The sequence below is a fragment of the Triticum aestivum genome, chromosome 6B (genome assembly GCF_018294505.1).
Source record: "Triticum aestivum cultivar Chinese Spring chromosome 6B, IWGSC CS RefSeq v2.1, whole genome shotgun sequence".
In the NCBI taxonomy this organism is placed as follows: Eukaryota; Viridiplantae; Streptophyta; class Magnoliopsida; order Poales; family Poaceae; genus Triticum; species Triticum aestivum.
In genome coordinates, this window is record NC_057810.1 from 25,892,348 (window position 1) to 25,964,436 (window position 72,089).

At 46.4% G+C, this 72,089-nt stretch overlaps 2 protein-coding genes, 1 long non-coding RNA gene and 1 pseudogene across 7 annotated transcripts; 3 read left to right on the forward strand and 1 right to left on the reverse strand.

Annotated features, from left to right (window-relative positions):
* The first annotated feature begins 19,466 nt into the window (after positions 1-19,466).
* Positions 19,467-20,250, forward strand: LOC123138671 (nuclear pore complex protein NUP50A-like; annotated as a pseudogene).
* A 3,856-nt stretch (positions 20,251-24,106) lies between these two features.
* LOC123133234 (uncharacterized) lies at positions 24,107-31,556 on the forward strand. Its single transcript, XM_044552754.1, has 3 exons — positions 24,107-25,337; positions 27,300-27,371; positions 29,711-31,556. The coding sequence occupies exons 1-3, from the start codon at positions 24,134-24,136 to the stop codon at positions 29,851-29,853; spliced, it is 1,419 nt and encodes a 472-aa protein (XP_044408689.1). The 5' UTR covers positions 24,107-24,133; the 3' UTR covers positions 29,854-31,556.
* A 7,544-nt stretch (positions 31,557-39,100) lies between these two features.
* On the reverse strand, positions 39,101-42,433 carry LOC123138672 (uncharacterized). The gene is made up of 3 exons (XM_044558607.1): positions 41,612-42,433; positions 41,462-41,516; positions 39,101-39,253 (listed from the first exon to the last, which is right to left on the reverse strand). The coding sequence occupies exons 1-3, from the start codon at positions 42,394-42,396 to the stop codon at positions 39,101-39,103; spliced, it is 993 nt and encodes a 330-aa protein (XP_044414542.1). The 5' UTR covers positions 42,397-42,433.
* Positions 42,434-50,706: 8,273 nt separating this feature from the next.
* On the forward strand, positions 50,707-55,183 carry LOC123135505 (uncharacterized). Of its 5 annotated transcripts, none has more exons than XR_006466051.1 (4): positions 50,707-51,028; positions 51,114-51,423; positions 52,519-54,378; positions 54,548-55,183. It is a non-coding gene; the product is annotated as an uncharacterized lncRNA (long non-coding RNA). The 5 variants fall into 5 exon arrangements; XR_006466050.1 differs by having other exon boundaries at positions 51,117-51,423; XR_006466048.1 differs by having other exon boundaries at positions 50,709-51,423; positions 52,519-52,573; positions 53,307-54,378.
* The last annotated feature ends 16,906 nt before the right edge of the window (positions 55,184-72,089 follow it).

Here is a 72,089-nt window from a genome sequence, read left to right on the forward strand (position 1 = left end):
ACTCCGAACAACTTTCAGTTTGCTGCATACTCATATTCATACAACCCTAGCGTCACCGAACCTTAAGTGTGTAGACCGTACGGGTTCGGGAGACATGTAGACATGACCGAGACGACTCTCCGGTCAATAACCAACAGCGGGATCTAGATACCCATGTTGGCTCCCACATGCTCCTCGATGATCTCATCAGATGAACCACGATGTCGAGGATTCAATCAATCCCGTATACAATTCCCTTTGTCAATCGGTACGTTACTTGCCCGAGACTCGATCATCGGTATCCCAATACCTCGTTCAGTCTCATTACCGGAAGTCACTTTACTCGTACCGTAATGCATGATCCCGTGACCTGACACTTGGTCACTTTGAGCTCATTATGATGATGCATTACCGAGTGGGCCCAGAGATACCTCTCCATCATACGGAGTGACAAATCCCAGTCTCGATCCGTGTCAACCCAACAGACACTTTCGGAGATACCTGTGGTGCACCTTTATAGTCACCCAGTTACGTTGTGACGTTTGGTACACCCAAAGCACCCCTACGGTATCCGGGAGTTACACGAACTCATGGTCTAAGGAAAAGATACTTGACATTGGAAAAGCTCTAGCAAAACGAACTACACGATCTTGTGCTATGCTTAGGATTGGGTCTTGTCCATCACATCATTCTCCTAATGATGTGATCCCGTTACGACATCCAATGTCCATAGTCAGGAAACCATGACTATCTGTTGATCAACGAGCTAGTCAACTAGAGGCTCACTAGGGACATATTGTGGTCTATGTATTCACACGTGTATTACGATTTCCGGATAATACAATTATAGCATGAATAAAAGACAATTATCATGAACAAGGAAATATGATAATGATCCTTTTATTATTGCCTCTAGGGCATATTTCCAACACAATTGGGTTCTAGCAAGAACGTTTTGTTACCTACGAAAAAGCCACAACGTGATTTGTCAACTTCTATTTACCCTTCATAAGGACCCATTTCATCGAATCCGCTCCAACTAAAGTGGGAGAGACAGACACCCGCTAGCCACCTTATGCAACTAGTGCATATCAGTCGGTGGAACCTGTCTCACGTAAGCGTACGTGTAAGGTCGGTCCGGGCTGCTTCATCCCACAATACCGCTGAAGCAAAATAAGACTCTCTTTTGTGCTTGCTTTTGTGTCTTTGAATAAAAAGGAAAGAAGGGGGTCGATTTAGGCTCCTTCCCTTCCACTGCATAGTTGCGCTATCAGGTACTACGAGCCCTCTGCCCCACGCATCTAACCAGCTCGCGTGGTTCACCGGTTCCACCGAAAACTCTCATTTGTTGAAGCGGAGCATAGTGTGGCGTCGAGCGAGAAAGGTCTCTTTTTTGGTTTATTCACTGATCTGAAATGAAACTTAGCACTTGTTTTTTTATTGATTCCTGGGGCTAGGCGTTCGCAGAATCAGTCTATCTGAACCGCAGACGCACTTTTCAGATCAGTGACGGCCTCTCCAGCAGAGCTGGGCACCGGGGCCCTGGATGCGCTAGCGATCGGCACATTAGGGGAGTACTTGCCCGGGTTTCTCGGCCTGGTATCCTTATCCTCGCGTTCATGATATCTACATTCAACTGTGCCCCGGAGACACGGTCGAAGCACGCCCGCCCCGTGTGCGTCTTTCACGACATGCTCTGGTCCCGGGTTTCTTCCTGTGGTCTTCTAGCGTTAGAAGAAGTCGTGTCCGTCCCGGACATCTGCAACGTCCTCTCACGCCTTTTTTGGTGGGACAAACAAAGATCAGGAAAAGACGGACCGAACCCATTCGGTGACTTTCGCAGTCATCCCACAATACTGCTGAAGCAAAATAAGACTAGTAGCAGCAAGAAAGTTGACAACATCTACGCCCACAACAAAATTGTGTTCTACTCGTGCAATAGAGAACTACGCATAGACCTAGCTCATGATGCCACTGTTGGAGAACGTTGCAGAAAATAAAAAATTTCCTACGGTTTCACCAAGATCCATCTATGAGTTCATCTAGCAACGAGTGATAGGAGTTCATCTACATACCTTTGTAGATCGCGAGCGGAAGCGTTCAGAGAACGGGGTTGAGGGAGTCGTACTCGTCGTGATCCAAATCACCGATGACCAAGTGCCGAACGGACAGCACCTCCGCGTTCAACACACGTACGGAGCAGATGAGGTCTCCCGCACCTTGATCTAGCAAGGAGGAGGGAGAGGTTGATGAAGATCCAGCAGCACGACGGCGTGGTGGTGGATGCAGCAGGCTTCCGGCAGGGCTTCGCCAAGCGACTACGGGAGGAGGAGGTGTTGCAAGGAGGGAGGGAGGCGCCGGGGTGTTCGGTGCGGCTGCCCTCCCACCCCCCTCTTTATATAGGGACCCCAGGGGCGGCGCTGGCCCTAGAGATGGGATCTCTAGGGGGGCGGCGGCCAAGGGGGGTGGAGTGCCCCCCAAGGCAAGTGGAGGCGCCCTCTTCCCTAGGGTTCCCAACCCTAGGCGCAGAGGGGGGCCCAGGGAGGGCGCACCAGCCCACTAGGGGCTGGTTACCCTCCCACTTCAGCCCATGGGGCCCTCCGGGATAGGTGGCCCCACCCGGTGGACCCTCGGGACCCTTCCGGTGGTCCCGGTACAATACCGGTGGACCCCGAAACTTTCCGATGGCCGAAACTCGACTTCCCATATATAATTCTTTACCTCCAGACCATTCCGGAACTCCTCGTGACGTCCGGGATCTCATCCGGTACTCCGAACAACTTTCAGTTTGCTGCATACTCATATTCATACAACCCTAGCGTCACCGAACCTTAAGTGTGTAGACCCTACGGGTTCGGGAGACATGTAGACATGACCGAGATGACTCTCCAGTCAATAACCAACAGCGGGATCTAGATACCCATGTTGGCTCCCACATGCTCCTCGGTGATCTCATCGGATGAACCATGATGTCGAGGATTCAATCAATCCCGTATACAATTCCCTTTGTCAATCGGTACGTTACTTGCCCGAGACTCGATCGTCGGTATCCCAATACCTCGTTCAGTCTCATTACCGGCAAGTCACTTTACTCGTACCCTAATGCATGATCCCGTGACCAGACACTTGGTCACTTTGAGCTCATTATGATGATGCATTACCGAGTGGGCCCAGAGATACCTCTCCATCATACGGAGTGACAAATCCCAGTCTCGATCCGTGTCAACCCAACAGACACTTTCGGAGATACCTGTAGTGCACCTTTATAGTCACCCAGTTACGTTGTGACGTTTGGTACACCCAAAGCATTCCTACGGTATCCGGTAGTTACACGATCTCATGGTCTAAGGAAAAGATACTTGACATTGGAAAAGCTCTAGCAAAACGAACTACACAATCTTGTGCTATGCTTAGGATTGGGTCTTGTCCATCACATCATTCTCCTAATGATGTGATCCCGTTATCAACGACATCTAATGTCCATAGTCAGGAAACCATGACTATCTATTGATCAACGAGCTAGTCAACTAGAGGCTTACTAGGGACATATTATGGTCTATGTATTCACACGTGTATTACGATATCCGGATAATACAATTATAGCATGAATATAGACAATTATCATGAACAAGGAAATATAATAATAATCCTTTTATTATTGCCTCTAGGGCATATTTCCAATAGGGCCCAAGGGGGGGTGCACCAGCCCACTAGGGGTTGGTTCCCCTCCCACTTCAGCCCATGGGGCCCTCCGAGATAGGTGGCCCCACCCGGTGGACCCCCGGGACCCTTCCGGTGGTCCCGGTACAATACCGGTGACCCCCGAAACTTTCCCGATGGCCGAAACTCGACTTCCCATATATAATTCTTTACCTCCGGACCATTCTGGAACTCCTCGTGACATCCGGGATCTCATCCGAGACTCCGAACAACTTTCGGTTTGCTGCATATTAATATCTCTACAACCCTAGCGTCACCAAACCTTAAGTGTGTAGACCCTGCAGGTTCGGGAGACACGTAGACATGACCGAGACGGCTCTCCGGCCAATAACCAACAGCGGGATCTGGATACCCATGTTGGCTCCCACATGCTCCTCGATGATCTCATCGGATGAACCACGATGTCAAGGATTCAAGCAACCCCGTATACAATTCCCTTTGTCAATCGGTATGTTACTTGCCCGAGACTCGATCGTCGGTATCCCAATACCTCGTTCAATCTCGTTACCGGTAAGTCACTTTACTCGTACCGCAATGCATGATCCCATGACCAGACACTTGGTCACTTTGAGCTCATTATGATGATGCATTACCGAGTGGGCCCAGAGATACCTCTCCGTCATACGGAGTGACAAATCCCAGTCTCGATCCGTCTCAACCCAAAAGACACTTTTGGAGATACCCGTAGTATACCTTTATAGTCACCCAGTTACGTTGTGACGTTTGGTACACCCAAAGCACTCCTACGTTTGGTACACCCAAAGCACTCCTACGATATCATGGTCTAAGGAAAAGATACTTGACATTGGAAAAGCTCTAGCAAACGAACTACACGATCTTGTGCTATGCTTAGGATTGGGTCTTGTCCATCACATCATTCTCCTAATGATGTGATCTCGGTATCAATGACATCCAATGTCCATAGTCGGGAAACCATGACTATTTGTTGATTAACGAGCTAGTCAACTAGAGGCTCACTAGGGACATGTTGTGGTCTATGTATTCACACGTGTATTACTATTTCCGGATAATACAATTATAACATGAATAAAAGACAATTATCATGAACAAGGAAATATAATATAATAATAATCCTTTTATTATTGCCTCTAGGGCATATTTCCAACAGTGTATCACACGGGAACGAGGGAGAAGCGACCCCCACAACAATCGAATAAAATACAGGCCACTCAATATTTCCTACATATTCTGGCACAAGTCATGCCGAAATTCATTGAAAAATCCGGCATGACCTTTGCTAAAAAAGAGACATATCGAGCGCCTGAAATTTGTCGGAACGGAGATTAATCAACACTCCGGCAATACTTAGGCCACTTGAAGGTGTTACCTGCAAACATGGCCAGCCACTTGGGCAAGCACATATCCTATTTGAGCAACACAACATATACTTGTTTATATCTACATCATATGAGCATTCAAACTTGATGGTCACCTCGAGGTCGGAGGGGGTCGGTGATGTGGACGACGATGGGGATGATGCAGGGGCTCCGTACATTGTTGAATATTATCACTAATAAGCAAAACCAAAACATTTTAAAAGTATTCACATTAGCATGCATTCAATAAGCAAAACTAAATCATCTCCTGCGTTCGTACATCATCGAATATTATCACTAATACATCTCGAATAGTATCATACATATAACATCACTAATATAGCTACAACCCTAGTGAATGACGGGTATCGGCGCTAGCGCTGGACACCCAAAGAGAAGAACTATCATTGGACCATAGCTCCAGTGAGATCCCTAAAGAACCTGGCAGGTATTGTCGAACCTGCCCTCCAACGCAACCAGGTAGTGATGGACGTGCTCGTCCTCCTTGCTGACATGGTGACGTACCACCTTCACAGGGGGCGAAAGCCTCCGCATCGTCAGTGGCCCATGCGACTGCTACCAAAGAAGGTTCGCGTTAAGGACGGGCTGGCTCCTCACCAAGTTGCACCCCCTCAAGGTAGCACCTCCCAGTACCAGCCCAGCGGAGCCCAGTCCCCAACATGGCCCCTCTGGTCAAGAAGGCCTCCTCCACCGAGTCGACGATGAGGATGCGGGATAGGCATCGTTAACGTCGATGCGGGAATAAATGCTTTAACTAAAAAAATAACAACAAATGTGACATGTTCAAAATATGACATGTCCACTTCAAAACCAATTAACCTAGAATTTTGTTAAATACACCTAAAACACCTAAATTCTATTAACTACATCTAATTAAGAACCTACATTTTGAACATGGTTCGATCATAAATAGGGTTCATACTACATTATTCTAAGATTAAACACCTAAAATACCTAAATTAAATTAACAACATGTTGTGGCTGGTCTCACCTCGAGGTCGGAGGGGGTCGGTGACGGGGACGATGACGGGGATGATGCAGGGGCTCATTTCTACAAAATAAAATATAAGCAAAAACATTATTATCGTCATCTTAGGACTTAGTGAAACTCCATAAGCTATTAAGTAAATATCCAATTTGATTCCAAATAAAATTTTCAATTGTATGGAATTTGTTTCCTAAACCCTAAGAACATTATTATCCTCATTTGTTTTACCTGTTGTCTACTTCTTGAACCATAGAAAAATGCCCTAATTTCACATAACTTGGAAATTCCTATTCTATTCAAAAGACCTACATTTACTTATTTTCTGCAATTCTATTCAGAAAACATACATTTACTAAAATAATGTCACATAGCATAATATATTTCTCTACCTAACAATTTCTATTACTAAATTGTTTTACTAAAAAATTATACCTAAATTTTTATACAAAGAGAGGAGGGCAGTGGGAGGACGAGGAGGACAGAGGAGTGAGGGCTTCGGGCCGCTGGGGAAGGGAGGAGAGAGGAGGTCAGTGGGAGGAGGGAGCAGGGAGCAGGTCGGCGGTCGGACGAGGGAGAGGAGGGAGGAGCGAGGGCCGCCGGCGCGAGGAGGGAGGAGAGAGGAGGGACGTGGGAGGAGGGAGAGACGAGGGCGGGGAGAGGAGGAGGGAGAGAGGGAGGCAGGTGCCTTGGGGGCGATGGTGGCGATGTCGCGCGACGGAGTAGTATTGGGTGAGTGAGAGTGTGAGGCAAAATGTAAAACGCCTATAACTTTTGCATAGATGTCAGAAAAAACGTATAATATATCAAAATGTTCAGCACGAAATTCTGCATCTGATTTTGACAACCTACAGCCTGTTTGGAAATTTTTAGATACCTCAAATTCTAAAAGGAAAAAAAAGTTATGCTCAAATTTCAATTTTTTTTTAAATTTTTTTGGTTAAATCTGGTTAAACTATGGTCAAACTACTTATTCAACAAGTATTAGTGTAACTACATAATTATCAATAATATTAGTGTTACTAAATAATTATTATAGTTTTTTGAATTTTGGTCGAATTTGGTCAAACTATGGTCAAACAGTGGTCAAACAATGGTCAAACTACTTATTTAAAAATATTAGTGTTACTAAATAATTAATTCAGTTTTTTTGAATTTTGGTCAAATCTGGTCAAACTATGGTCAAACTGTGGTCAAACTACTTATTCAAGAAATATTAGTGTTACTAAATAATTATTGTTTTTTAGAACAATAGTTTCAAACTAAAACAGTGAAATGTGTGACTTCATGCTCAAGCTAAATTCATGAGGGTTAATAGGATTGACATCTTACTATTGTGAGGAAAACAACAAGTGCAGACTTGGAAACGAGGGAGAATAGAACCCGGAAGTTAAGCGTGCTCAGGCTGGGGTAGTGAGAGGATGGGAGACCGTCCGGGAAGTTAGATGATTTGTAATGATGAGGGGTGATTAGAGGTTAAATTGAGCAGTGATGAGGGGTGATTAGAGCTTAGAGGTTAAAATAATTCAAAAATTTGAAAATAAAAAAATTCAAAAAAATCATAAAATTTCCTTTAGTCCCGGTTGGTGCCACGAACCGGGACTAAAGGTGGACCTCCAGGCAGCGGCCATGTGGACGGCCTTTAGTCCCGGTTTGTGTAAGAATCGGGACTAAAGTGGGAGGCTTTAGTAACGATCCTTTGGTTCTGGAACCGGGACTAAAGGCCCTTATGAACCGGGACAATAGGCTCTTTTTCTACTAGTGCATCATGGGTCCTTCGGTGAACTATCTTTGTTTCCATATTTTCATGATCTTCAAAATCCATCAGCTCCAAGACATAGCGTCTTGCATGGCATGTGATAAGCTAGTCGAATTGTAAAATAAGAAAATTACACGTTAAAGAAGTAGAAGTCGAGCTTAATTACGAAAAAACACTTTGCGTTATTGCGTACCATTTCAACATCGAAGGTCTCCTGGAGCTTAATGCTGACGCGTCGACCTTCTACCAGGTGAGGCCTGTCACAGAAAACCCGGTCGTCGCCGCTCCAGGAGCACTCCGCGAGACTTTCATCGTCCAACGACATTTCCTATGTTCATAATTATAAGATTAAACTTCTAAAATTCAATATATATACTACAAAAACTAAATTAGATCATTATTATTTAGCATGGGTTGACTATCGGTCCGTCGAGTCTTTTTTTGAAAACTCTCAACTCATGTGGTGTATATATTCGACCGTTGGTGATGGTCGCTCCTCCCTTCGTCCGCGAGAGCATGAAACCAAAAAGTCTAGCACACCGGAACGAGGGAGAAGCGACCCCCACAACAACAGTCAGCATTCTTCTTCTCCCATATATGGTGGACACACTCCCTCACTGATTTTTCGCCCGTCGGTGATGGTCGTTACTCCTTCTTCCCCTAGTACATAACAAAGGTCTAGCACAAGGAGAAGAAGGAGAAATGACCCCCACGATAATAGTCGAGATTCTTCCTCCAGGCAGCTAAAGTCATGAAACTAAATATTCTGGCACAAGTCATGAAACTAAAGGTGGACCTCCAGGCAGCGGCCATGTGGACGGCCTTTAGTCCCGGTTTGTGTAAGAATCGGGACTAAAGAGGGAGGCTTTAGTAACAATCCTTTAGTCCCGGTTCCAGAACCGGGACTAAAGGCCCTTATGAACCGGGACAATAGGCCCTTTTTCTACTAGTGCATGATGGGTCCTTCGGTGAACTATCTTTGTTTCCATATTTTTCATGATCTTCAAAATCCATCAGCTCCAAGACATAGCGTCTTGCATGGCATGGGATAAGCTAGTCGAATTGTAAAAGAAGAAAATTACACGTTAAAGAAGTAGAAGTCAAGCTTAATTACGAAAAAACACTTTGTGTCATTGCGTACCATTTCAACATCGAAGGTCTACTGGAGCTTAATGCTGAAGCGTCGACCTTCTACCAGGTGAGGCCTGTCATAGAAACTCCGGTCGTCGCCGCTCCAAGAGCACTCCGCGAGACTTTCGTTGTCTGACGACATTTCCTATGTTCATAATTCAAATATTAAACTTCTAAAATTCAATATATGTACTACAAAAACTAAATTAGATCATTATTATTCAGTATGGGTTGACTATCAGTCCATCGAGTGTTTTTTTGAAAACTCTCAACTCACGTGGTGTATATATTCGACCCTTGGTGATGGTCGCTCCCCCCTTCGTCCGTGAGAGCATGAAACCAAAATGTCTAGCACACGGGAACGAGGGAGAAGCGACCCCCACAACAACCGTCGGCATTCTTCTTCTATCATATATGGTGGACACACTCCCTCACTGAGTTTTTGTCCGTCGGTGATGGTCGTTACTCCTCCTTTCCCTAGTACATAACAAAGGTCTAGCACAAGGAGAAGAAGGAGAAAAGACCCCCACGATAATAGTCGGGATTCTTCCTCTCTCCTATATGGTGCAGGCTTTCTCCCTCATTCATTTTTTGATTTTCATGTATGGAGCCTCGACAGACTTAAAGTCAACCCAAAATGTCGTTTCATTATCTTTCTAGAAAATACAGACCACTCGATATTTCCTGCATATTCTGGCACAAGTCATGCCAAAATTCATTGAAAAATCCGGCATGACCTTTGCTAAAAAAGAGACATATCGAGCGCCTGAAATTTGTCGGAACGGAGATTAATCAACACTCCGGCAATACTTAGGCCACTTGAAGGTGTTACCTGCAAACATGGCCAGCCACTTGGGCAAGCACATATCCTATTTAAGCAACACAACATATACTTGTTTATATCTACATCATATGAGCATTCAAACTTGATGGTCACCTCGAGGTCGGAGGGGGTCGGTGACGTGGACGACGACGGGGATGACGCAGGGGCTCCGTAGATTGTCGAATATTATCACTAATATGCAAAACTAAAACATTTCAAAATTAGTATTCAAATTAGTATGCATTCAATAAGCAAAACTAAATCATCTCTTGCGTTCGTACATCGTCGAATATTATCACTAATACATATCGAATTGTATCATACATATAACATCACTAATATAGCTACAACCCTAGTGAATGACGGGTATGGGCGCTGGCGGTGGACACCCAAAGAGAAGAACTATCATAGGACCATAGCTCCAGTGAGATCCCTAAAGAACCTGCCAGGTATTGTCGAACCTGCCCTCCAACGCAACCATGTAGCAATGGACGTGCTCATCTTCCTCGCTGACACGGTGACGTACCACCTCCGCAGGGGGCGAAAGCCTCCGCATCGTCAATGGCCCACGCGACTGCCACCAAAGAAGGTTCGAGTCAAGAACGGGCTGGCTCCTCACCAAGTTGCACCCCCGGAAGGTAGCACCTCCCTGTAGCAGCCCGACGGAGCCCAGTCCCCGACATGGCCCCTCTGGTCAAGCAGGCCTCCTCCACCGAGTCGACGACGAGGATGCGGGATAGGCATCGTCGACGTCGATGCGGGAATAAATGCTTTAACTGAAAAAATAACAACAAATGTGACATGTTCAAAATATGACATGTCCACTTCAAAACCAATTAACCTAGAATTTTGTTAAATACACCTAAAACACCTAAATTCTATTAACTACATCTAATTAAGAACCTACATTTTGAACATGGTTCGATCATAACTAGGGTTCATACTACATTATTCTGAGATTAAACACCTAAAATACCTAAATTAAATTAACAACATGTTGTGGCTGGTCTCACCTCGAGGTCGGAGGGGGTCAGTGACGGGGACGACGACTGGGATGATGCAGGGGCTCATTTCTACAAAAATAAAATATACACAAAAACATTATTATCGTCATCTTAGGACTTAGTGAAACTCCACAAGCTATTAAGTAAATATCCAATTTGATTCCAAATAAAATTTTCAATTGTCTGGAATTTGTTTCCTAAACCCTAAGAACATTATTATCCTCATTTGTTTTACCTACTGTCTACTTCTTGAACCATAGAAAAATGCCCTAATTTCAGATAACTTAGAAATTCCTATTCTATTCAAAAGACCTACATTTACTTATTTTTTGCAATTCTATCCAGAAAACATACATTTACTAAAATAATCTCACATAGCATAATATATTTCTCTACCTAACAATTTCTATTACTAAATTGTTTTACTAAAAAATTATACCTAAATTTTTATACAAAGAGAGGAGGGCAGTGGGAGGAGGAGGAGGACGGAGGAGTGAGGGCTTCAGGCGGCTGGGGAAGGGAGGAGAGAGGAGGGCAGTGGGAGGAGGGAGCAGGGAGCAGGGCGGCGGTCGGACGAGGGAGAGGAGGGAGGAGCGAGGGCCGCCGGCGTGAGGAGGGAGGAGAGAGGAGGGACGTGGGAGGAGGGAGAGACGAGGGCGGCGAGAGGAGGAGGGAGGGAGGGAGGCAGGTACCTTGGGGGCGATGGCGGCGATGGCGCGCGATGGAGTAGTATTGGGCGAGTGAGAGTGAGAGGGAAGAGTGAGGGACGAGCGCGGGCCGGGGTGTGGATAAGGTACCCGTAGTAGTAGCGTTGGTGAGCAATCACCGCTACTGCTCTACTGCTAAGCAGTAGCGCTGGTTAGAGGACAACACTATTGCTATACAATAGCAGTAGCGCTTGTTACGTATGAGCGCTACTAGTATACCTAGACTACCTGCAACGGTTTGGCAATTATAGTAGTAGTGCGTTCTATAACCAAAGCTCTACTGCTATATGCATAGTAGCAGCGCTCTTCAGGCACAAGCGCTACCGTCCTTTAGTAGCAGCGCTTTGTTATAAAAAGGGCGCTACTGGTGAGGTCCTGTGTATAAGCATTTCCCTAGTAATGCAGGCTGGCCAACAACACTGCCACCCACGTGACCAATGCTGGTACCCTCCATGACGACGAGATCTGGAGCCACCGCTCCGACTTCCACACCGGGCCCGAGGCCGTGCACCACCCGAGCCGATGGCTCTCAAGCCAAGATCACTCCAAGACGATGGCTCCAAGAAGGGCCACGACACCTAAGCGCCACTATCTATGCTCGAGGGACTTGGAAGAAGGGTTTCCCTCGGAGTGTGAGAGTTGACGGCATATGCTTTCTGAGGACAAGGCCTCCAAGAAGGTGTCCAGCTCCCACAGGCGTCGTCTGTTAGACTATGTATAGCTTCTGTACCTATGTACGTATATGGTACATATTGTAACACAACCATTATATATAATGAGATAAGCCACCCCTAGAGGGTTGTGCTGGTTCCCCAAAACTTATTGTCTTACATGGTATCACGCTAGGTTACGATCTCTTCCGCTTCTAAACCCTAATACCCGCACCGCCGCCGCAGCCGCCGCCGCCTTCACCGCCGCCGCCGCGCCACCGATCGCGCCGCCGCCATGTCGAGCGCCGCCACCACCGGTTCCACTGCTGCGGGCTTCCTCCCGGCCTCTCTTGCGGCTCTGCTCAACCTCCCGCTCGATGCCGTCTCTGTTCCGGCTCCGATCGGGACAAGGAGCATCGGCTCCGTCTTCTCCACGCCGCCGGCGCCCTCGCTTGGGCGTGACCTCGTGGTCCACACCGCGGCGCTGCCGTCCGCTGCGGACTCCGCAGGCGTCGTCCCGCCGCTCCTGCCGCAAGCGGATCACACTGCCCCGCTGGCGGGGTTGGCGGCGTCCGCCCCGGCCGCGGGCCTTGCGGCGTCCGCACCGGCCGCGAGCTTTGCGGCGCCCGCCCTGGCTGCGGTCCCGCCTCCTCCCGCATCGGCTTCGGTGCCTCCGGCTGCCTCCATGGTGTTTGCACCCCAGGCAGCCTCCTCGATGGGATTGTCTTCGCCGCCGCCGTTTCACTTCGGTCATCTCGTCACCATCAAGCTCTCCGCCGACAACTACATCTTCTGGCGTGCGCAGGTTCTCCCGCTCTTGGGGAGTCACTACCTGCTAGGCTACGTCGACGGATCGCTTCCCTGCCCACCCGCACTGGTAGACAGCGTGCACGGTCCGGTCTACAATCCGGCCCATCGCGTCTGGACGGGGCAGGACCAGGCGAACCTCTCCTCCATCCAGGGGTCGCTCTCGCCGGCAGTTGTCGGCCTTGTTGTCTTCGCGAAGACGTCTCATGAGGCCTGGACCATCCTTGAGCGCACCTTTGCAGTGCAGTCCCAGGCTCGTGTCTCTGCACTCTGTCGTCAGCTTGGAGAGTGTCAGAAGCTTGACTCCACTGCCACTGAGTTCTACAACAAGGTCAAGGGCCTCGCCGACACATTGGCCTCCATTGGACAGCCCCTCACCGACTCCGAGTTCAACTCGTTTATTGTCAATGGTCTTGATGAGGAGTATGATGCCTTAGTCGAGATCATCAACGAGCGGGGCAACTCGACACCCATGCTGGCACACGAGGTTTTCTCTCGGCTCCTTCTCACTGAGCAACGGGTCGAGACTCGCCGCACCAGGGGCACTGGCTCCCTCTCGGCCAACGCCGCCACCAAGGGTGGCCGCTCTTCTTCACCATCCCGGTCTCCCTTGGGGCTGCCACCGTCGCCCGCCTCGGCCCCCCCACCTACGGCGACCTTACCGGGGGCTGGCGGTCCACGTGTGTGTCAGCTTTGTGGCCGCGATGGGCACTGGGCCTCCAAGTGTCATAAGCGCTTCCAGCGAAGCTTCCTTGGTCTTGGCAATGACGGCAAAGATACACGCAACAATGCCCGTCAGGTCGCCATGGCTGATCGTCCCGCGCCGCAGAAGCAACACGGACACACTCAGTCCTACTCCATCGATCCACACTGGTACATGGACTCTGGGGCGACAGAGCATCTAACCAGCGAGATGGGGAAGCTTCACACTCGTGAACCCTATCATGGCTCCGACAAGATCCACACCGCCAATGGAGCAGGTATGCACATCTCTCATATTGGTCAAGCATCTCTTCTCACTAGAAATGCCAATAGGAGTCTTCAGCTTCGCAATGTTCTTCGAGTTCCATCTGTGACCCGTAATCTTCTTTCAGTTCCTAAACTCACACGTGATAATAATGTGCTTTGTGAATTTCACCCTTTTGATCTTTTTATTAAGGATCGGGGCACGAGGGACATTCTTCTTAGTGGGCGGTTGTGCCAGGGCCTCTACCGTCTGGAGCATCCTGGTGTCGCTCGTGTTTTCAGTGGAGTTCGGGTCTCTCCGTCACAGTGGCATGCTCGTCTTGGTCACCCGGCCACACCTATTGTCCGTCATATTTTGCGTCGTCATGAGCTTCCTAGTTTGTCTAGTCATAAAGATGTAGCAGTGTGTGATGCTTGTCAGCAGGGGAAGAGTCATCAACTTCCTTTTTCGGAGTCCAGTCGTGAGGTGAAACATCCTTTAGAACTTGTGTTTTCAGATGTATGGGGTCCTGCTCAGACTTCTGTCAGTGGTCATAATTACTATATCAGTTTCGTTGATGCTTATAGTCGCTTTACCTGGCTTTACCTTATTAAACGCAAATCTGATGTGTTTGATATTTTTGTTCAGTTTCAAAAACATGTTGAACGTCTTCTCAAGCACAAAATTGTTCATGTCCAGTCAGACTGGGGGGGGCGAGTATCGCAACCTCAACTCTTTCTTTCAGTCGCTTGGGATAGCTCATCGTTTAGCATGTCCACATACACATCAGCAGAATGGTTCAGTCGAACGTAAGCATCGTCATATTGTTGAAGCTGGTCTTACTCTTTTGGCCCATGCATCTGTTCCGTTTCGGTTTTGGAGTGATGCTTTCACCACTGCATGCTTTCTCATCAACCGTACTCCTACTCGTGTTTTAAACATGAAGACTCCCATTGAGGTTCTCCTTAATGAACAACCTGATTATACCTTTCTCAAGGTATTTGGGTGTGCTTGCTGGCCGCATCTTCGTCCATATAACAAGCGCAAGCTTGAGTTTCGTTCTAAGAAGTGTGTTTTTCTTGGCTATAGCTCTCTTCATAAAGGTTACAAATGTCTTCATGTTCCCACTAATCGTGTCTATATATCTCGGGACGTCGTGTTTGATGAGCATGTTTTTCCCTTTGCCAACCTTCCTGTGTCCACTGTCGAACCACCATCCCTGCATTCATCCTCTGTTGCTTCTGACCAATTTGATGATGTTGCATACTCTCCTTTGATGTTACCTAACCATGGTGCAGGAACCGGACGTGGAGCTCGTTTGGAGCTGTTGGAGGATTCACCATCATCATCGTCGTCTTCTGGTGGGCACGTCGATCGCCCTATGTTGCATGGCATCGATTCGCGTGCCCATGCATGGTCACCCGACGAGCCCGTCGCGCCGAGCATCTCCACTGCTCGGTCCGTTTCGCCAGCGGCCGCCGAGTCGCCCGCGGCTCGGCCCGTCACGCCGTCTTCGCCTGCGGCTCGGCCCGTCACGCCGTCTTCGCCCGCGGCTCGGGTCCTCACGTCGCCTTCATCAGCGGATCGGCCCGCGACACCGGCCGCGCCACGGCCCACTATGCCGAGCTCGCCATCGGCCCGGTCTGTGATGCCGGAGTCGCCAGCTGCTTCGTCTGCTCTGCCGGTTTCGCCGGTGGGTCGGCCTTCTTCGCCAACCGAGTCCGAGGCTACCGTGACTGGCTCCTCGTCACCGGCTGACTCGTCAACGTCGCCGTCCTCCAGCCCGTTGCAGGCTGCTCCGTCGACCTCGGTGGTTCCTGTGTCCCGACCACATACACGCAGTCGCAGTGGCATTTTCAAACCTAAGGAACGTAAGGATGGTACGGTTGCTTGGTTGGCTGCTTGTTTGGCTGCTGCTATTGCGGATCCATCTTCTGAGCCTCGCTCATATCAGGCTGCCCTGCGCATTCCACATTGGCGAGAGGCTATGGAGCAGGAGTTTCATGCTCTTCTTCGTAACAAGACATGGACTCTCGTTCCTCCACCACCACGGGTAAATGTTATTGACTCAAAATGGGTATTCAAAGTGAAGAAGCATTCGGATGGATCTATTGAGCGTTACAAAGCGCGACTTGTTGCTCGCGGTTTTCGGCAGCTTCATGGTCTTGACTATGAGGACACCTTCAGTCCTGTCGTCAAGCCTACCACTATTCGGTTTCTTCTCTCCATTGTTGTTTCTCGTGGTTGGTCACTTCGTCAACTTGATGTGCAGAATGCTTTTCTACATGGATTTTTGGAGGAAGAGGTTTATATGAAACAGCCGCCTGGTTTCTCTGATCCTGATCGTCCTGACTATATCTGTCGTCTTTCCAAAGCACTATATGGTTTGAAGCAAGCTCCTCGTGCCTGGCATGCCCGCCTTGCCTCTGCCCTTCGTGCTCATGGGTTTGTGCCGTCTACTACTGACACTTCGTTATTTCTTCTACAGAAGCCAGAAGTCACTATGTATCTTTTGGTATATGTCGATGATATTATCCTTGTCAGCTCTTCTCAGTATGCTGCTGATGCTCTTGTCTGTTCTCTTGGTGCTGATTTTGCGGTCAAAGATCTTGGGAAGCTTCACTACTTTCTTGGAGTTGAGGTCACTTCTCGTGCTACTGGTCTTGTCCTTACGCAGAAGAAGTACTCCTTGGAGTTGTTACAGAGAGCTGGCATGCTGAAGTGCAAACCGACCACCACACCCATGTCGTCTACCGACAAGATAACAGCTGTTGATGGTGAGCTTTTGTCTCCTGCGGATGCCATAGAGTACAGGAGCATTGTTGGTGGACTTCAGTACTTGACGATCACGAGACCAGATATATCTTATGCTGTTAACAGGGTTTGTCAGTATCTTCAGGCTCCCAGAGATACTCATTGGGCTGCTGTTAAACGCATTCTTCGTTATGTTCAGTTCACCCTGACATTTGGTATGCATATTCGGCCGACTTCCTCTCGGGTCCTTTCGGCCTTCTCTGATGCAGATTGGGCTGGTAGCCCAGATGACAGGCGATCCACGGGGGGTTATGCAGTATTCTTTGGCTCTAATTTGATCGCCTGGAGTGCTCGGAAACAGGCTACTGTGTCACGTAGCAGTACTGAAGCTGAGTACAAGGCTGTGGCTAATGCTACTGCAGAGATTATTTGGGTGCAGTCTTTGCTTCAGGAGTTGGGTTTGTCTCAACCACAGCCTCCTATTCTTTGGTGTGATAACATCGGTGCTACATACCTTTCTACAAATCCAGTATTTCATGCCTGAATGAAACACATTGAAGTTGACTATCACTTTGTACGGGAACGTGTATCACAGAAGCAACTCCAGATCAAGTTTATCTCATCTAAGGATCAACTTGCAGACATCTTCACTAAGCCTTTACCGCTGCCACAGTTTGAGGCTTGTAGGCGCAATCTTACCCTTCTCAGTTCTTTAGAAACTGGCTAAGATTGAGGGAGGGTGTTAGACTATGTATAGCTTCTGTACCTATGTACGTATATGGTACATATTGTAACACAACCATTATATATAATGAGATAAGCCACCCCTTGAGGGTTGTGCTGGTTCCCCAAAACTTATTGTCTTACATCGTCGATGTCTGCTCCAGCCAGACCAGAGCAGCCTTCGCCTTGAGCAGCAAAAGTAATCCCTCCCCATGAACCTGCACACCAGAGCCATCGCTTGCCAGAACCACCACCACACCACCAGAGCCCGAAGCCATCGGACAGAGTTGCCCCGCCGCCGCCACTTGTCCCACGCATAGCCGCGAACCTGACCCACAAACGCCACCACAGGAGCCAGATCTGGCCAAGTTTGGCCAAAATCCGCACCCCGCGCGCCAATAGCTAAACCACCGGCTAGCGCCAAGCATCCCCGGCGCGACCTGGGGCCGACGAACCTTTGACGAGGACCGACGCCTCCGAGCCCCATCCATGGCTCTACCCACACAGCCTCCACAGTCGTCGTCACTGAAGAAGAGGTCCGGGGCCGCCGCCCCACTGTTTGAACACATGAGGCCGCCCTGCTTGCACATGCCTCACCAGATCCACTCCGCGCTGACGACCAGAGCCACCCCTCTGGCCATTGTCGTGCACCCGAGCTGCCCCTTCCTGCCCCAGGCCCGTCATCGTACTGCCCGAGCGCCAGATCCGGCGCCCTCACACTTATCACACACCCCACACCACCCTCCCCAGAGCCGCGCCCTCGCCGTGCACTGGCCACGTCGACACGCGCCCGCCGCGCTCCATGCCCAACACGGACCTCCACCACACGTGCGCACCACCAATGGCTCGGCCGTGCTGCAAGTGGCCGCCGCAAGCCCGCCTTCGTGACGCCCTCCTCATGGGCCACCATATTTGGCTGTGCTGCAAGATGCGCCTACTCGTTAGATCTGCCCGTGACTCCCTGAGAGATGCCTCGCCGCCACCTTCCCTGGAGCATGACCAGGCTTCACCGGCAGGCTCATGTGGCGGCGGGGTGAGGAGGGGGGTGGTGGTGGCAACGCTGGAAGGGTTCCATGTGTCGCTAGAGAGAGCCGACGCGGGGTCTGGTGAATGTGTCTATGAGAATGCCACTGGCATTTGTGGTCATGATGTACAACTAAATCATGCATGTAGTGAGTTGCATGATATTTTTGTTTTGTGGTCAAGTTGTGAAACTGTTTTTATGTTTTCTATCTTAGTCACAGGTGGAGGTGCGAAAAAGACATTGTATTAGCTTACAATTTTTATTTTTTGAGTTTAGATAGGGACCTTCAAAATTGCTTTTAAATTGTGCTATTCTCATGATTACTTGTGTACACCATTTTTTTTCAGTTTGATCTGTGATTTTATTTCCATGTAGCTAAAACATGTGATGTTACATAGATGTGGATTTAGGATGAGTATCCACTATATATATGACACAAAGTATCCGAGCTCCAAAAGAAACTTAGTGCTATTCATAAAGTAATACCGCACTTGATGAATTTTGTGTAAGGTGTGTTAGAGAGAGAAGTCCATATTACCCATCTAAACTTGTTTTAAAGTTCACTTTACGACCCTTAACTTCGCTTCGGTTCAGATTACCCCCCTTAACTTCACTTGTTAAGAAATTTTGTTACATGCGAATAGAATATTCAAACTATGCTATATTGAACTTCAGCTTTGTTATTTTCCCTTCTATATCAATAATATGTACCGTAATTTGTCACCGCAACCTACTTGCGTCACTTGCAAATGGCTTGTACTGTACTTTTTATTGGTTATTTCAATTATCCAGAACAGAAAACCAATTTAGAGAAATTTAGCTTAGTGTGCTCTATTCACATAAGTTTGCTATTTCACATAATTTGGCAATATGTACGTGCTTAATTTCATAACTACTTGCCATGCCACAAAAATGAAGAAACATTTTCTGTCCGCACTGCAGCTTGGCTGCCATTAGGAGTTCTCCTGTAGATCAGTATATTTGAATTCTTATTTGTATTCTGATTAAATGGTTCACATTGTTTTTATATAGAAATTTAGCAATACGTTCTCTTTAGTTTGTTCTAATTTATTTTCATGTAGAAAATCTTGTAAGGATGGCGGACAAGAAACATGCTCAAACTTCTAGGAAGAGGGTTGCAGACAAACAAATCAACAAGGATCACCCTGAGCATAATGACAACTCATCGGAACAAGAGACATGAACATTTAAGAAAGCTTGTGAGGAGGTGATGGCGACCCGAGAGTTTGTAAAGGTTAAGAATTAGCAGCCGTCAACAGCTCCTTCAAATCCTTTCTCTGCAATTATATTCAAGCCAAGTGATTCCACTGTTCAAGCAAGTATGGCAGTCTCAGAGCCTCCACCTTCTGATGTTAGCAATGGCAGTGGGAAAGAGTCGGATGAAAAAAAACAAGTCCAGTGACATAACTGAAGCACCGTCTGAACAACACAAGGAAGATAATAGCAAGATATCTGGAATCAAGGACAAACCAGAAGATGGAGATGCTGTAGAGAAGGCAGTAGATGAAGCTGGAGGTGAAGGTAAAACCAGCAACGATGATGATGAGAAGAAAGATGAAGCTGAATCAGGGACCAAGGATGGATCATCTGAGCAGAAGGATGCTGATAATAAAGGGTAGTCATCATTGCCGACAGCTCTTTTCTCCTCAATGAATTTGTCAACTGGCCAAAATGCTTTTATGGGGCTGGCTGGAACTGGATTTTCAGGCTCTAAAGAAAGCTCAAATACTCCCCTGTTTGAGCTAAAGATTGATGGCTCATAATTCCCTTCTCTCAACATTGGTAGTACGAACAATGGGAGTTCTACCCCAGTACTCGCCACTGCAGCAGAGGCACCACAGAAATTTGCTAATCTTTAGATCTGGACGATCCAGTGGATTTTCCATCTTAATTTTTTATTAGTCCAGTGCTAGAATCTAGAGACTTGAGCTTGTGCTAGATCCTGTACATACTCAATGCAATTAGTTGATGGTTCACATACTGATATATTAGTTCAGATCACGTACATATTCAGTGCCAGATCATGTACATAATGATGGTCTTGTCACGATTCCTACTACTTACAGGATTTTGCTAGTAGGTCCGTAGATTTTCCTATACTGATGGGCAAATTTAGCCATGCTTTAGCCACTGTGTAATGATTTGTAGTAGCAGATGTTCACATATTCATGGCTATATCCACATATAATCTTTTAGGGGAAATGATGTTGGCTACCCTGGTGGTTTTTGTACACTATTTGTGCAATCCATCGAGCTTCATCCATCCACAACAAATTCCTACGTACTCAGCCAGCCATTTCACGTGATGCTCATTTCCTGGCACCACCGACATTTGTATATGAAAAGAATGCAATTAGAGCATCAAATAAACGATTCAAGCGTGTCCATGTTGAAATTGCAGGCAATGACAGAGAAGGTAAAACTATGTAGAGACTTTCATGGACATCAGAGGAGGACGAAAGATTTTCATGATTCACACTGAAGGTAAAACAAGTCCAGTGCCATAACTGAAGCACCGTATGGAGAACTTAAGGGCAAAACAGAAGATGGAGATGCTATAGAGAAGGCAGTAGATGAAGCTGGAGGTGAAGGTAAAACCAGAAACGATGATGATGAGAAGAAAGATGAAGCTGAATCAGGGACTAAGGATGGATCATCTGATAACGAAGGGTAGTCATCAATGCCAAAATGCTTTCATGGGGCTGGCTGGAAATGGATTTTCAGACTCTTAAAGAAAGCTCAAATGCTCCCCTGTTTGCGCTAAATAGTGATGGTTCATCATTCCTTTCTCTCAACATTGGTGCTACGAACAATGGGAGTTCTACCCCAGTGCTCGCTACTGCAGCAGAGGCACCAAAGAAATTTGCTAATATATAGATCTCGACGATCTGGTGGATCTTCCATCTTAATTCGTTCCCAAGTCATTTTCTGCAGTTTTAATTTTTTTTGTTAGTCTAGTCCAATGCTAGAATCTAGTATGAGACCTGAGCTTGTGCTAGATCCTGTACATATTGAATGTAATTAGTTGATGATTCACATACTGATATACTAGTCGAGGTCACGTACATATTCAGTGCCAGATCATGCATGTGCAATACTTTGTTTGTCCAATTCTGCACTTCTTGATGAACTTTCTGCAGTTTTAAATTTCCATAACACTATGCACGCTCTTGTTCTGAAGATGGTTTCATAAAACTAATCCAGAAGAAATTAGTCGATGATTCGTATACCGGTATGGTCATGATTTCTACTACTTACAGGATTTTGCTAGTAGATGTTCCTATATTGATCGGCAAACTCAGCCTTGCTTTAGTCATTGTGCAATAATTTGTAGTAGCAGATGTTCATTTATTCATGGCTATATCCACATATGAGCATTTCTAATGTTTGAGTATATATATCTTTTGTGCCTTCTTCGGTTCCAACGGATTATATAAACTAGTGAATTTAATCCTCGCAGGGTTTGTGTTATGGCATGATCCAAATTCAAGTATAAAGAGAAACACTAACTTTTGACGAGCGAGCGGAGCGAGGCCCGTCGCCAATAGGCTTGGGCCCAAGTGGAGCATAGAGAAGCCCCCCGTGGTATGGGTCAGTATTGACCTAGGTCACTTGTGTTATATATATCCTTTGTAAGCCGCCGCACGGGATGAGTTGATCAGTTGTAAATCTCCGACTTTGTAACCTCCCCGAATATAGTGAAGATTTGTTGGCGGGCGCTGTGGTTTTTTCCACTTCGTGTTGGAGGGGTTTTCCAGGTTAAATCCTCTGTCTCCTGCTTATTTTTCGTTGTTCATCATGTTCGATTGTGTCGTATCTCTAACAATTTGGGTGTCTCCACCCAACCCCCACATGGAATCATTCCACTAGAGGCATTAATCCCTCTCACCTAATCTATGTTTGGTTAATCCACTAGTACTGCAGTTGTGAAGCTGCTAGAGAGGGAACCAGAAGATCTCCGGCGGCTACCTATTCTCTGTACTAAGGCGGCTGGGGAGATTGGACAAAGCGGAAGCGGTTTCGATGGGGCTTCCCGGCAGATCGTCGAAGCCGGGCAGCGCCCTTCTCCTACGGGTAGGTTGCACCGCCGCTGTCCACTTGTCTCCGCTGCCTCCTTGCCGTCACTTTTGTCGCCTTGCTCAGGATAGATAGTACGAGCACTTCACTCGGATTCCTTCCATGGGGGTGCTAGTGGATGATTTTTTCCGTGTGGGTTTGGAGGGGTTTAACTGAATGAAAAAATTTGGGTGGCCCAGGTTTAGTCCCCGGCGCTGCGTGGATTGGCCTAGAAACCTCTCGAGGTTGGGTGTAACCGAACATGGCCTTAAGGGAAATGATGTTCGCCTCGCTAGTAGTTTTGTAAATTATTTGTGCAATCCCTTGGATTTCATCCATCTACAACAAATTCCTACCCAGCAAGCCATGTCATGTGATGCTCATTTCGTGGCGCCACCAAATTTGCATCCGAAAAGGATCCAACTAGAGCATCGAATAAATGATCCAAGCATGTCCATGTTGAAATTGCAGGCAATGATGGAGAAAGTAAAACTATGAAGAGATTTTCTTGGACATCATAGGAGGATGAAATATTTTCATGATTCATGTTCCACTCGACTTGAACAACAAGACGGGACGAATTTGCTCTACCACCTGAAGTCATCATCGGTCCTCTACAAAGAGGCTCCGCCATTCATGACTGTCCAACACATGTAATGTCGTCAAAATTTGGTGAGTGAGTCCTCGAATGAAAATAATACATTTTTGCTCACCAGCGTTACTTGTTCCCTTGCCTGGGAAAAAAAATCTTATATGACCCGGGTCCGCACGCTTTCTGGCTCAACTTTCTGGCTCCAAGCCGCTTTTGACGGGCATCACCACGTGGCAGGTGCTCCATAATCTAAGTCTCACATGACGCATGCTTGGAGGTCAACCATGAGAAGAGAAAGGGGTGATGTGTTTGCAGGTTGTCCACACGAATTTGACTAAATGCTACTCCCTCTGTCTCAAAATATAAGAACATTTTGACACTATGCAAGTGTCAAAAACGTTCTTATATTTTAAGACGGAGGGAGTGAAAAATAATGTATAGTTTTTTAAGGGAATGTGAATGCAACTATGACACTTCTTTCGCGAGAGACATTATAATGCTCAATATTACTTGAAAGAATTGCGTCCTTAAATTAATTATTAAATATTCCAGTTAAGTGGAATGTTTGCTTCCAAAGCTTGTGACATACCCCCATCCTATAATATAAGAGCGTTTTTTATACTAGTGTAGTGTAGAAGCGCTCTCTTATATTATGAGATGAAGGGAGTAACAAACTACCAACATTGGCCATATCGAGTTTTTTTGTATGAATTGACACGTGCATTACACGTGCCTGTTTTTTTTATGTTGCTGCAAAATACGTGCCCGATTACTAGTTAGAGAGAAACTGTAACATTAGTTGTTTTAGAGAAACACTAACATTATGAAATCAGCATAGACATCTTTTTAACCCTCACAAAAAAACATAGGCATATTTTTTTTCCACCTGCAAAAGAAGCATAGGTAATTTTTTAGGGTTAAAAGCATAGGTAATTAGGTTCTACTCGTATGTTTGTTGGGCCGTAATCCAAAGGGTCAGCCAGCTTTTCAAGTGAGGCCAGCCCGTGTATTCCTCACTTCTCCTATGCGTCTCCCTCCAGTCTGACTCCCCCCATTTCCGTTTCAAACAAACCCTACCCCACATCCACATCCAGATGAGCCACCAGGCCGGCGGCGACGAGATGGCCCTCCGCCGCCGCCACCCGTCGACGGCCGCGCCGCTGGAAGACGAGGACCTCCTCGGGGAGATCCTCCTCCGCGTCCTCCCCCCGATGCCCTCCTCGCTCCCCCGCGCCTCCCTCGTCTCCAAGCTATGGGGAGGCGTCGCCGCCGCCCCCTCCTTCCGCCGCCGCTTCGTCGCCCACCACCGGAGACCCCCGGTCCTCGGCTTCTTCGAGAAGCGCGACGGGAAGCTGGTCTTCACACCCATCCTCGACCCCCCCGACCGCATCCCTCGCGCGCGCTTCTCCCTGCGGCCCGGCGGCGACGGCGACGATTTTTGTGGCCCGTTCAATTCCTGGGTTCTGCTCGGGTGCCGCCACGGCTGGGTCCTTATCGTCATCCGGTTTCGGCCTATGCTCCTCGTGTTTCATCCTGTCTCCGGTGACTGCCGCAGCGTGGACATTCCGTCAGATTTCTTACAGTGCGTGCGCGACTTCAGCGGAGCCGTGCTCTGCGCTGCGGGCGACGACCAGGGCCACGTGCACGGAGACTGCCACTCGTGCCCCTTCAAGGTTGTCTTGGTAGGCACCAGACAGAAACAAGATCTAACCGTCGCCTGGGTTTACTCCTCAGAGACCGGCATGTGGGGAGATCAAGTTTCGACGACGCAACCATGTGCCGGTTTGGTCTACCATCTCCCCGATATGGTTAACCGTCTCCCCTGCACGCTTGTGGGCAATGTCCTCTACTGGTTGTTGCATGGGTCGGACAATGGCATACTCGAGTTTGATTTGGATAGCCAGAGACTAGCTGTGATAGAGAGGCCTTCAAGTGCGGGCATCAACCGCGGCAACAGTCGGATAATCAGGTTAGAGGATGGCAATGTTGGCCTCGCTGTATTTTTGTATCCGAGCTTCAATATGTGGAAACGCAAGGTCAGTAGTCAGGGTGTTGCTTCATGGGTGCGGCACAAGATTATTGACATTCACAAGATCATTGGTCTGCCACGTCGGATTAAGACAGGGAAGGGAGCTATAGTGGGGTACTCCGAGGATGCTAACGCGGTTTTTATATCGGTGTCTGGCTATTTACAATACTATGCCTTCATTGTTCAACTTGAGTCCATGCAGTCCAGGAAACTTAATCAAATATTACTCGAGAATTCCTACCATCTGTTCGCAGATTTCTATACTGCAGGTAATTGCTTACCTTTACATCATAGGAGTAGCTGAATCTCTGCTTATTGTTCATACATGGTTGTAGGAGTGTCTTTACTGTGCTTCAAAGTGTTTGCTAACAACTTAGTTATCCTTTTCTCTTGATCGTTAAAATTAATAGTTTTTTTTTCTATAATTGAACTGTATTTGTCCTGAAAGGTAGCAAAATATTTTCACTATTTATTCTATCATATCATTTCCGCAAAGGTTAGCAAACATTCTATATAACCTCATTGCGAGGGACCATCCTAGCTAGTCTGATCAGTGGGTGTGCACATGCCCCGGGTTTGGTCTGCTGTCCTAACATCAGGTTCTTGCAACATTTAGAAAAACATTGTGATAATTGGTCAATTTGATTAAGATAAGTGTAGTCAAAGGCACCTATCATGCAAAGCGTACACCTTAAATTTAAGTATACCTTACTCTATAGGGGACTCCATTGCTTCGGCATGCACACTTTTCGTTGTAGCAGAGGATTCTCTATCAACAATATAACTTAGTAAACATGTCATTCTATGTAGCAGGTTTCTTATGCCCAGCTCTTGATGTTGTATTATGACCAATTAATAATACATATGGCTAAGTTGCTGACATCTACAAATAACGATCAAACCTTAGCCTGTTTCATGATCGTGCTGCTGATAAATGCTTATCCTACCCCCCCCCCCCCCCCCCAAACACACACACGCAGACACACATTTTAACATGTTGACTGAAAGGTTAGAAATTTATACCTGTGAGGCTCATACTCAATTGTTATTTGTTAAATTACTGGAACTCGTGTCTTGGTTTTACTCAACTCTTTTTAGTTTAATAATTTTTTGGACTGGATTCTGTGTTTGATATGGCGATCACACATGACCATTTTGACGTGCAATTGCCAATGGTAAACGGTATAGGTGTCATCTCAATGCCCAGGAAATATTGCTATTGCTCATGCTCCTTCCGCTACCTTCCTAGCCTGACCTAGCCGTCCTCCAGCCTCCCTGCCGATGAATCCTTGCCGGCGGCCCTCCCAACAACATCCCCACCCCTCATTGGAGCGCCCCCTGTTGTGGCATCCTCTGGCTCTTGTTCTGTCGACCGTGCGGAATGGGGACACCGGGCCTACCATTTGGCATCATTGGGGAGCTATGCCAAGGCGATCCCATGTCACCACAGTTGTTCGTCCTAGCCGTTGACACTCTTGGCCGCTCGTTCAAGCGTGCCACCGAGATGGGGATCCTTTGTCACGCGCACCCTCGAAGATTGATTCTTCCCATCTCGCTCTCTGCGGATTATGTGATCCTGTTTTGCTATCCCCAGCCCGACGACTTTCCTCACACCGTGGATGATTTGGAAGCGCTGAAGCTGCAAGGCAAGGCACACCAAAGCTGATGCGCAAAGGGCTCGCCTCCGCGACGCTTCTCATGCCTGGGATGATTTGGAAGCACCGAAATGTGATTGCATTTTGACCGTCCAGGGCCTTCTTTTAACACATTGGTCGTGGAATCAAAGATGAGGCTAGCCTATGGGCTAGGGCAGGTGCCACCGGGCTTAGAACTGTGCTACCCACGACCTGGGACGCGCGTTAGTCTTGCTCCCTCTGCTGCTGCATTACTTTAACATTTGAGAGTATTGTTAGCAGCTTCCAAATGTTCGATAACTTGTAATTATTAATGCTTGATCATACTTGGGAATCTGGTGATTTGAGAACAACCAGAAAATGCAACATTATTTGAAATGAATATTGCGTCTTTTTTGATAATTTCATATTTTAGCGATGTTAGGGTGGCCTTGAGCCTTATTTGGGTGCTCAAACGCCGGGTTTCTCAAGCTATTTTACCTTATCTTTACTCGAGAAAGTTCAGTCATTAATTCGGTGATGGTGAAGTTAATTTTTACTAATATTTTTGAGCTATGCCTTGGGTAGTCATCACTAATGAGATTGGTTGCTGCACAGGTACAGTTCCAGCCGTTCAGCCAACACAGCAGCAAAGTACTGTTCCAGCAATTGAGCCACCACAGCTGTATGGTACATAATCGTATATTGTCATACATCTTGTGAACCTTGCAATTTCGTATGATCTGCATATTTCTCTTAATGAGATGAATGACTCGTACCAAGTGGACACCTTGTGTTTAGCTGTGAGAGAGAGAAAGCTTTGCGACTTTGTCAATTGTCTCTTTATTTTACTACTAGTTCAACTCAGACATTTGTTCTTCCATACCATACCTTATCACTAATGTCACAACAATCATGATGCTGTGGTATGCCTCGCTTATGTATTCTTTTTTTTTGTGGGGAAACTATCTATGTGCTAGTTGATACTAGTTGTCACTTGTAAGAGATAGAACCTCATTTCCTATGCTATCCCTATCATAAGACAAGTTGATTCCAGGGTGTTGGGACTCTGAATGGAATTCTGAACCCGTGTGTCTCTGCACTCTTTTCCTCTAGTGTTGCCAGTATAGTTTTGATAGTTGACAACTGAGGGTGCAAATTTCGCATGGTTTTGAGTTTTGGGGGGTAAATTAAACCAAGGCAATAGTCGGGGAACCAAAAGTAGTGTTTTTCCTAGGTAGATCATTAACTACAGTGTGGCTACAGTAAAAATGGGATGTATACTCTGAAATCTGAACAGGTTTATGCATTAATTAAATCGGGCAAGCAAATCCAATCCCACCACATGTAGTACAGTATGAATGTATTACTTTCTTCAAATGGTCCTGGACTTGGGCTGGGAGAGCTACCCAGAGATTGGCAATTGTGGGTTGCTCAATCTGGTAGTCATTTCTTTCTTTATCGGTACTGGTTGTTTGTTTTCATCGAAGCTGATGGACTTTGGTAATTCGGTCGCTGCTTCTCTTGTAGTGGGGCCTCCGTCCTCCTGCAGCAGCCGATTTTCATCACGTCATGTTTTGGGGTTCGACTTCGTTTTCACCACATCCCTTTCTCCTTTTCACAAATCCTTTTCGACCATTGTCCCACATTTGCCATGAGGCAAAGTGTCGGGTTTGGTAGAAATGCCGCTTCGTGTATGTGGCAGGGCCGAGCAGACGCTGATGTCATTATCCAAGAGATCATATACTCAGTATCCATCCAAGTTGTGTCGATGTTTAGGTTAGCTTATTTGCTTGTGTCGATGTTTAGGTTAGCTTATTTGCCTTTGCTTTTCCGCACAGCCATATCCCCGTTTGATGTGTGTCTTCCTGCTTGAGAGCTGCTCCGTAGTTTCCTTTCTCACCCTACTCTTTGTTGGTTAATCTGCCTAGCGCTTTCCACTGGGCCCTAGTTACTCTTGGGCCCAGCAGCCATGTGCTCCTTTCCATGGTAAGAACCGATCAAGCGAGTGGTCCAAGCCTACACCTCATGATGAATAGTAATCCAGCCCCTCCCTACCCAACTCTCTATGCACTCCTCCATGGTATCCGGCGCCTTGTCAAGCTACTGCGCCCGTATTGGGTGATCACTGTCATGGTAGTCCTGGTGTGATGGAAAGGGGCTCATCCATGTTTTTAAAGCGTCCCTAAGGCGATGCCTAGGCGACGCCTAGGCGTCGAAGCGCTCCCCCTCCGCTTTGGAAAATCGACCGCTTTGGGCGCCTAGGCGTCCAAAGCGCCCGCCTAGGCGTTGCCTAGGCGCCAAAGCGCCCCCCCCTTCCTAAGGCGGTAAGGCGTCGCCTTAAAAACATAGGGGCTCACTGCGTGTAACCGTCGATCTCAGCCTCTTCCATGGGGATCAAGGCAACTACATTTACATCCACAATGATGGACGATGGTGAAGCAACAAGCCCATGGACCCATCTAATTTTTTTTCCTGTTTTGTGCAGCAATATTTTGTTAGTAAACGTCTCCCATCTATAGTTTATCTATTAGTTAGGTGGTATAGAATGAAGAAGATTTGCTACTTCAGTTATAACTACATTTTAGGGAAAGGAGCTCCACACATCTATAGTTTGGCTCACTGTTTTTGAGTCAAACCACTAGTCACGACTAGTCGATGAGTCGTAGAAGTTCACTCAACAACGTGTCCACGAGTCGCGGCTAGTCGCAACTAGGGTCAACTATTCAAGAGTAGCTACCTCAGATCGACTCGTCGGCTCGAAAACCTTGGTTTGGCTATTAGTTACTCCCTCTGTCCCATAATATAGGAGTGTTTTTTACACTACACTCTTATATTATGGGACGGAGGGAGTAGATGACATAGAACGAAGAAAACTTGCTACTTCAGTTATAGCTACCTTTTAGGTAAAGGGCTTCTGTTAGTTTGTCGGCTAGCGGCACAAATCAGAATTGCATACATTTTTCTGCATTACAACATGAGAATTGGATCCACTGCAAATCTTTATTTATTTTTTATGATTGATGCAGGTGGTCGCATGATTCAGTTGATCAGTAGGATTTTCGTCTGCACCAGGTATACAATTTTTAAATTGCTTCCTTTGTATATTCAGCTGAGCATACTTTGTATCACCATGAATCATATGATAACTTCATCAATTGCAGAGTCATAGTTAATGTTTTTATATGATTTTTACATTGGACTCATACATGAAGACTAGAGAAAATGAAAAGTAAATAGTTTCTAAGTAAAATACTCCCAGTATATTTGATTCACATGGCCAGCTGCTCCAAATTGCGTCTAACTAGTTATCTCAGTGCTTCCAAAATTCATGTGTCATTTTCATTTGGATTTGGTTCTCTTATCAGCATTTGGTGGTTTTCCCTTCTCATATCTGACTGTAATGTGGTGTAAGAACTGGTTATATTCCGTTGAGCAATTAATGGAAAGGTGTGAAGGCCCGGTTGGGAGAAAAATCAGCACTTGGTTGTATGACTTGAATAGGAGAACAGTGGGCAGGTAAGCAGTACGTAGTAAGAAAAAGGGCATGCTAATTTAGTTTTCGTTAGTTTTCACTGTTATTACCATCTGTTTGCAGCTTCCTAAAAATGAGTGGTGTCATGATCATTTGACAGAATGAAGAAAATAAAGGAACATAGGCCGATAGGAATGGAACTTGTGAGTTAGTAGTACCTTGCTTTAAGCGAAAACGTTAATTTTCCTGTTTGTACGGCAGCAATACATATCAGTAAAAGCAAAAGAATGTTTATGAAGCAGTTTTCGACGTGGTAACAGATTATCAGTAAAACCAAAGCATGCCATAGCTATACACTGAATTTTTTTTGAATCATAACTTTGCTTCTATATCAGATGCATAGTGTTCTCCAAAATATGTATGTGCTCCCATATTGGTATTTTTTTACGAGGTGAGATCTTATGCTCTGTTGTACCAATCAACCAGTTCGTTATTTTTGCTACATGTATTATAATTATGGATGTTATAAAATTGGTACTTTCCATTTGCGGCAGTTTCCTTGATTCGGTAGTTGCATTGTGTGCATCAGTACGTTGCTCGATGGATTAGTTCTCCAGCTCATATCAGTAGTGTAGGCCACCATTTAGCTTTTGGATCCAGAAGTTGGAGAAGTTGGTGAAGTTGCAGCTTCTTAGGGTGTGTTTGGTTCAGAACGAAGTGTAATGGAATGTCGTCGTTCCAGTCCACTAGAATTGGTCGGTTCTGTCCTTGTGTTTGGTAGGGGCAACTCAAAATGGAATGGTTACATTTTGGTGTTTGGTTTTAGAGACGGAATAAAATGGATACGTTCATCTCACCTTCAGTTAGATTCGTTTTCAGTCAAACAAAAATCGCGGAATAAAGTGGTCATCCATCCATCATGCAACAAAGGCATATAAACGTTGAATTGGATTTCAGAACATGAGTGTTAGCATAGATTCATGAACCGAAGGCTTGACCGCTTGAGCACTCTCTGCCAAAAACAAATCACAGAGAAAAACAAAAAATGAAAAGATTGGGACTCAAGCACAAGATGAATAGCAGCCACCCAAATACCAAAGTTTGGATCTGATTGCTACAAGAAAAAGGTGCTTCTTTTCTGATTTCACTCCTGGCGGGGCGTGCTCAGGGGATGCCAACAGCCGGCGCTTGGAGCGGCTGCTCCAGCAAGCGTGGTGGCTTGGTGCTTCCCGGCGTGTTGCGCGAGCACGGCGACAGCATGGCCTCCCCGGCCTTGCTCGTATCATCTTCCTTGGCCTCCGCCGGCTCGACACAACTGGTGCACGGAGTGCGGATGTGGTGCCCGAGTCTGCTATGTACTGGTGGCGGTATCCTCCACCGGCGACGAACGCCCGCCTCACAGGAAGAGAGAGAGGGGGGGGGGGGGGGGGCGATGGGCGGGCAGAGGTCATGGGTGGCTATCGAGGCAAAGAGAGGGGCAGAGGTCATGGGCAAGCGAGGCGTTCTGCATGGTCTCGCCAATTTGGAGGAACTACCCCGTTCGCCATGTAGCAGGAATATCCCTCTCCAGAACCAGTGTGTTCCATTCCATTTTTCAACCAAACACGAGAATCACTCCTAGGTGCAGGTCCAACCCGTTACATTCCACTTCATTCCCCCAAACCAAACACACCCTTAAGAATTTGGTTTGTTGGAAACCCCCTTCGGTCCAGCTTTTAGCTTTTGGACCCAGAAGTTGGCAGCTGAAGGTGAACCAAGCATAGCGTTAGCTATCTGTGCATTTTAGGCAAACATTTGTGTAGACTTTGTTGTCTGTGGTATGCTATTTTTTCCTACATGGAGTATCCATTGTGATTTTCTTTGGTACCTTTATCCTATAGGATACCTGCTATTACCGCATCGGCCCTTCATGTACACCCGTTTGATAAAACTACAATAATTGAGCATCATGTTTATCCATTTTTCCTTGCTATATAATTATTACTTTTACTATATTTTAAGCTTATATGATACTCCCTCCGTTCACTATTATAAGATGTTCTAACTTTTTTCTGATTCGGATGTATATAGAGACATTTAAGTGTGTTCACTCACTTCTGTCCGTATGTAGGCCCGTATTAAATTACCCAAACCATCTTATTTTTGTTAACGGAGGGAATATATCCAGTCTAGTTGCTCTGGTGTTCTTTTCATTCTTTTACCTCTTGTTTTGGATCCCTGTTTCTGGTGCTTCCTCGCACGATTTGTAGTTTCAGTTTGCACAGGATATTGGCAAGGAACAATACCCAGTCACTGTGGTGCAGTAATTCAATTCGACCTTCTGCTTTGTCACACAATCATGCATTTAACTTTGGTTATGTTGCTATTATTCATTTTAGAGGTATACAGTCACAAGCGTGTCTTTTGGTTTAGTTGAATAGCTTTTGGAGACTAAATCACTGGGCTATGGAAAATTTATCCGTTCATTGTAAAGGTTTGTGGTGTCCAGATTATTATTACTTTGTTTCCATCAGGAAAAGCAAAAATAAGAATGCACTCGCTAATGCCCATGACCTCTGATATTTTTTGAAGATTTAATTTAGTTGGCTAAGTTTTGAGTATAGATTTCTAATGGTTTAGCCTGTAGAATGTTTTCAGAGTTTCAGCTGAGTTGCTCTAAGAATATGAAAAAACACAGAATTGTGTCCTCTGCTTGTCTAAGCTAGCTGACTTAGCTATTCTTCTTCTGCATTAGCCTCTAAATCAGATGTTTTAAAAGCTATCTCTGAATTAACTTTATTTGACTAGCTGCACTACTTCACAATATTACCCTTTGTGAAGTATGACCTCTGTTGTTTGTTTTAACTCTTGAATGGACAGCATTCCAATTGACTTTCCTCGACAAGGAAGGACTATGATTAGGATTTTCGGATACCTTTTTTTCAACTTCTATATTTCTTTCTTGGATATAACCAACTCAACTCATTTTCTTGTTTCCTTCAAGCTCATTTCTTCATATCTATTTGGTTTTTTTTACCATGCATCTTGTGATGGAAGCAAGAACTCTGTCTATGATTTTGAATTTTTTTCTCGGCAGGGTTGCTGTTGAATCCTTAGTTGTAACAGGTTCTCCGAGCATTTTAGATCCTGTGGGTTCATGAAGGTGAGCGCCCATTGACAAAATAAGGAAAGCAGTTGTCAAACAACCCTCGTTAATCAGTTGCGTTCCGGAATGTCTTAACGAATGTACGTATTTGCCCTGTATAGGTTTTTGAAGATAAAACCATCAGCGATCTTGTGGGTTTATGAATGGAAAGTTACTCAACTTTCTAATCCCTCGTGCTTCAGGTTGAGTTGCATCCCATGAAAGGGTTGGAGCTATCTGGTTCTTTCCTTGAGAGGGTTGAAGGTATCAGGTTAATAATATGGAACGATTACTGAATTCTGTTGCAGGCTCTTGCTAGTGGCATCCACGGACGGACGATTTGAATTGAAGAAGAGTGGCTGATAATTTATACTTTCGGAGATTATGGCCGGCAAATATTTTTTAGCTAATTTATATATCTAATCATGACTGTAGTACTCTTCCTTTATACAACTCTGTAACTGTACTTGATTATGAATGAGAGGTCTTGCTGTCAGATAAATGTAAACTGAAATCAAGGAAATGTCCATTATCAACACTAGTGGGAGTCAGTCATGTATCTCTTTCCTTTATAGATGCTGCTTGTGAAGCTAGCCGTTGTATTCAGATTCATGAATTTACTATAAACACAACAATTTGTTATTTCTAAAGCAACTTTGTTATTTGTTACTTAGATGTATGTTAATATGTTTCTGTGTTCAGTTAAGTAACTACCCTTTGCGGAAACATCATGTGTAAGTTTAGTCGTTGAAGTGCAGCTATACATTTCGACAACTGAACTTCCATATTTTTTTTAAATGTGTGACCCCTCAATTTTCGTTTCTTGGAATGAATGGTAGGATTACTGACTTAAAATATTTCTCAACAGACTAATTAAGAAATTGATGTTGTGCAAATCATAATTAGGACGTGACTCCCAATGTTAGCCATAGATGCGGCCCCAAGTACCCTACTGTCCTCTCCTCCTTCTAGGGTGCCCCTCCATCGTATATCCCATCACACCCTCAACTTCTTCCTTCTTGCTCGATATAGCAGATGCTGCAATATCACTCCACATTGCCCACCACCCTCCTTATTTCTTTGCTCGATGCCCTTTCCTCTTGTTTTTTGTACATGTAAGCTTGGCGGTGGGCTCACTCTATACCGAAGGTAATTTCTTATATCATCATAGTACACGAGTTGCTCGAATCCACTTTTTTTAACTATCTTTTATACATGCTATGCGTAATAAACAAAAAATAACACAAAACCGGAAAGTTATATGGATGACAGAAAAACATTTCGAAGATAAAACTTCCTGTAAACTATATAGAAGACAAAAACAAAATTTCCAAAATCCTTAAAACCAAAAGAAAATAAACAAACTATTTACATATAGGATATAAACTTCTATCCGTATTGAGGTAGCGCCTCGGAAAGGAGGGGGGGGGGGGGGGGGGGTTGATAGTTAAATTTAGATATGCGTGAGGTCTAACATTGAAAATTAATCAATTTCATTTCAGTTCAAATGTAGTCAACAATGTTCTAGCAAAACCATCATTTGTTCTCAAATTTTTATTACACTACAAAAAATCAATCATTCTCGTGTATATAAACTAAACAACAAGAACTCAATATGCTAATTAAATTTCATAATATCATTAAACTAGTTGTCTGATAGTTCACCGATCTGACATGGTGCGTATGGAAAAGACATGCTTATATCGTAGGGACTTTCCGTAGGGAAGCACCCCAGGTCTTCAATATTGGAGCAATCAAAATGATAGGCCACTACTCTTTTAGAGGGTGTATGAAAGAAGATGACCTCCTGGTTAGGGTGAAATCCAAGTAGAGAAAGGGCATATCGACGGGGAATATATCCAGCATCTCGTGGCTTATAGTAGTCGAAACCCCAGTCAAATTCCTCTTTCATCGGTGCTTTGCTGATGTCATCGTGATCGTCGACATTGCCATATTCCAAGGTCCAGGGCCTATTATCGTAATTCCATGGAAAATCTGCCAAGAGAGGCTTAAGGTTGATGTCATGCTTGAGCACCCACTTCACGTGGCTGCAGGATTCATCGAGTAACAAAACCTTAAGTCCATAGCCATCATATCCATAACATAAGCCGTCAAATGCATAAAGGAAACCACAATAAAGTCCTTTCTCCGATCTTCCTATATAAAAGTTTTCAGAATGTGGATCACAACCCTCCGGCAGGTCAATCAGTTGGTACTTGCTATTTGACAAGTTTATTCTGCAGAAATCAAGCAATTGTTCTATTAGCCGTGTATCAAACACATAAGTAAACTAAGCTAGCAATTTAATAGCCGGACGATGCTTACTTCATAAGAAATTCATGTTGGTAGACGTAAAGTGCTCCCCGCCAGTACGCGGCATAGTTCTGGGTTGTTGGTGGAACGTTGAACATATGGCCAATGCTCCCCGCAGCCTCCCCTTCCCGAAGGAATGTCCGCTCCTCCCACTGCTTTGTGTTGGACGAGTAGACGTGGAAGACAAATGTCGACGGTGGCCATTCTCGTTCTTGAATTTCATCGGATGCCAAATGCATGCAATCAGGGAAGGGATAGAAAGGCACATAATTGATTGAAAAGACCTCGTAGTCCAGCGACACGGTCGGGTCAAACACAAGGTACCGATTATGGCGGTCCTTGCCGGACTCGAGAAACCAATCGGCGTCCTCCATGCCAGGGGTGAACATGGGCGGGGGAGGAGGCAGGCATGCCCACTGCCGTGTGGCGGGGTTAAGCACCCTCATCTCGTGGTAGCCCAGCAGGAGGAGCCCATTGCAGTGTTGCACGATTGTCAAGCATTGGGCGTCCTTGGTGTCCAGGTAGTGGAAGGGGGCAATGGCCGGGGATGAAACGGGTGAGAAGTATCTGTGGATGCCTGAGTTGTAGCAGTGCATGACGGTGAAGATGCCCGCCAACAAGAGAGGGAGGAGGTCTGCTCGAAGCAGGCGATAGGTGTCGATGATGTCGCGCCACGCCTTGCAGACGCAGCGGGATGCGGCGATGTGGCGCGGTGACCGGAGGCGACGGAGGACGTCAGCGAGCACATCATGGGGTAGAAGCCGCGTCACGTCCTCCGTCGTGGACCATGTCGCCGTCATGATCTTTTTCCCGGTGATGTGTGGGGTTCCAGGAGCCTACGAACGGCGATCTGTATGATTGCCTTCGCACCTGTCCAGTATATATTCATGATTGTAGGGTCTCGGAAAGGAGGAGGGAGGTTGATGGTTAAGTTCCGAATATGCGTGTAGATGGGTCCCGATATGAGGTCCGATGATGGAAATTAATCAAGTTTGCTTATGTTGAAATGTAGGCAAAAATGTTCTAGCAAAACCACCATTTGTTCACAAATGTTCACAACAATATAAAATCAATCGCTCTTTTGTATATAAACTAAACAACAAGAATTGCATATGCTAACTAATTCTCATAGTATAATTAAACTAGTTGTCTGATAGCTCACCAGTCTGACAAGGTGTGTATGGGAACGACATGCGTATTTCGTCGTCACTTTGTGTGGGGAAGCTCCCCAGGTCTTCAATCTTGGAGCAATCAAAGTTATAGGCCACTACTCGTTTAGAGGTTGTATGGAAGAAGACCACCTCTTCGTTAGGATGAAATCCTAGCAGAGAAATATCATATCTATGGGGGGCATATCCACTATCTTGTGGTCTACAGTCCTCAAAAGTCCAATCAAATTCCTCATCCATCGGTGCTTTGCTCATGCCATCCTGATCATCATTGACATTACCATATTGAAAGGTCCAGGGCCTATTATCATATTTCCATGGAAAGTCTGCCAATAGAGGTTTAAGATTGATGTCACGCTTCAACATCCACTTCGGCTGACTACATGACTCATGGAGGAACCAAACTTGAAGTCCGTAGAATCCATACAGGACGCTACAATAAATTCCTTTCTCTGATTTTCCTCTCTACTACTATTAAAAGAGCAAACATAACTTCTCCTAAAGTCACACAACAAACTGTACACAGGATAATCAGAACCCTCAGATTAAATCAACTTAAATACATCCTACCGCCCATATTACTCTAATAGCCTATCATCACGATCAACGTCTCGGATCAAATGTTCTGCCAGCAGACGTCGTCGTCTGTCGCGTCTGCCGATCCTCCTAGGCTCCGCATCCCTCGATCCCCGCTGTCTACCACGATTTACGGAATGGTTTTCACCCGAATCGTTCGTCCCCGACTCTTCTTTCTCTGGCGCCAGATCGCGAGGCGTCTTGGAATCCCTCCGCCCCTCGTCTTTGCACGACTACCAGATCGAGGAGTCCTGGATCGAGAAGAACTGCTCCCGTTTACGCGGCTCTGCACGACTACCCGACCGCACCACCGCCGCCCTTCCACCTCTTCGACTGCATCGGCGCGCACGCGCACTGCCGCCGCTTCCTACGCAGTGACGGCGGCTGCCGATGTTCTTCCTTCCTCACAAATCCCTCCCGCATCAGCCGCCACTTCGACGAGGACGAGCGCACGCCCATCGAGCTGGCCGCGCCTCACCGCCCTGCGTAGTCGCCCCTGTTGTTCCCATCCATGCCGGCGGCGGGCAGCGGGTGGGACGTACGATGGGGCGCCGATGGGAACGCGTCTATGTGTGGACAGGAGGGCTAGGGCTCAGCACATCACCCGCACAGGCGCATGGCACAGAAGCGCATGGCAGCTGTGCCCGACAGCATGGGCGACCAGAGACCGGTGGCAGCGGCGGGTGGGGCTCGGACAGGAGGGCCGGCGACAGTGCGACACGAAAGCGGCCAGCGCGCCAGCTAGCGCATCGCGACGACACGCGCGTTCAGCGTGCACGGACGGTGAGCTTGGCCACAACTCGCGTCACGTGGGTAGGCTAGCTAACGGGGCGAGGCGCACTGGCGAGCGGCTGCCCAGCTCGACCAAGCTGGTGACGCATCCGAGGGAGTTGGCCCTCCTACTTCGCTAATGATGCTGACAACCACGTGAGGATGTCTCTCGGCTTCTCGCTGGAGTGGTGCTAGATGCTCTCGCTGACCCACCATGTTTGTGCCACTCTCATATGCTCCTCTCCCTCTGCCAACGCAGGTAGGGGAAGCCGGCAGCAGTGCATCCATGGAGCGGCGGCTCCGTTCATATTCTCTGGATGATGCCTCTGTGCCGCGTGCGTGTCTTGTGTGCGTTCTTGCATGGTAGTATTGTTGCTCCGCATCCATGTTGCGTGTGCTCTGTTTGTATGATGCGTGCGCGGTGGCCTCTGCTTGCTTGTGCCTGCTGACTGCAACTGTTGTTACTTACTACTGTATTTTGTAGTCGTTGACAGGTCGTGAACATGGTGGTGAGGCACGGATGCAGCCTCAACGCAATCAAATCGCTCCTGAGTGTGGAGAAGCAGTGTCGTCTCACAGTCAATGTGGCCAGGATGCACTTGTGTGGATGGTTTTCAGATCCCAATCATGGTACACGTGCTGCAACAACGTCATGATATTGAAGTGGAAAGTTTGTGCATGATTACAACAGGATATGTATTGGTTCTTCACTACAAAGTACTGAATTTTATCGCCACTGCCAATGATACTCTCATTCTTTCAGTACCAGCTGTTTTTATATGATAAAACTAAAGTCCAATTGTTGCAGGAGATAATATTTGTAGATGCTCCCAATAATTTGAACATGATGTTGCCGCTATATCTGGGCGTTCAGAGGCATGACTTATCTGCAACCTATACCCCATCATCTACTGTGACCTAAAGCCAAATTTCAAGAAGAGGAAATGGAGCAACTTGGTCTTCTCTGTTCTCTTGCTGCATTCTCTGGGAATCATAAATACTTGCATATCGGGCCGCAAGCCTTTGTAAGGTTATGCTCTACTTTACTATTTGAATCTTGGTAAGGTGCAAGAAATATCTTTTCGGTGATAATGGAGGCCGAGTGATTCTGCTTGGTGAGGTTGTCGTTCCTGAGAAGGTGAAACTGGTGAACCACAAGGCCATTGTCAACAGCTTCAGTAAGCCCACTTTTAGTAACATCAAAATTAGAAATAGTATACAAATAATAATCCTTCATTGACAAACTTAATTATATTCTTCTGTAATTTAGGTTACTACACTGCGCTTGAGCTGTACAGAAACGAAGTGTTCGACACGAGTACGCATAAATATTCGGCTTCATCATTTACAAGGTCAGTATGAGGCTGTTTGGATTTGATCCCAGACCCTCTGTGCCAAAAACTCAGTTTCCATGGACTAATGTTGAGATGGAAGTATAATCAGCTTTACAGACTGGCCTCATGTTGAGATAGAAGTTAACCACAAACAATCTTTTAATATCCCATTACGGCCATCGAGCTATGGTGCAAGAATACTTGACGATGATTTTTTTTCCTTTTTACTACAGAGTTAGTATCCCGCAGTTGTTTTCCTTTTGTCTGCATTATCAAACAACTTGCATGGTTAATGATTTTTTTCCCTTCCACTAGAGAGGAATGAATCCTCAAGTTTCCATTTTGTGGTGATTTTGTTTTGGTGTGTTATCAATCAGCTTCCATGGTAAGTAGTACAGTACAAGGGATCCTCATGTTTCCATTTTTTGTGATAATCAATCAGATCTCCGGCATTAGAAAAGATACCCTACAACATCAAACAAACACTTGGCTTCAGAATTAAGTTCTGTAAGTCTGGCGCACCTAAATACTCTTTTCATTCACGGCTGGGTAATTAATAGGAATTAAAAAAGGGAGGAGCAACTCAAGCGAAGAAAATCAACCTAGCAGAATTAAGCACCATAAAAGTTTTTGATACACAATTCACTGTAAAAGACTGTGTACACTACAATGAAAACTTGACAGTAGGATGCATGTTTCTGGTGTAGCTGATGCAAAAGGTAATATGTGTTGAATATGAATAAATTGGCATTGGGCTACAAACACATATCAAAATAAAACTGAAAAAATACTGGTTGGATAACCAATACTGAAAAATGGAGCAACCAATTGTGAAAAAGAGACATCTTTACTGTCAATTTTATAGTCATCAAAGGGTCCTCATTTCCTGATTGCATGCTGTTGTCGAGAATTTCATCCCACCCATTGCTTTGGAGATCATCTTTGTCTGCGATAAAAGTTTGTCAATCTAGCTCACATGAGTTGAGTTGCACCATATGTCCCATTATTACCCTGTTAGTCAAGTAGCTGGTATCCCCCAATAGTAAGAGCAGAGAAGATTTTTAGTGAGTAATTGCATGTATTTTATTCCTATCTTCTAGGCAAATCTTTTACCGTTTAAGCACAACCCATAGTATAGTTCTTTTATACCAGTTAAGTTAATTATTCAACAAAATTCCTTTTTACTGAAATAAGAACCACATAATGCTTACAATTTAATCTGGTGATCTGGACAACTAAATGGGTCAATCATATGCTTAGTATCTTTTGACATATATAATGTGGGGAAGAAGACCAGTCTCTTGCTAGGGATTTCTGGAGGCAACATGCACTTCACTATTTTAATTTTGTATTCCTGCTATTGCGTTTTAAGGTGTCTCCTACTACTTTCAAGGCTTTCTTACACTCAATATCATATGTCATCTTTCATACGACTGAGCAGTCTCAGCTATGCTTCAAACCAAACATCAAGGGAGCAAATAACTTGATTACAAGCTACATTCCTGATTGTTGTCATGAAGCAGATCTTATTTTCTGGATGGATCCATTGTTTTATGTTTCCAGCCTTTTAGATTTTTGTCTTATACTATGGAGTTGATTACGATGAATGATGCGCTCCACTGAAAATGTTTATAGTCTTTTTTACCAATTTTCTATTTGTGTAATAATTACGAAAGATCCGGTTCTCAACATTACCTACTCGAGCAAAACAAGTGAATGCCAGGGTTCTCCAATATCTTCACTATAGTTTTAGTCCAACAAAGTTTTTTGTATTACAACATTGTTAAAAATCTCTATTGCTTCTCTTATGTTGGTACATCACTATATTTTGTTTATTTTATTGATATATGTTTCTTCATAAGGTGAATGTTGATTGTTTTCACATGATAATACGTGTGTTGCACGTGCACGCTTACTAGTATATACTCCCTCCGTTCCAAAATAGATGACCCAACTTTGTACAAAGTTGAGTCATCTATTTTGGAACGGAGGGAGTAGAAGTTTTCAAAAAACACTACATGACAATGTTTTGGCAGGTCAATTACTTGGTACGTGCCATTTGACAAGTTTATTCTGCAAAAATCCAGCAATTGCTCTATTAGTGGTACATCAAACACATATGCAAATTATGTTAATGGCTTAATAAGGTGTGAGTTAACCGGTCGTACCTCATAAGAAATTCATGCTGACACACGTAAAGAGATCCCCGCCAGTATGCCGCATAACGTTGGGTTGTTTGCATTGTCTGTAACATATAGCGGATCTTCCCTGCAGCTTCGCCTTCCCGAAGGAAAGTCTTCTCCTCCCACTGCTTTGTCCTCGACGAATAGATGTGGAAAACAAATTTCAACGGTGGCCATTCTCGTTCTTGGATTTCGTGAGACGCCAAATGGATGTCATCAGGGGAGGGATACCAAGGAACATACTTTACCGAAAAGACCTCATAGTCCGGAGACACTGTCGGGTCAAAGACAAGATACTGAAGATGATTGTCCATGCCAGACTCGAGAAACCAATCGGCGTCCTCCATGCCAGGCGTGAACATGGGCGGGGGAGGAGGCAAACACGTGCACTGTCGTGTGGCTGGATTAAGCACCCTCGCCTCCTCATAGCCAAGCAGGAGGAGGCCATTGCAGTGTTGCACGATCGTCAGGCACTCGGCGTTGTCGGTGTTCAGGTAGTCGAAGGGGGCAATGGTCGGGGAAGTAATGGGTGAGAAGTATTTGTGGATGCCTGAGTCGTTGCTGTGCATGACGGTGAAGATGCCCGCCAGCGAGAGAGGAAGGAGCTTCGTGCGCAACAGGCGGTGGGCGTCGACGACGTCGCGCCATGCCTTGCATACGCAGCGGGACGCGGCGAGGCGGCGCGGCGATCCAAGGCGGCGTAGGATGTCGGCGAGCGCGTCGTGGGGTAGAAGCCGCGTCAGATCCTCCATGGACGGTGTCGCCATCATGTGATCGCTATTGGCGTGATGTGTTTGCGTTCCAGGAGCGTACGACGATCGATCTGCCTAATTGCCTTCGCACCTTTTCCAGTATATAAGAAAGGTAGGTTCGTACATGACCCACTCCGACTCAGTTATGAACATCCGTTGCCTCTCCAAAGGGGATTCGCGGGCGATCGCGCCCGGAGGCCGATCTTGCCGCGCCGTCAGGCTTCTGCGTGTCATCAATTGGCCGTGACAGACAGAAAGAGTGCCACCAGATTATCTCGATCTCGGCGAGGACGACCCGCTCGGGCTACGAGAGATCCGAAAGAAGATCATGGGAAGTGCGATCCGCTTAGGGCATGTAAAACAGTCTAGACGGCACCTGTTTATACGAACTAACGCTACCTATCTAGCAAGCTAGTGGCTGGAGGGGCCGGCCTCGTGGTCGTTCCTAGTGCACCTATGACGCCCCTGCTGACACCCCCTCCTCACGCTCGATGTTATCTCAGTCTATGGGATTCTTCGCTACGCTCTTCCTGGATGCACACCAAAGTAGCACCATCTTGTTGGTCTCCACAACTTTCTCATCTTTCGCAACCTCCCTCACCAATGGGTCGAAGAACTGCATCTTGCCCTGGTTTTCTCCTTCTCCTTAGCCCTGGTGCATATCCTCATGCCCTCTGACGCGAGGAGCTTCGCATACTCACGACACTTAGGGATGTTCAGAATCGCCCCTTCCTGATAGAACTCAACCACCTAGCCATTGTTGGGACAAACCCTCCGGCGACAAACGCCGAGTAGCCCTCCAGCGAGCAACGCCAGACGGAGGTGGAAGAAGATGAACAAAATACACTTGGTTATGGCGACGAACGCCCTGGCCGACGAACGGCCTGTATGTTGGCCTCTATTCAACTAAACTCCCACAAACACATTACATGGAGGTACACACGCACACACACAGCACAATCCGGACGAACTCTCACGTCGACCAGGCGCACACTACGGTCCCAACGAAGACTACGTCTTCTTTAGGCCCCTCTCACTTGGCTCGGCACATACCGGCGCTTCGATCAGTACATGGGGACGGGTATTTATACCCAGTCTAGCACACACAACAGCACACGCACGCACACATCACCGGCCTGAATTCTCGGCCACTAACCCATGCACACACTAACTACCACCACGCCACACCGCCCAGTACCTCAATGCACTAACCCACTCAGCTAGCATGTAGACTAGAATCGCTCACGCCTTAGCCCACTAACTAACCAGCCATGCATGCACGTAGATGGAATCCCGGCCGCTACTCACGCACGAACGTGACTCGGCCAGGTCGCCGCACAACGACGTGATCAAGATTAATGCTGACAATTTCCCTCCTAATCTTGACTGGCTTGCCGTCGACCATCATCTTGAACACCTCCGTCTGATGCCACCGCATGCTATCTGCTTGCCGTCACCGGAATGGCGCTGCTGCTCCCATCGCCGTCGTTGCCACGACCGCGGAATCGATCCTAGCGCACTGACACCGGTCGCCATCGCTGCCGACTCAACCTGGCGCACTGACACCGGTCGCCACCGCGCTCGCCGCGCGTGTCCATGTTTGTCGCGCTCGTCGAGGACTCATCGTGCACCGCCTCCGCGTCTGCCATGATAGTCGCAGTGCCGTGCATCTCCGTAGGCCGACACACGGACAAGAGCTCCATCGCGTAGGCAGGAGAAGAGTAGTGGCCAGCACGCCGCGGGTAGGCGGGAGAGACGGCAGGTTTATGACATTTTTTTTGTGATGTATGACACCTGGTCTTCTTTATTACTTTTTCTGAAGTGCTTACGGTATAGAGGAAAAGAACTGAATTTTTTTATCACTTACCAATGGTAAGGTGGAAAACATTTATCAATTTTGAGGTTAGTTCTGATGACGGACCAACAACCAAAGGGTACAACTCTTGAATCAACGGCTAGGAATAGTCAGCGGGGGAGGTACCTCGAAGTACCCGCCCCATTCACCATAAAAGACTAAGGGCATCTTCAATAGTGACCCACAAATTTTCTCCCATATATGTCCGTGAATAGGGGACCAGTCCACGAACACAGATGCGGGAGCCGTCCATGCAACGTGCCCGCATACATAGAGTTCAGACGTTGAAATAGCTGCATAGATAGAGTACATACGTTCAAATAGAAGCAAGCAACACTAGTTCAAATTTTAAAAAGTTCAAATATTACGTTTCAACATTGTTGTCCCATTTAATTGACCACAGGTGCTCAATCAGATCTTTCTTCAGCTGCTCGTGAGTTGGTCGATGCCAAATTTGTTATGTGTTTGAACAAACTCTTCAAATCTGGCCGGATTCTGGTTTGAAAGTTCAATAGGATCACCCATGTTCTCAAATTCTAGAGTTGTGGAAGGTACCTGGCGGGGTGGTCGAAGGAGAGGGGTTGAACGATGATGGGAGAAGTGGGGTGGAGCTCGGCTGGAACGCTGAAGGTGACGGAGACGTAGAGTTCCGGCATGGGTGTGGCGAGGCGGCCGGGGTGGTGGAGCAGTGACGAAGCGAGGAGAGAAAATGGGGACGATGGAGGCGCCGGGTCCAGGAAGGGTTTTTAGGTGGGCCAGGGGTGTCTTAGTTCTACGTGACTGCTCTCCGGACTCCCACAAAGTTCCACCCCACGCTTGTCTCGGGTTTGCCAAAAAAAGGACGTCCAAACCACTCAGCAGACCGATACAAGCCAATACTGGATGGCAAAGCTCGTCCTGAAAGCGCAGTCTAGACGTATGCGGGCGGTTTGGGGGTCCGCCTTAGATGTGCCCTAAAACAGCTCAATAAAAATATGTCATGCTCAGAGTACTTGTGATAATTTTGGTGTGTAAAAGATATCATTGAAATCTAGCTAGTCAAATTATGTGAATTATGATTCGTCTCCCACAACTTTCTGCTCGACATGGTGACAATGTTTGAAATTCTGAAAAGTGCTATCAACAACACGTGGAAACAAGGAACATATCGCCACAAGTCTAGAACCTGTCAATTTGACATTTCTTTGCAAGCTGCACATGCACGTTGCGTGCATATATGGTCACAAAGTTGCCATGTCTTGGCATGCCTATAAAGATGTGAAGGAGCTTAGTTGCATGATCTATCCCCACGACTATATATAAGCCAAGGCATCCCAGCGTTTGATTCAGAGATGACTACCTTTTATCTAGAAAGGAAAATTAGTTAGATTTTCATAATTGGTTCATTGGGATATTAGAGGAAACCAAGAGCATGGTGAACTGACTTCGTCTTCCCCGTGACCCAGCATGAGCCGGATCAAATTATCTGAATTAATGATTTGGATCCCACAACTTTCTGCTCCACATGGTGATAATATTTCAGATTCTGCAAAATGCTATCAACAACACATGGAAACTAGGAACATATCGCCCATGCATTGATAAAATCTGTCTCCCAGTCGCCACAGCCCAACCTGTCAATTTAGCATTTCTTTGCAAGCTGCACACGCACGATGAGTGCATATATGATCACAGAAATGCCATTTGTTGGCAATAAAGATGTGAAGGAGCTTAGTTGCTTGATGTACCCCCACATCTATCTATATATAAGCCAAGGCTTCCCGGCGACTGATTCAGAGATGACTACCTTTTGTCAAGAAAAGAAAGGTATTTGAGATTTTCTATTGATCGGTTCATTGGGATATTAGAGGAAACCAAAAGCATGATGATATCGTCTTGGCCGTGGCACATCAGCTTCGGTCGGATCACTCTTGGCTGGAAAGTATGGTTTGTTGGACCGAGTCCAAGGAAGTGATGCTTTACTCTTTAGATTTGGTAAAAAAGCGGTGGCCTCATGAATTAGTGTACGTTCATGCATTAGTAAACTCTAGCCGTGGGTTTAATTAGGACGCTGATAACGCCCACACATGTGGGCGTTAAAGGGTCTGGCCACACGTTTTGTGTGGTGTTTAGGAGAACCAGCCCACACGTCTAAGTGTGGGCAAAACAAGTAATGCATTATGTGGTGTTTATGATTTAGTTCATGTTTTAGGAATGTTTAAATTTTCTTAATTGCATTGTGCCATATTGCGTAGTTCGACGGAACAGAGCAACAAAACATACTATATATGTTCCACAGCTAAATCATAATTTGTTGTAGGCTTGTAATCTAATTCAATTTCTTTTTTCATTGCATCGACTTAATTTCAATCAGGTCAAATTGAAAAATCTAAGACAATTCTTTACCAAAGAATCCATGGAAGGAAAGAAAAATAATATTAAGAATAAACTATAGTAAAAAGTAAAAGGAAAAAACCAGTGAATCTTTCATGCTTGAAAAGAGCATATCTGAATGCAGTTGTCATCCTTGTCCCTTGCTGCTGGCCTGCCATGGCATCCTCGATCATTGGCTCACTTAGAACATGAGTTACTGGATTTTTGTGATAAGAGTGATGGTTGAGAGTGAGCGGGATGCGGGTTGGAGTTTTGGAGTTGGTCTGTTCATTTACAGCTGTCTGAGCAGAATTATTTTTCTACTTTACAAAATTTGGAAAATTGAATTTCATTAGAGATGCCGTTGCTGCAAATTGCATGAGCAAGTGGTTCGTATGTATTTTTCATCAAGTCGTACATTTTTTTGAATAGAAGGGTAAATGCATTGGTAGGTTGACTCAAGAGTTCATAATGGACACGGTGAAGTATCGGTTGCATGAACATCATATTTTGTTTTTACGATAATGCATGGCATTCAACTGTATGTTACAACGTGACAATGACTTAGGAGACATCGGATGTAGCTTCTTGGCTCGGGGCATCACGGGTGACGCATGCCTCCTCGCCTTGATAGGGGTGGCGGGGAACTCCTGCTTGGTGGTTCGTGGAGAAGTACGATGTGAAGGAGAGAAGGTGCCATGCCGATGGTGTGGTAGGCTCATCCGATTTTAAAGGAGTGGGTTCCATCGAGAAATGTCCCACTACGATGAGAAATTGAGCAGGAAGGGAAGGGTCTAGCAGGAAAAAAGAAGGGTGCGTCGTGGGGTAGAATTTTTGTGTTAGGACCGCGTGTGGCAGATAACATGACAGATAATCGAGACAACCATATTTCTTCTCTACATATGGGTTGTATTTGGTATAGCCCAGTCTGTCTAGTCAGTTGAATTTTAGGAAGCCCACTCGGCACCTATTTGATGTACGAACACACCCGGACTCCATATGAGGGAGACATGAGTTTCAATCTTGAAAACGATCTTAAGTGTTTATTTGATTCATCTATATGCATTGTACTACCTTCGTCCTGGTTTATTGGTCCCCTTATTATTTTGTGTCAAATTTTACCATAGATTTAACTAAGAAAATAATAATGCATGTCACCAAAAATTATATCGTTGGATTCATATTTGAACATAGTTTCCAGTGATATTATTTTCTGTTACATGCATTGCTATTTTGTTAGTTAAATCTAAGGTCAAAATTTAACGCAAAATGTGAAGCAGACCAATAAACCAGGACAGAGGTAGTAGCCCGTAGCAAAGCACGTGCATTCTACTAGTCTGAATTAATGATTTGGCTCCCACAACTTTCTGCTCCACATGTTGATAATATTCGAAATTCGGCAAAATGCCATTAAACAACACATGGAAACTAGGAACATATCGACCATGCATTGATAAAATCTGATGCCCAATCGCCACAGCCCTACAACCTGTCAATTGCAAGCTGCACACGCACGATGTGTGCATATATGGTCACTGAAGTGCCATGTCTTGGCAATAAAGATGTTAAGGAGCTTAGTTGCATGATGTACCCCGACATGTATCTATATATAAGGCAAGGCTTCCCGGCGACTGATTGAGAGATGACTACCTTTTGCCAAGAAAAGAGAAGTATTTGAGATTTTCTACCGATCGGTTCATTGGGATATTATTAGAGGAAACCAAAAGCATGCTGACCTCGTCTTCGCCGTGGCACATCAGCTTCGGTCGTGTTAGAAAGGGAGAGAGAGGGATTGGTGGAATAGTTTGTTATATTGCTTGAGTCTCTTGGGCCTATATATAGGAGTACAATGATCTACTTAGAGTACAAGACAAGTCAGAACAAATCCTAGTCTATCTCGTGTTTCCTAATAACCAATATACTCAACATCGCCCCGCAGTCACAATAGCGACGCACATGATGAGAAGGCAAGCCGACAGACAACCCCCACAGTCGTAACAGTCGATGCATCGCGGAGTCGTGGCTGGAGTGGAAACCGACGAGGTTGCTCAAGCAAGGCGGTAGCCCTTTCTGTCGTTTGTTGAGCTAGCCGAGAGCGTGGGTGGTGGAGCCATGGTCGAGGTAGCCGAGAGCGTGGGTGGTGGAGCCATGGTCGACGAAGAATGCCATGGTCGATGTCGAGTCGGGGTAGCCAGTGTCGAGGAAGTCGCGGCGGGTTTGCCGAGCCCGGGGACACATCGTGGACGAAGGCACACACCGGTATTGCCAGCACCGCGCATGCATAGACGGGCGAAGACGAAGTTGATGAAGCGCCGACCAGGCTTGCCAGGCCCAAGGACACGTCGTGGATGAAGGCACGCGTCGGTGTTGCCAGCACCGGGCATGCGTAGATAAGGGACCTGCATGAGCTGTACGCCATGTCGGAGAAGTCAGAGGGGCCAGGAGAGAAGAAATCGACGACTATTACGGCGTCCATCGGCGCGGGGCCAATGTCAGCAACGGTGGTCGAAGTAGATGAAGTGGTCGGGGTAGATGACGGTGACGCTGACGGCGGGCTGGTGCTGGACGAAGACGAAGAAGGTGGAAGGGTGGCTGCGGCAGCTACGGGGGTAGCGGCGGCGGTGGCTAGGTTAGGAGCGCGACGACGATGCTCGAAGTAGGCGAAAAACCCTGACAACGTGACGAAGACCGGCGCGGACGGTGGCATTCCCGCGCCAAGGGAGACCGCGCGGCGCATACCACGGGAGGTCGACGCGAGGTGACGGCGGAGTGGACCGCGGGCCGCGGCGCTACGGTCCAAAGGGGCCACGCAGCAGCGGCGGGCAGGTCGGGGCGACGGCAGGAAGACCTCCGGGCGATGGTGGGGACCGCGGTCCGCGGCTCTACGGCCCGAAGGGACGATGCAGCGGCGGAGCACGGGTCGGTGCAACCGTGGGGACGGCCTCGGGCCGGCGGCTGGGACCGCGTATCGCGGCACTACGACCCGTAGGGGCGACGCAGCAGCGACGCGTGAGTTGATGCAGCCGCGAGGAGAACCACGGGGCGGTGGTGCTGCAGCCCGACGGGCGACGACAAGAACCCGGCCGGAGAGCCGACGCTTTGCTGGCTCCAGGCCGCGTATGGGTTGTGCCCACCGGGTGGATTCATCATTGCCGTGCACCGCCTCGGCTTGTTCGGCCGCGGCGGCGCGCTCCGCATGCTCCGCCGCCGCCTCAGCGTGCGTCGCTCTCTCCCTTGCCTTCTTGGCCTTGTTGCGCCTATCGGCGGTGACGGCCTCCTGGCGCTCCACATCCGTCTTCCAGTCGGTGTTGCTCATCCCAGGGGGCTTGGACAGCGGCGCCCTTGGCCTCCTTTGCTTCGGCTGGGCGACGGCGGCGGCTATGAGATCCGTCGCGGCGCGGGGCATCACGTACTTCTTTGTCAGCATGGCGGGCGGAAGGGTAGGGAGGAGGCGGGGTTTGGCGGAAGGAATGGAGAAGAGAGGGAAGCCGAGGGGGGGGGGAGCGGGAGGAAACGGCAGGAAAAGGGCTTCCTGTCGCCGACAAAGCGGCCCCACGCCGCTTTTCGCTTCTGCCGGCGCGCCCAGGCGACACCCGGTCGCTTGGGTTCGGGGCGAGATCGCCGGCTCTGATTTGGCCCAAACCGGCGCTAAACGAGGTCCTAGGGGCGCGACTGGGCCGATTTTCGGCTTCCGGAGCTAAAAATTCCCGGGCGGGGGGGGGGGGGGGGGGGGCTCTTGGGGGCGCGGCTGGAGATGCTCTTACAGTCTGACAGATTTGCACAGTAGCCATCTCAACTTCACTGGGCTCAACTCACCGTCCTCTCTTGCTTCCAAGTTAAATAGGTTGTGGAGAACCTTGCACCTATATGCCATGCCAACAGCTGATTAACAGGCAGAGCATATAAACATGCAACACCACATGCTAATCCAAGGCAAAATCAACCTATGATGCAGGGTGACGGTCTTTGGATCATCTATGTTAATACAAACTTTATACCCATAACTTGCTGAAAGACTTGTACAGGAAGAGACAACGAAAGAAGAGATAGCATTACAATCTTGTTTCTATATGTGCAGACTACAACCAGAGCAACCACAACCTCCCTGCAACTAATTTGTACTCCCTCTATAAACTTTTATAAAAGCGTTTAGAATCTGTAGTTCAATTCTCGTCACGCTACAAAACTTTTCCGGTTTCCCATTTTGCCCCTCCGCACTCACTTGATTCTGGTCGGTCGTTCCCCTCCCTAGCACTCCACTCTCGCTCCCCAAATCCCTAGCACTCTCTGCTCCTCCAATGTCGCCGGCCCGCGTCGCCGCCCGCATCCCTCTCGCCCGCCTCACCGCCCGCCTCGCCGCCCCCATCGCCGTAGCCGTGGTCGTCTCTTCCTCTCGCTCCGCGCCAGCTCTTCTTCTCGCCCCACGTCACCTCTCGGTCTGAGGTAAAGATTGCGTTTTTTAGTCAAGCGGAGGTGTGGTGGCAGCGAGGAGCAGCGGCAGGAGCTGTTCCACTCGATGGATTTGAAGCAGGAGGACGTCGCCGTGAGCTGGAGTAGGAGGAGCGCGGGCACGGCGGCCTGCTCGACGACGGCGGCGTCTCGAGCGCGTGCAAGGCCAACGCGGGCACGTGAAGTAGGATGGTGTCCTGCTCGACGACGTCCATGGTGGAGAAGCTCGCGTCCCTGGATCCGCTCGCCAAGGCGGCAGGTGGCGTCGCCTGGGAGTTGCTGCCCATGGTGCAACCAGTGCGGACTCCGTTCACGTCTTGCTCAGGCAGGCGCTGCGGGCTGACGACCGCGCGGAGCTGCTGGGCTGCCTGTACAACAGAGATGGCAAGGTGCACGAGCTTCTCTAGTCCCTATATTTCTCATCTGTGGCTTTATAGTTTTATCTCTCTGCCACGGCAAGCTGTGCTCATGTTCAGTGCACATGTTCAGAGTAGGATGTTCAGTGCACATTACAGAGATGGTATAGTTTCAGGATTTACATTACTGTGTGACATGTTCAGTGCACATGTTCAGAGTAGGATGCAAGGTGTAGATGTTCACTGCAAATGGCAAGGTGTACTTCTAAAAATTCAGTGCACATGTTCAGATTAGGATGCAATGGTATCTTGATTTCAACTGAGTGTTTCTATAGCTGACTAGTTCAGGATGTTTGTACTACTCCATGATTAACTAGAGTACTCTTACTTACATTTGCAAACTTTCTAGGAGTTGTGGTTCAGCTGCTTAACTGGAATAATACTCACATCAAACTGTTTCTCTTGTGGATCTGCTGCTCAGCCCAGCATCAAACTGTTTCTAGGAGTATAAAGTTGCTAAGTTTCACTATAAATTGGCAAAAGAATCCCATGCCAAACAGTTGTGGATCTTAGTGTTGAAATAATCTCAAAAGCCAGACTGGGTTAGTTGGATGTAATGGCAAGCATAATGTTTCAAGCACATTAAACATTTATTTTGCGAGATTTGATCAGAATTTGACAGAAAACTTGTCAAAAATTCTTGTGTAGAATTTGACAGAAAACTTGTCAAAAATTTGTTTGCAAGATTAAATTTCAAGTTTAGTGCTTGTAGGACTAGGACTAGGAGTATGACTTGTAGTCTAGGACTAGGAGTCTCCTAATTTCATAAACTTCCATATTAAATTCAGAAACTATCATAATTTCATAAACTTAATATAAAATTCAGAAACTTCATATAAATTCAGAAACTTCCATAATTTCACAAGCCTTTCCACACTAGTCAATGCCTTTTCACTACGAACATGGAGTACAAGCCTTTCCACACTAGTCAATGCCTTGAGTGGCTAGCAGGAGTACCTGCTGCTTGACCATGCACTGCTTCTTCTTCTTGGAGTTCCATGTCAACTTCTTCTTGGAGTTCCATGTCAACGTCTTCTTGGAGTTCCATGTCAACTTCTTCTCGTGCAGGTGGAGTACTTGCTTGAGGTCCAGGTTCATCCTCTTCTGGTGGAGAACAATTCAGGTCAAAGTTCAACATCTTCGTGTTGCTGTTGCTGTTGTTGCTTGAGCTACTGCTGCTGCTGTGTTTGTTGCTGGAGTACTTGCTTGAGCTACTGCTGCTAATTTGTTGATGGAGTACTTGATTGAGCGACTGCTGCTGCCATTGTGTTGCTGCTTCTCTTGCTTATATCTGCATGAACAAGTCCATCAAATGACACAATCTTCAGTTTATATGGTTCAGAACTGGTTAAGTTTATAAGCTAAAACATCATATATGCAGATGTTTAAACTCTCGATAATAAATTTATATGGGGTATCATTAGATGCTGCTGCAAAGATTCATAGTAATGCTGTTGTAGAGACAAAATGCACCTTTATAGTACTCCTTTTATTTATAAAGAATTCATACAGAAGTTTGCTGAGTGTAAATTCTGCTAACTGGTAATTTTAATACAGAACAGTGCTATATATGATGTTCCTGACCCACAATCAGTAGGAGTACAATGCTCTTACAAATGTTGCATACTGTAGAAATTAAACTTGTGAATGTTGTACTCATACTTTTGTAGAGATTCATGTTGTGACAGTCGCAGTTGATCCATTTAGACAAGGAGTATTGTGCAGTAGGAGTACAATAGTCTGTATTTTGACAGACAAGTGCAGCATCCCATAGTGAATTCTCCTGTAAATTCTGTAAATAATGCATAGATAGACAAGTGCAGCATCTCATGGAGTAATTTATGTTGTTGTGCAAGGGGCGAGGTGAGGAGAACCTGCCTGGAGACAACGTGCTGCGGGCGGCAGCGACGAGCCAGGTGGGCTGGGCACGGCCAGGACCAAGCTGAGGGGGTGGCGACCAATCTCGCGCGGCGGTGACGAGGCAGTGCTGGCTGCGACCAAACTTGTCCTCTTGTTCTGCCTCAATAAGTGTTGCTGCTTGTCCTATTGCACCATAATTACTCTGAAATTTTCCAAAAAAGCAAGTTTAATACTCCAAAAAGGGAAAAACAAACAAACCATAGATCTTATCTCTAGGTTGCTTAACCCTGAAACAACGTATCTTCTGCAATGTACACCTGCATTTAGTAGTAGTAATGCCATCTAGATAATGCAAGAGTAGTAGTAACTGAAACTTCCATGTGAATTTAACTGAAACTTCTGCATTTGTACTCTGTAAGATTCTAGCTGTAGAGACAAAATGCTCCTTCATTTGATTAGCATTTAACTACAATAATGTTTAGATTGGTTGCAACAAACAAAATACAGATATGTCAATGAGTAAATTTCTTATTAATATGGTCCGGTTGCAGAAATACAGATCATTCAACTCTAGGATCCAGAATGCATTAAACAAAATTAAAACAATGTACTGGTACTCATTTGGTCAATCTGCCACTGTACTCATTTGACAGATTTGTATTTTGATATAATCCATTTCATAGTGATGTTTCTTGACACACAAGTGATACTGTGCAGACAAGTGACAATTCTTCTTTAAATTACAAATGTTGTATTTACAAGTAACTACTCCATGTTTACTTGTCACTGTTTGCAAATGAGAAATTATAAATGTTTACTCCATGTTTACTTCTCACTGTTTGCAAATGAGTAATGTTTCGACAAGGAGTACTGTGCAGTAGGAGTACAATACTCTGTATTTTGACAAACAAGTGCAGCATCTCATGTGTGATTATGCATTTATCTGAACTAATGCATTTAACTGAATCTATGCCGAATCTAACTGATCCTTGTACTGATACTCCAGTCTGTTTGCAGAATTTACAGTAAAATTTACTCCAGGGAGCAAGATCACATTACTGCAGTTAGGTACTCCCAGCTGTAGTTCATGATTTACTTGAGCAAGATCACATTACTGCAGACAAGTACTCCATGCTGTAGTTCATGATCTTACTGTAACTACAGCATGAGAACATGGGAGTAATTCTTCTGTAAATTCATCTGTACATTCATGGAGTAATTTCTGTTGTTGTGCAAGGGGCGAGGCAAGGAGAACCTGCCTGGAGACCACGTGCGGCAGCGACGAGCCAGGTGGGCTGGGCGCGGCGAGGACCAAGCTGAGGGGGCGGCGACCAAGCTGAGGCGGAGGCGACCAAACTAGGCGCCTGGGCGCCGGGCCGAGCGCCTGGACGAAGGGGCCGAGCGCCTGGATGATGCGGACGACGCGTGCTCGTGGAGGAGGGGGACGGCGCAAGCTACTAGAGGAGGGGGACGGCACAAGTTTCTGGAGGAAGGCGACGACACGAGCTCCTGGAGGAAGACGACGGCACGAGCTCCTGACGATGGGGACGACGCGAGCTCCTGGAGGATGGGGACGGCGCGAGCTCCTGGGGGAAGGGGACGGCGCGAGCTCCTGGGGGAAAGGGACGGCGCGAGCTCCTGGGGGATGGGGACGGCGCGAGCTCCTGGAGGAGGAAGACGACGCGAATTCAAATCAAGGGTAAAATGGTCTAATTCGCCATTTGTCGGCTGTGTCCTAAAATTCTAAACGCTCTTATAAAAGTTTACAGAGGGAGTATTAGTTTATCTGCATCAAAATCTTCAGCAGTTTCACTCCAAAGAGCCCTCTAGTTGTCTCCCTGGAATAAATAAAAAAAGCACAGTTAGAACTGAAGCTACGGCATGCAAAAAATTCTGACATGCCACCATGCACAAAAAAATCTAGAAACTACGTTCTCAAGCTGAGAAAGACACTTTCTAAGTGGGACATTCTATTGGTAAGTCTCAAGGTTCTCTTCGACCTGGAGGTCCTTGGAAGTCCACAGCGACAACAGGTGATACACCTCTTACTATACTAATCACATCTATAGATATAGGGAAGGCCCAATATTCATGTAAAAGCTGGTAGATAGTAGTGCCAATGAAGCACAATAAAAAGACAATATATACAACATGCTTTTTTGCTAATTACCTGCAAGGTAAGTCTTGTCACTGATGTTACTCAGTATACTCTAGAACTACTTAATCTTGTAAATATAGCGCAGCTTACTTCCAGGCACGGGGTGAATCTCTATATATCTATTTCATCCTCAAAACCACGAAACAATGGTCCACATCACGAAAGGAATATTTCGCTGCCTTGATCTCCAGAAATTCCAGGTAAATAATCATGTCACATGGACTTTTCTAAATGTGCTCCAGGTATGGAACCTTGAGTGGAGGAACACTCATCCGAATTTCAAGAAAGAGTTATCACAAACCACAACTTCCAATGAACATCATAGGACAATCAGACAAACAGAAAGACATAAACAAAAATTTAGGCAAAAGCAAGGACCAATCTTTATCTTTTTCTAAGATGTCCATTGCTTCGTCTGGGTGCGAACAACGGTGGAGCACCATGGTGAACAGCTAATTTCATCCACTATATGGTAAATGTAAACAAGATTCTTCTGAAGCTAATCTGAGAGTGTTGGCTCAGCTGTTAGCAATAAGTGTGCACGTTTGGAAGGAAGAAAACCTTGGTTTAATAGATGTCCATAACTCTTTACTAAACATAGAAATACAAAACACAGTGGCCCTTTTCCATAGCAATGAAACAACATGTGTCTACATAAAAAATACAGCAGCGGCTAATGATGTACTGAAATCATGTGTAACCTGCACCCAGAAATCTCAATGGAAACACACCAAGGATGGTCTGTTTTCACCATGGAACCAACATACAGGGCACTAAATCTGGCAATCGGTTAGAATGTCTGAAATTACCGAGGAAGTTCGATCAGAAACACCAAACCGAACCGAAGAATAAAAAATACCGTCCATACAGATCTCATCATAACATTGGCTTATGTAGCACTAATTGATGCCAAAAGAAAACTTGTCTTACTTGATGTATTCATTATCATAAAACTTATTTTTTTGCTCTAAGCAATGGAAGGGGAAAAGGTACCTGCTCACACCATCTAAAGTAACAGAGCACTGGGGCCTATAGACCAGGAACCACATGCACAAAAAGCGAAAATGCAAACCAACCATCTTCACTACAAACTCCCAAGCTCAATCTAACCATATATTAACACCTACCCTTTCATCCACCATGAAAATGTGGCATTGAAGCAACTCGTTCTTCACACAATGTAGGTTGACAGAACTAAATAGAATAGCCATAGCATTAGCAAGGCACAACTAATGGACCAACCAACAAATGAAAAAGGCACCTCACACTGAATTAACATAGACCAAACTGCAAAACCAATTGACCTGGTGTTGATAGTTCAGGGAAGTCATTGGGGATAATTCAGACATCATTTGATTAATCTCACAACAAATCCAGTTGTGCTAATGTTTCCATTATAAGCCTTACCGTACAGGTAGCATTTAGATGTGTGCATAACAATGGGCGTGAGACTATAGAACAACAACAAAAAGGACCCTGCCAGTCATATTGACGCTAGAAGAAGCACTCGCTGGTCATTGCATACATGTAGGTGTACTTAAGTGTGAGAAGAAAATTGCACTTGCAGTGAACTGAATATCTAAATATCATGCATATTATTGTATTCTCTAGATGAAAATATCATGTGTTCTAAACAAGAGCCTGAGCTCATCAATAACAAGAGCATGATATTTTCATCTAGAGAATCCAAAAATATCATCTAGAGCCAAGAATCACTTCTCTAGATGAAAATCTCATATCTCACAAAAATCACTGAATTCATGCTCTTGCAAGCCATATATGACAAATTTAGTTCCATATTTGTTGTAATTTAACACACCCCGTGATTATGAGGAATTACAAATTAATATGGTTGCATGTGCTCTTACCGGAACTGGCTGGTCTGTGACAGCAACAAAAACACAGAGACGTGATTCTTGGCAAATGTGTTGCCGGTGCAAACATTGGAACAACTCAGCCAGTGGATATGGCTAGAATAATTATAGTTCCACTGCTTGTCGAGGGCACCACTGGTGAATTGGCAACAATGAGGAAGTCATGGTCCGCTTGAAGTGCTTGAAGTCTGCAGTTTCATATTGGTTGCTCCCCTAGCTAATCCACCTTCCGAACTGCCTGATTCAAATCAATAAAATCTTAGGTCCACTGTAAGTATGCAAGACAATCAGAAACAACTAGATATATTTCTTAAAGAAACAAATGAAAATCACTCAGAACAGATCCAAGGTTTGGTAATTTTTCCTGGATCCCAATCAATTCAGCAACCAAACATGTTAGTCATCCAAGAGAGATGCGAGCTTTAAAAACTCATTGACAATTCACTCAATAGGAACACACCGGCGTGAGCACTTGCTAAGGTGCACGATGTGAGGAGGAACTTAGCCAGATCCATTCTGTTGCCTCTCCTTTGGAACTCTATGAGTGAATCAACGAGGCAGAGATGGCGATGGGGTTGTCTATAAGTGAATCAAGGAGGCAGAGATGGCAATGGGGTGGTAGCAGGACAGAGAGCGGAGGAATGCAAGGGTGGAGAGTAGATGGAGATGGGGGCAGCTGCACCGGCGGTTCTCGGAGAGGAACAGGAGAAGCCTCGCTGACATCGTGCGAATAGGAGGGAGGGCGGCCATGGCGCCGGCAGGCCGAGAGGAGCGTGAAAACAACGGCGAAGCAGGAGGTGCCGCAGGGAACAAGATCCGCGACGGTGGCATGGCGGCGGACGGGCACAATGGCAGGCCAGAAACCCTGGAACCGGCTCTTGGAGGTGAATGAGGTAAAGATGTACACGAGGGGTGCTGCGCGGCGGTGCGAGCGAGAGGCCGACGAAGACCGACCAAACACAAGTTACACAACGGACTATAGAGGGCCTACTGATAGCGATACATCCACTTACAAATGGACCAACCAACGCCCTCCAAAGCCCCAACGAATCAGAGCGCGGCATTTCGTGAGAGCTTAATATCTGTACCGACTCACTCCTCTTCCTCCTTAACAGCCAATTGTAGTGTACCCTTAGCTAGTGGGTTCCGTCTCAGTTGTGAATAAAATGAACTCTGCAACTATACCCTCACCATCATTTCTTGCAGCTCCGCCTGATAATGACCTGACTACAAAGATTCAGTCATAATATAAGCTCCTCCTGAAAATGACCTGATTTCAAAGATTTAGTCATCAGTTGCCGAACTATTCTGTAATTCTGTCTTTAATTCTAAGTATATTAGAGTTGGGATGGAACCCACCAGAAGATTTACGTAGAGATCCCGACTATCAACATCCTTAGTGTGCAGATTGATGGATATGATGGTCGCAAGTATAAGGGCAGGCGGAGAGGCCGATGTCGACCAAACAAATTCGCATCCTTTTAATAAGAAATCTGCATCTTTGGATGTAAATAAGCCGCCAGTGTTGTGCCTATAGGAGAGGAGGGGCGTTGCAGAGGAAGCATTAGGGCATGGAGGGAGGAATCATTAGGGCCTCGAAAAGGAGCGATCGGAAAAGCGTTGGGACGTCCGACAGGTACCTGAGTTAAGATGCAGCTCCCGTCGTGGCGGCGCTCATCCCCATTCCATCCATGGGTCCTTGTACTTCTCCTTCCTCTGCATGCTCTTTTAACATCCTTATGAAGGATTTCAAGCCCGACTGCCAAGTAGTGGCGGCGCTCATCCTGCTCGTCGCCACTACCAGTGGCCTAGCTGTCGTACGTTAGGCATTGGGCACCGGAGGAATTCGTGAGCTTCAGCAACTCGGCGAGGGCATCATCGCGTTCATTGGGAACTCGATCATGCCTCCCTCACTGGACCAAAAGATTTTAGATGTAATTCTCTAGATTCTTTATGATGGGGTGGGCCAATATCCAATTACTTGGGCTTTAGGGATAGACACCCTTCCGCAGGAGACCTTTGAAAAGCAAGTTTGAGTTCTAATGAGAGAGACCAGGTATGACAAGTTAGCATGCAAAAAAAAAAAAAACTGATGATGGCACGACTCCATCAGGACAATGCTATATATATGTTACACGTATCATTTTTGGATGGAATATGTTACACATCTAACGGTTATATAGTTATAATTTTAGAAGACCCACCAGAACGAGGGCCATTATTTTCTAATTAAGTAGAATTTTCTAGCCTAATTCTCTTGCCTCTAATTAACCCATCAATTACTTTTTATATATAATAATAGATATAAATCCATTTTTTTGAAGTTATAAATCCTCATTTTATTTTGATTTGTATAAATCCTCATTTTTTATTAGCTAGTAAAGTGACTCGTTGCTAGTACTACGGTGCTAAAGTTAAACACACAGACCGTATACTAGCCACCTAGTGGGACCATGCATACAGATAGAAAGTTTGCATGCCGCCGCTGTATCACTGGATGTGCAGGAGCCCCGATCGGACGGAGGAGCGAGCGGCTCATCGCAAGGCTAAAATCAGTCGGCTGAATATAATTGTTTAGGACGGAGGTAGTAGTTTACAGGCGTGCTTAGCCACACAGAAAAATGCCATGTTATCAAAAACAAGCTTATGAACATGTTATCAAAGAGCACCAGCGAGTGCGTTGTGGCACGAACAGGTCCAACACTGATAGCAGTTGGCAATGATATAGAAGCTGAGCTCGTTTGGGGATGTTGCGGAGAGTATATTGCCACCGAGTAGAGGAGCTCAAGCGTACGGGTTTACCTGAGATTTGTTGGTATCATCCCGTGCAGCGTGTTGCTGAAGGTGGCTTAGCACGTCCAGCCTCCCGAACGCACCAGGTGCCCGTTGCGTGTCACATCACATCTGGCTCATGCAACTCCTGCAAGCAGGCGCTGAGCTCGGTGAGCACAATGTCAGCAAAGTGGTTGTTGCCGAGGACGAGGAAGACAATGCTCTTAATTCCGGTCTCTGACAGTGGTGGCAACAGCAGGAGAGCACACGGTGTTAGCGCGTATTAATTGGTCTACTGGATATCCCTCGGGGCAGGGCCGTGTCAGCTGTGACAAAAGTGCGTGAATCATGACAAAAGTGCCATCTACTTCAGCCCGAATACTCCACATACGATCAGGCAAGTTCTAAAAAACATTCTCGGGGTGAACGTTGAAGCTTTCAGCGAGAGATACCTCGGTCTTCCCACTGCCGTGGGCAGAATCACTAGCGGGACCTTTGATCACATAGGTGAACGATCAGGAGGCAAGATGCAAGGCTAGTCTGAAAGGCTCTTTGTTTGCGCGGGGAGAGAAACACTGCTGAAATCTATAGTACAAGCAATTCCCACGTTCCGCATGAGCTATTTCCTACTTACAAAGAAAGTGTGCAAAAGCTTGACTTCCAGTATGGCTAAATACTGGTGGAGTAGTTCGATTGACAGAAGATCTCTTCATTGGATCTCATGGAAAATTCTCACGGTACCAAAATGCAAAGGAGGTATGGCTTTTCGTGATTATCATCTGTTTAACTTGGCACTATTGGGGAAGCATGGGTGGAGGTTCTTGACAAATCGAAACTCACTATGTGCCAGAGTTTTAAAGGGGAGATATTTCCCCGATAGTGATTTTATGCAGGCTCACGTGCCACATTCTGCATCGGCTATATGGCACGTCATCATTGCCGGGCGGGAAGCTCTTCAAGTAGGAGTGGTTCAGTGTGTTGGTGATGGCTCCACTATCAACGTCTGGACCGATAAGTGGATCCCAACCACTATCTCCCGGTCCCCGATACTCAAGCCCGCGACCACAAGTGTGGAACGGGTGAGCGATATGATTGATAACATCAACTGGACCTGGAGACGAGATCTAGTTCGAGGAACATTTGCCACGCTAGATGCCGATGCAATTTTGAATATACCACTTCGGCAAGGTGGAGGAGAGGACTTTCTTGTGTGGGCACATGAGAAATCAGGCAACTACAGTGTGAAATCAGCGTACCGAGCTTTGATGAACCGCAACGAGCAACTAGCTCTAGGCGAAGGGCCCGACACCGGAACTTCAGTGGATCAATCACATATGTGGAAAGCACTTTGGTCTCTCAAAGTTGTCCCCAATGTGCGTGTCTTCTGGTGGCATGCCCTGCGCGACATTCTACCTGACGAGAAGACGCTACACTATAGACACATTCGAGATGTCAGTTTATGCAAACTATGCCAAGCACATGAGGAAGACCTTGAACATGTGTTGATCCATTGCTCGCATGCGAGACAGTTTTGGGATGAAGCTCGTCTTGTCCTAGACATCAAGCTGCCGAGACTGCATCCATCTTCCTGGGCTGGCAATATTTTTTGTGGGTCTATGTTCACCGGCAAGGAACGAGCAGCGATAATCACTATAATGTGGTCCATCTGTAGTTCTCGCAATAGATGGAGACATGACGGCGAGAAGTTCGATCCGGTGAATTCCATCAAAATCACTAGAGAGGCTTTGGCCTTGCTTGAGGTACCCAAACAACAAGCTGCATTGCTACCGGGACATGGCTGGCGACCACCTGAACCGGATCAAGTGAAGATCAACACCGATGCAGCTGTGCGGTTCGCCGAGGAGAAGAGCGGAGTTGGAGGTGTTGCCCGCTCCCAGACAACATTGATGGGCGCCTGGTGCAAGCCCCATCTTGGGGTCACTGATCCCACGATCGCCGAGGCATTAGCCCTACGGGATGGAGTCATCTTCGCAAATATGAGAGGCTATGCCAATGTGATAATGAAGACCGACAGTCTGGAGATTGTGAATCTCTAGAACTCTCGCTGCAACAGCCGCTCTGTTGTGGCACCAGTTTTCTTGGAAATTGACGAGCTAGCGGATAGTTTTCATACTTTTGTAATTCAGCATGCTAGTAGATCCGCAAATGGTCCAGTGCACTTGTGTGCCCAACGTGCATGTAATCTGTCTATAGCCGAGAGTTGGCTCTCTGAGACTCCTAGTTTTCTGGTTAGTAGCGTGATGGCTGACTGTCCAGCGAACACTTTTGTTTAAATAAAGCTCAACAGTTCTATGCAAAACAAAAGTGTCAGCTGTGACAAGTCTAGCGTCCTCTCTAGCACATCGATGTCCCTTTTTCAGTTGTTGCCTATGACAAGATGACATAGTGAACCTTGTGTGCCACTCAAACAACATCCTTCCTCCAGCGCGAAAATAAGTTTTTCCTCCCAAAACTTTGAGATGCATATGTTAGGAATCATATCATGAAGTTGGCAAGAATTGATTTTTTGACTATAAGGGCATCTCCAGCTGAACGGCAAATTTCCTCCCGCATCCACGCGTGGTGATGGGGGACCAGTCCATGGACATTGATGCGGCCATCCGAGGCTACCCGCATATATCCAATCCTATTTTTTTGAAGTCTGCACGTTCAAATAGCCGCATCTATAGTCTACAATAGTTCAAATAGTCACACCCACGCATTGTTGGCACCATTTTTTCTGCGATCCTGGCATCTACATGCGTTGTGCGACCTTCGCAGCTACACCATCATCCCTGTCAAGCTTCCGGGTGAATCGCGAGGCAAATCCAGAATCGTGAACGGCCATAGACGTTCAGCAGTTCTCTGCGGTACAACATGGACGAGGATTTAGGGCACGCATGTGCGGGGGCACTCGGGTCCCTGGTGCCGACTTTTTATTTCGGTTTCCGTTTTTCAAAGTTCTATATTTTTAAAATGAAAAAAAATCCAAATTAAGTTCTTATTCATGTTTCTCGTGGCCAACACTTTCAAATAAGATCCATTTTGAATATATTTTGATGACTTTTTTTAAAAAAGTGTTAAGTTTCTATGATGAAACATAGTACGAGCGAGTGATAAAAAACAATTATTTTGTGTCTGACGGACATAAAAAGTTGCTTAAAATTATATCTCTAAAACTGATTGAAACTTGGCAATTTTAGATGCAAGTAACGTTTGATAACAAAGTATTTTCTAAGTATTCTCAAAATACTACAACTTTATATTACTGTAGTTTTATTCACAACGGTTGTTTGGCTGCCTCTAAAACTGTGATTTCAATACTGCAGTTTTTTTCAAACCACAGTATTTTCTCTGCATAAAAAAGAGAGGGTCTGTCTATGTCACAACTAACTCCCTCATCCTTGATTTTTTTTAAAGTCTCCCATGAATTTATTTTGTCCCTAAAGGTGAGGGAGTTAGATGTGAGATAATATCTCACATCTAGACGTGAAATAGCAAACCCGAAAAAAAGAACCTCATCCCTCTTTTTTTCAAAACAGAGCAGCCGAAAAGAAGGATCTGCGCGTTATCTTCTTCCCCGCTGTTCTCAACAACTCCTTCGATCAAGAAAAGATCTTGCTCCCACGCCGCCGCACGGCCTTGTCGCCTTTGGAGATATCTTCCTCGGAGGCCATGAGGAAAAAAAATGACGATGGAGAGACCAAAGAAACTAAAGACCGAGCGCCGGCCCCTTCCTCCACACACGGCCGTGCCTTTTCCCACATCACATGCAGCTCATCTCCGCTGGTGATGGAAGGAATAGGCCAGGGCACTAGATGTATTCGGTTCTTGCTATCTGCACATGACAAACCTTGTTTCCTCCTACTTCTACTAGGTAGTTGCTGGTGTGTTTGAACACAATGGTTAGGCAGTGTTAGACTGTATAGCTTCTGTATTTACACGTGTATATTGTAACGTTGTATACCACCTTATTATATATATATATATATATATATATATATATATATATATATATATATATATATATAGGGTAACGCTATTCTAAGCGTGAGTGTAGAATAGCTTATTCTACACCCCAGTAACGGTATGTGCAAAATCTAGTAAAACGCTATGTAAAATGTAGTAATTATGAGATATATTTGTACTATCCAAGTTTTTGATTTCTTACATGATCAAAAAATTTACTATATTTTACATGTTATGTTACTATATTTTGTATAGAACGTTACTAGGGGTGTAGAATAAGCTATTCTACACTCACGCTTAGAATAGCGTTACCCTATATATATATATATATATATATATATATATATTATATATATATATATATATATATATATAGTAACGCTAAACTAAGCTTGAGTGTAGAATAGCTTATTCTACACCCCAGTAATGGTATGTACAAAATCTAGTAAAACGCTATGTAAAATGTAGTAATTATGAGATATATTTTTACTATCCAAGTTTTTGATTTCTTACTTGGTCAAAAAATTTACTATATTTTACATGTTACGTTACTATATTTTGTATAGAGCGTTACTGGGGGTGTAGAATAAGCTATTCTACACTCAAGCTTAGTTTAGCGTTACTATATATATATATATATATATATATATATATATATATATATATATATATATATATATATATATATATATATATATATATATATATATATATGATAGGCCATCCTTAGAGGGTTGTGCCGGTTCCCCCAACCCTATTGTCTTACATGGTATCTCGCTAGATTACATTCGCTTCCGCTAAGCCCTAAACTCCCACCGCCGCCGCCGCCGCCGCCGCCGCCGTCCCCACCTCCGATCGCTCCTACGCCACTGCCATGACGAGCGTCGCTGTGTCCGGCTCCACCACCGCCGGGTTTCTGCCGGCCTCTCTCGCGACTCTCCTCTCGCGGCCGCTCGATGCTGCCGCCGTCCAACAACCGATCGGAACACGGAGTGTTGGCTCCATCTTCGCCAACTTGGCCGCTTCCTCGCCTGGGAACGCGTTGATGGTCCACACCGCCGCCGCCGCCTCATCACCCGCATCCCTCGCCGCTGTCGTCCCGCCTCCTCCAGGGGTCGCGCCCGCGTCGGCCTGGATGGCCAGGCTCCCTGCCTCGGGTCCGGCGCCAGTGCTCTCAACCCCTGCGGCGTCTGCGCCTCTCGCTGCTTCCACGACGGTGTCTCCTGCCTCCACGGCGTATCCGCCTCAGGCAGCCCACTCCGCGGGTTCGCTCCCGCCGCCGCCGTTCCACTTCGGGAACTTCATCACCATCAAGTTGTCCTCAGACAACTACATCTTCCGGCGTTCGCAGGTCCTTCCGCTCCTCGGGAGCCACTACCTGCTCGGCTACGTCGATGGCTCTTTCCCTTGTCCTCCCGCGCTGGTGGATAGCGTGCACGGTGCGGTCTACAATCCGGCGCACCGTGTTTGGACAGGGCAGGACCAGGCAAACCTCTCCTCCATCCAGGGGTCGCTCACTCCGGCCGTTGCCGGACTCGTTGTCTTCGCCAAGACGTCACATGAGGCATGGACCATCCTCGAGCGCTCGTTTGCGGCGCAATCGCAGGCCCGTGTCTCCACTCTCCGTCGTCAGCTTGGGGAGTGCCAAAAGCTTCACTCCACGGCCACTGAGTTCTACAACAATGTCAAGGGCCTTGCCGACACGCTGGCCTCCATCGGACAGCCGCTCACCGACTCCGAGTTCAACTCCTTCATTGTCAATGGCCTTGATGAGGAGGGTGATACTTTGGTCGGGATCATCAACGAGAGGGGAAACTCGACCCCCATGATGGCGCATGAGGTCTTCTCCCGCCTTCTCCTCACTAAGCAGTGGGTCGAGTCGCGCGCTCCAAGAGCAGGCACAGGGCCCTCTCGGCCAACGCAGCCACCAAGGGTGGTCGCCACCCTTCGTCGTCCAAGTCCCCCTCGGGGCTGCCATCACCGCTCGCCTCGGCTCCCCCTTCGTCCGCAACTCTGCGGGGGCTGGTGGTAAGCGTGTGTGTCAACTTTGTGGCTTTGAGGGGCACTGGGCCTCTAAGTGTCACAAACGCTTCCAAAAGAGCTTCCTTGGTCTCGGCAATGATGGAAAGGACACACGCAACTTCGCACGGCAAGTTTCTATGGCCGACCGCCCGGTGTCAACAAAGCAGCAAGGGCAACAAGGACACACTCAGTCCTACTCCATTGACCCGCACTGGTATATGGACTCTGGTGCAGCGGAGCATCTGACGAGTGAGATGGGGAAGCTCCATACTCGTGAACCCTATCATGGCTCCGACAAGATCCACACTGCCAATGGAGCAGGTATGCAAATATCTCATATTGGTCAAGCATCTCTTCTAACTAGGCATGCAAATAGGAGTCTTCAGCTTCGCAATGTTCTTAGAGTTCCATCTGTGACACGCAATCTTCTTTCAGTTCCTAAACTCACACGTGATAATAATGTAATTTGTGAATTTCATCCTTTTGATCTTTTTATTAAGGATTGGGGCACGAGGGACATTCTTCTTAGCGGGCGGTTGTGCCAGGGCCTCTATCGTTTGGAGCATCCTGGTGTCGCTCGCGTTTTCAGTGGAGTTCGGGTATCTCCGTCATAGTGGCATGCTCGGCTTGGTCACCCGGCCACACCTATCGTCCGTCATGTTTTGCGTTGTCATGAGCTTCCTAGTATGTCTAGTAATAAAGATGTAGCAGTGTGTGATGCCTGTCAGCAGGGGAAGAGTCATCAACTTCCTTTTCTGGAGTCTAGTCGTGAGGTGAAACATCCTTTAGAACTTGTGTTTTCAGATGTATGGGGTCCTGCTCAGACTTCTGTCAGTGGTCACAATTATTATATCAGTTTCGTTGATGCTTATAGTCGCTTGACCTGGCTTTATCTTATTAAACGTAAATTTGATGTGTTTGATATTTTTGTTTAGTTTCAAAAACATGTTGAACGCCTTCTCAAGAACAAAATTGTTCATGTTCAGTCGGACTGGGGGGGGGGCGAGTATCGCAACCTCAACTCCTTTCAGTCGCTTGGGATCACTCACCGTTTAGCATGTCCACATACACATCAGCAGAATGGTTCAGTAGAACGTAAGCATCGTCACATTGTTGAAACTAGTCTTACCCTTTTGGCCCATGCATCAATTCCGTTTCATTTTTGGAGTGATGCTTTCACCACTGCATGCTTTCTCATAAACCGTACTCCTACTCGTGTTTTGAACATGAAGACTCCGATTGAAGTTCTCCTTAATGAACAACCTAATTACAACTGTTTTTAAGGTTTTTGGGTGTGCTTGCTGGCCGCACCTTCCTCCATATAACAAGCGCCAGCTTGAGTTTCGCTCCAACAAGTGTGTCTTTCTTGGCTATACACTAGTAGAAAAAGGGCCTATTGTCCCGGTTGGTGAGGGCCTTTAGTCCCGGTTCATGAACCGGGACTAAAGGGTCGGTACTAATGCCCTGGCCCTTTAGTCCCGGTTCAATCCAGAACCGGGACAGATGGGCCTCCACGTGGCCTGTGCGCTGAGCCCAGGCAGGAGGGCATTTGGTCCCGGTTGGTGGCACCAATCAGGACCAATAGGCATCCACGCGTCAGCATTTCTGTGGCTGGAGTTTTTGTTTTTTTTTTTGAAAAGGGGGGGGGGGTTTGGGGGTTTTGGGGGTTAATTTAGGTGTTTCATATATTGTGTTAGCTAGCTAATTAATAGAGAGAAGTGTCCTCTCTTTTGTCCATGCTTGGTCGACGCTACGTACTATACATACGTATAGAGAGGACTAGCTAGACACGCTAGCTAGCTAGTAAGCAAACGAAGGAAACAGAAGATCGTCATGAACATATATGCATACAGAGAGCAGTGATATCGACCACCTCTCCTTCTTCGAGAGATTGGTCGAACAACAAGTTCTGGTATATCTATCCGACACTACCGGCTACATATATACAATAATTATCTTTTACAAATATAATATCCTAACATACGGACGCATCGTCCACATAGTATTCTCCGTCTTCAGCGATCACGTGGTCAAAAAAGAATGCCGCCAGTTCCTCTTGAATTGCTCGCATGCGATCTGGTGCTAGGAGTTCATCTCGCATCCGAAACATCTAATTTTAAGAAGGGGGTCAATACATATATATATGAATGAATGAAACTCAACACAAATGATGGTAATAAAATAAAATTGTGAATATTGTTATTTACGCACTTCATATTGTTTGTCAGAGTAGCCCCGCTCACAGGTCGTGTGGCGGATGGACTCGCAAATGTAGTATCCACATAAATCATTCCCTTGTTCCTGCCACAACCACTTTACAAGAAATAGAGGTCAATCAAACTGATAATTAGCAAGCATGCTAAACGGTATTGATGAAACTAGCGCTTGAATCACTAGGAGATGCGTGGAATATGCTACTATAGTACTTACTTTCGGGTGTCTAAATTGCAGCTTCTTCGGCAGTCCCGGAGCTTTTTTGGTGAATTTTCTCCAAGCCCTGCCATACAAAGAAAACAATTACTTGATATCAGAAATGAACAAAGTTGCTGATATGGTGGATAATGATCGATTTAACTTACTTCTCGAGCATTTCAGTCATGTCCACATACTCCTTGGGATCTTTTCGTTTGGAGTCTAAGACAGTTACTACTCCCTGCTCAAGCTTAATCTCTAGGAGAATATAGTGGTAGCTGCGCACGCATGCATAACTCATCAATATTACATTACTATAACCTGGACTAATAAGGGAAACCGAATATGCCACAAGACAGTAACACTCACTTGAAGTTGCAAGGAAAGAGTATTATATCTTTGTGTTCATTTATTACCAATGATTGTAGCAAGTTGGCCTCGGTATTTTCGGCATGAAATTCAACCTCAGTTTTATCTATGAGATATGTGTTAATGAACCCAATATCACCCACTTGTCTTTTCTTCAATTCGGCTTCTTCAATCTGCATAATATAGTGAGGATAATTATAAATACATGCAATGAAAGAGCTGAGTTATATAGAGCTTAATGACAGAAGTAGTACTACTTACAGACAGTAGCAGGTGACCGTTGCTTTATCGAGGGCCAATTGATTGAAAAACTAATAGAACTCCTCAAATGGAATAGGCAACAGTTCAATTCCAAGGAGGTCATGCTCCTTTTTAACTCTCACATACAAAGTACTCCTCCCATCAGACTCTTTGCAGGTTTTCATGTACCAATCATGCAATCTTCGCATCATCGTTGATAGAGAACTTTCATCTTTGACAAGAGGCTTCCCATACTCGTATCTTTGTATCTGCACCTCCAAGAAATCATAATATACATCGTCGGGCAGGTAATCTCCAGGATTGCCATAACCGGGCACCATCCTCGGATCGACGATGTCGCTAGCAGGCACCTTGAGCGGGGGGCACGATTGCTTCGCTTGTTCGCCAAGCTGGGCAATTTGTTTCCCAGCTCATCGTTCTTTCATCCTTTGATCACTTTTAGTACTTCCCGACCTCTTCACTTAGGCAAATGCCTTTCAAATAATGCGCTCATAGTTGCCTTTCGGCGGAGACTTGGGTGGTTTTGTCAGGGCAGCCAGAGTGCGCTTCGCTTTCACCGGATCTACCTTCTCCTCCGGAGGTGGATGTCTCTTTGCTTTCAACCCTTGAAACCAGTCATCCACTTCGGTCTGCGCGATCTTTGCGTTTTCCTCGTCGGTCCTCTCGTACAGTAACTTCTCTGGAGTCTTCAGAGAAGGACCGAATCTGTATCTCTTCCCGCCTTTGGCTGTACTGCTAGACACAGGCAGAGCAGACGGAGCGGATGTCTTCTTTCCTTGCTTACGAGGCATAAGAGAAGGACTACGACGCGCCGGAGCAGCCGGAGCGGCGGCGGGTCTCTTCCGCCCTTGCTGACGAGGCGGAGAAGGAGGAGGCTGGCTGCTCGGGCGCGCCGGCGCAGGCGGAGAAGGAGGCGGAGTGCCGCCACGCACCGGAGAAGGAGCCGGCCAAGTGCCCTGATCGTCACTCGCCGGAGGAGGAGGCAGTGGAGGAGGTGGAGTGCCCTGACTCACCGGAGGAGGAGGAGGAGGCGGAGGCGTCCAGTTCGGAAGGTTGATGAGATCCTTCCGCCATAGGCATGGAGTCTTCAGAGCAGAACCCAGCCGATACTCCCCTTCACCGGTAGGGTGGTCAAGCCGGAGGTCCTCAAATCCCTCCGTTATTTCATCCACCATCACCTTAGCATATCCTTCTGGAATCAGCTGGCAGTGAAAAGTTGAGTTGGGTTTAGTAGGATAAACAGAGCCAACAGCCGCCTTGACCTTCAAATTGCTCCATTCCGCCATAAGGTGGCAATTTTGAGACTCCGTGATAGCATCCACGGGATAGCTGGCAGGAGCCGTAAGGCATGCTCCGGCTGAATCAGCTCGGTGGAAGCCACGCTGCTTCTCCGCTGAGATGGCGGGGTAGCTTCGGGGGATGTCCAATTGATCTGTCCGGAAATCCAGCCTTCCACGAAACGGAGCCTGGCGTGCCTCGTGTCCATCCAGGGTGCTCAGGATTCCCGAGGGCCATTGTGAGCTCGTCCTTTTCCCTATCTGGAACGAACGTCCCTTGCTGCGCCTTCGATATATTGCTGAAGCCTCTTGACTGGTATGTCCAATTGATCGTCCGTCCAAATGTACTTCCCTGATGCAGGGTCCAAGGTTCCGCCAGCCCTGAAGAACCAAGTCCGGCAACGATCTGGCCAGTTCATTGTCTCTAGTTCGATCCCTTTATCAAGCAGATCATTCTCAGCACTACTAGAAATACCACTACTAATGGCGCACCTAATATGGCCATTAATGGCGCATCACTGGTGCGCCATTGATAGCACGCCATTAGTAATTTTTACTAATGGCGCACCACCTGGTGCGCCATTAGTATCTGGTATACTAATGGCGCACCACCTGGTGCGCCATTAGTATCTGGTATACTAATGGCGCACCACCTGGTGCGCCATTAGTATCTGGTATACTAATGGCACACCACCTGGTGCGCCATTAGTATATGCGAGGGTGCGCCATTAGTATGCCTCCCAGTTGGCATGTATACCCAGGTGCTTTGGCATACTAATGGCGCACCACCTCTGGATGCGCCATTAGTAACCGCAGCATACTAATGGCGCACTACCCGGTGATGCGCCATTAGTATGCACTGTCATACTAATGGCGCACTGTCGTGTGATGCGCCATTAGTATGAATATTAGGTTTTTTTATTTTTTTATTTTCTGTTTTTTGCACAGGTTACAAAATGTATAATTTGACAAAATATAGACAGCACACATCAACAATAGATTCATCAAATACAATAGAAGATTAGTCTTTGAATACAATTCATCATATTAGTCTCCGAATACAATTCATCATATTAGTCTCCGAATTAAAAAGACCGAACAAAGATAGAACATTATATTACAAGTCTCGAGACCGCGAGTAGCGAGTTTGTCTTCGCATTACAAGTCGATATCGATCATCTAAACTACCTTCACATAGAAGAGAGCTGCGGTCATCACGATGAGCATCATCACGATGAAACTCGTCTTCATCCGGTTCCTCCAACGCTCCCTCCCCTCTCCCGCTAGATAGCGGGCGTATCTAGATTCGGCCTCGGCCCTAGTGGTGTACCCTTTGTAACTGTTACCGCTGAATCGGTGAACCTGTCTCCGACACTCCTCCCAGTCATCGTAGACTCCGGGAACCTTACCCTTGTACACGACATACGTCGGCATCACTATGCACTAGCCAAACGAAACGTTAGTACCAATTCACAGACAATACATAAGCAATATATAATTATGCAACAGAACGATCGGAAGAGAAAAGCAAGACATTAATAGCATCGATTACATCTAAGTTGAACGACTCTCAAAACCAAAGAGACATACTACAAGTTCATGAAAGTTTAATTACAACATGAGCCAATCGATGTTTCAGAACTAGACAACTCGACTCAAGGGACC

Bases quoted from the DNA above. Each gene is read 5' to 3' on its own strand.
- LOC123133234 (XM_044552754.1), top strand. From the start codon at position 24,134: ATGAGCCACCAGGCCGGCGGCGACGAGATGGCCCTCCGCCGCCGCCAC. The intron at 25,338-27,299 runs GTAATTGCTTAC...GTTGCTGCACAG, and splicing joins CGCAGATTTCTATACTGCAG to GTACAGTTCCAGCCGTTCAG. The intron at 27,372-29,710 runs GTACATAATCGT...TGATTGATGCAG, and splicing joins TGAGCCACCACAGCTGTATG to GTGGTCGCATGATTCAGTTG.
- LOC123138672 (XM_044558607.1), bottom strand. From the start codon at position 42,396: ATGATGGCGACACCGTCCATGGAGGATCTGACGCGGCTTCTACCCCAC. The intron at 41,517-41,611 runs GTACGACCGGTT...GGATTTTTGCAG, and splicing joins CAGCATGAATTTCTTATGAG to AATAAACTTGTCAAATGGCA. The intron at 39,254-41,461 runs GTAGTGTTTTTT...GTGGTTCACCAG, and splicing joins ACCTGCCAAAACATTGTCAT to TTTCACCTTCTCAGGAACGA.